Raw genomic sequence first — 72089 nt, 5'->3', positions numbered from 1 at the left:
TCTTTACTCTTGACACTGTTTGAAGCATTCTATGTTTATTAATTCCTTTACTTCCCACAACTATGAGGAATCTGCTATTATTATTATCCCCATTTTACAGAGCAGGAAACTGAGACTCGCTTAGGTTAATTTGCTTGTGTGAGGCTACACAGCTAATCTGCGGTAGCATCAGGATCTGAGTGCGAGCAGTCTTTTCTCCGAGTCTCTCAGCCCATACTCTACGTTGCTTCTTCAAGTAAAATCGCATTGAGTTCTTTTATTAAAAACTAGATAGGTTGGAGCCCATTTTCATTTTACAAGCCCATCTTATCTGGCTTCCACATTTATCTGCCAGTCTGTCAAGGTATCCTTCAATCTTTATATATCCATAAAGGTAAGTCTGAAATAACCTTCTCTAAATATTAGCTATGGTTATTTCTGGGTTCTGAGAATTGCAAAATCTTTACTTTTTCTTTTGTCTGCTCTGAGTCACTTGGCTCTCTTATAATAAGCCTGTGCCATTTTTATAAATAATAAAAATCATTGTTCTTTTAAAATGGAGTTACCAGTGGCAAGATGGATAGACAGGTAAATAGACAAATGGATGTATGAATATTTTAGATAGATAGATAATAGAGATAGCTAGATCTCCATCATTTAGATAGATAGATAGATAGATAGATAGATAGATAGATAGATAGATAGATGATAGATCGATAGATAGAAGATACACAGATGGATGGATGGGTAGTTTGAGAGAGAAAGAGATACATGGATGGATAGACAGATAAATAGAGATAGATGAATATGGATGGATAGATAGATAGACATGGATGGATGAATAGACAGGTGATAGATAGATGATAGATGATAGATGATAGATAGATAGATAGATAGATAGATAGATAGATAGATAGATGATAGATATAGGTAGATGGAGAGAGAGAGAGAGAAAGGCAGGAAGGAAGCTACAGTTAGATGCAGATGATGGATTCTGGCTGAGTCACAGATCTGCTGACCAAGACTCTGGGCTGCGAGCTGGGTGTGTGCAGCCTCTCCTGAGTGATTCTAATGCGGTGAGTCTGCTGATTGCTGTTTGGAAACCTCTGATGTGTGGGATCCTGCTGGAAACCAGCTGCCTGGAGACCTGGGTGTTAGTTTTCAATCCTCCACCTAGTCCTGTCCAAGATAAGACACTTCGCCTCAGGGGGCTTCCGTTTCCCAACCATTATGTGTGCTAAGAATTAGGTCCCTTGTCAGTCTATAGGAGCCTTTCTTTCTTCAGGGACTGGTGTGACAGTTGCAACTGTATGTGACAGCACATTCTAGGTTGTTAATGTGTGTTCTCCTCTTGCGCATTGTTTTTAATGACTCCTTAATTAATACTTTATCTCCGAACTGCCTCAAGCCCTTCACCTACATTGCTTCAGCAATGAGTCCATGTTCTTCCATCCAGCCCCCATCATTTCTATAGCCATGGAATGAAGTATTGCCTCTTGTAGTTGTGCAAATTTAGTTCTGTTTGCTTTACTTTATAAATCTACACCCCTTCCTCCAAGAACACCAGCCTTATCACAAATTCTTTCATTTATTTACTCATCCATTCATTTATCCGTTCTCCACTAATTCCAGGTACATCATGGGCCAGTCATGATTTTAAAGGCTGGAGACCTGAAGTATCCACCATAGTTCAGTTCTTGGTTGTCTGCAGGAGCACAAACTGCCTGAGAATTGGGAAGAGGGACTGAGCAGCAGCCACGTGAGCCGTGGGTCCATGGGTGACACTTTCATTCATTCAGTGAGTACAGCGTCCTACGGAGCACACAAGGCTTTCCTAAGAATCTCACAGTGGAGATAAAATTAACAAACCATGGAAGGAAAACAAAACTCCCTGCATTCATTCACTCATCCACTGCTGAATAAGCTGGGCGAGGTGTCAGGTGAGCGTGTTCACGGCTCCGCGGGAGCTCAGAGGCCACCTTGGGACTGACGTGAAGACAGTCATACACAAATAGAAGGGGAAGGAGGGAGACCTCCACCCAGCGGGGTCAGGAGGGACTGAGTTAGGCTTGGACAGATCATGGGGAGTTCAGTGAGTAATCAGGGGAAGGTATTTCATGGTCCAGGAATGGCACAGGTAATAGAGTGGAGGTCTGGAATTTTGGGGCAACCTGGGAATTAGAAATAGTTCAACAAAATGTGGGGTTGGCAGGTGAGGGGAGGGCAGGCCTGACGGCTGGGGAGGGCAACACAGTCAAGCTCCAGGGCTGCGTTTCTGCACTGAGGAGCCAGGGGCAGTCAACAGGGCTGCACTTTCGCACTGAGGAGCTGTAATGTGCCCAAGGCAATGGCTTCCTGGAGCGGCACCTTGCCCAGAGTACTCACGAGATCAGACCTCCCTGGCCTTCGGAGGGGACACACTGGGGACAGGGAGATCAGCGCAAATGGTGCCTGTGATGGCAAAGTGGGCCAGAACAGTTGTCTCTGGATTGGGAAGGGGGCGGACACAGACAAGAAAGTAGGAGGTGGACGCTGCAGATTTTCTCATTGGACACAGCAGCTCAGTGAGAAGCAAGTGTCCAGCAGAGCTTTCAGAAGGACCATTTGTGAGGTCAGATGCATGACAGGGATCTGGCAGAGCTTTTAGAAGAATATTTGTGGCTGGGAGTGGTGGTTCACGCCTGTAATCCCAGCACTTTGGGAGGCCCAGGCGGGTGCATCACTTGAGGTCAAGAGTTCAAGACCAGCCTGGCCAACATGGTGAAACCCTGTCTCCTAAAAACACAAAAATCAGCCTGTCATGGTGGTGTACACCTATAATCCCAGCTACTTGGGAGGCTGAGGCAGGAGGATCACTTGAACCCAGGAGGCAGAGGTTGCAGTGAGCCGAGACTGTGCCACCGTACTCCAGCCTGGGCAACAGAGTGAGACTCCATCTCAAAAGAAAAAAATGAAGAAGAATCATTTGTGAGGCCATATGCACGGTGATTCCACAAACTGAAATGGCAACCAGGAAGCAGAGCAAGGTTTGGGCAGTCTGGGCTGGGATGGAGACAGAAATATCGGCAATGACTTCTGTAAGTGTCAACACAGGGCCAAACATCAATGAGCCAGATGCTAACTGCATTGCTGGGAGTGCAAAGGAGGGAGACATCAATGTCAGTTAAAGGGTCAGGGAGGCTCCTGGGGGTGAAGAGACTCTTGTTGAGTCTTAAAGGCTTTAGAAAATGTAACATGTGTTGAAAATCGAGTGGGAGGCTTGAGCACATCTCCCACAACAAGAACCGTGGGTGTCAATTTTTGCAAAATCGTGTTTAAGAGATATTCTCCTAGATTTTGGACTCTGTTGCTTTTTTTCTTAATTAAATGTTTCCTCACTAAAAACAAACTACAATGACAAAACCTGAAATCAACAGCCTTACTTCACGAATTTGCTGTTAAAATAAATCTCATGAGGCCGGGGGTGGTGGCTCACGCGTGTAATCCCAGCATTTTGGGAGGCTGAGGTGGGCGGATCATGAGGTCAGAAGATCGAGACCATCCTGGCTAACACGGTGAAACCCCGTCTCTACTAAAAATACAAAAAATTAGCCAGGCATGGTGGTGGGCGCCTGTAGTCCCAGCTACTCGGGAGGCTGAGGCAGGAGAATGGCATGAACCCGGAAGGCGGAGCTTGCAGTGAGGCGAGATGGTGCCACTGCACTTGAGTCTGGGTGACAGAACGAGACTCTGTCTTACATAAATAAATAAATAAATAAATAAATAAATAAATAAATCTCACAAAAGCATACATAGAGTGCCTGCACACAGAACATGCTCTGTGGTCGGCCCTTCACTCCCATCTTGGGCCTGCAGGGTAATTACATAGGAAATGCACTTCTGTCCCGATACCCTGGGCCTCTGTGGTCATCCTGCAGGGACAGGACTTCCCGAGAACTGCTGCATGCAGCTAGGGCTCTCCATCTCCCCAGTAGGCATCCTGACACCAAGCACCCACATTTTATCCCTGCAGTTGAAATGTTATGGCTGAAATAACCATGTCCGTGAGAAAGCACCGTGTTCCGCCATAAAGGCAGATAAATATGAGATTAAATTAAAAGTTGAGCGCTTGCTTTGGTCTTTAGGGCTGATGGATGGGCCCAGCCTCCCTGGCCCTCGCTACCATGTGGGCTGCCATCAATGCCTCTGCTCCCAAAGGTGCCCGTCCACCTCTGACTCTCCGCTCAGTCACTGGCAATACCCCTGCCATGAACACCTTGAGTTATCACAGATCTCCCTGCGCACATCTGCAGCATATAACTCAGCCTATAAAAATGGCTTCCTCTCAGGGCCAAGTTCAGACTTTTCTTAGATTAAGCAACTACAAGAAAGAGGCATTTTATGATTTGGAAACTCCTGTTGTTATGGTTCTTCCAGGGCCTCCCTCAATCATGAGCCCATGTCCGGACTCAGAGACCAAGCTTAGCCAAGAGGTCAGGAAAGGCACCTGCCTGCGTCACACCAGGCTCCCAGGGCCAGGGGCTGTGGTCTCCTTCTCCTTCTCCTTCTTCACAGAGCAGCAGCTGAGCTCAAAATTAATCAATTGCTCCTTCCTGGACGATCTCAATTCTGTAAAGCCTTTGGGAGGTTTTTCTACTTACTACCTTATTTCCACACCTCGAGCCTGGATGGGAGGGTGTGCTTTCTCGATGTGATTCCTATAAATAACGGTAGTAATGCCAACAATAAACACAGCTCACATCCCTTAGCAGGCACTGGGTGCCTCCCATGGACTGCTTTATAGGAGCTGCTTCATTTAACCCTACAAATGGCCCTCTGTGGCATCAGCCCAGCCTTCCAGATGGAAGAAGTAAGTGACTTGCTCCAGCTTGCAAAAACAGGAGGAGAAGGTGGTAGTGGTGGATTTTGAACCCCAGGTCTCTGAGTCCATACTTGGCCTTTCTTTGTTCAACTTCAAACTGACATGTAATACACACAGAAAAATGTTCATAGCCTAGGAGCGTGTCTCTAAGAATTCTCGTAAATGGAGACCACTCCTGTGAACAATATTCAGAGCAGAAATCCACACTTTACCAGCATTGGAGGAGCACAGCTTAGGAGACCTTCAGGGCACTGTCCACACAGAGGCATCTGTCTACGCTCCTGACTTGTAACTTGGTATATTGCCTGTGCTGGGGCTTTATACAAGTGTGATCATTCGGTGTGCGTTATATCGCACAGCTGGCGTACTTCCCCCGGTGTTCTGTGTGAAGATCCATGCTGCTGCAATTTTTGTGTGACTGTAGATGGTAGAGTTTTCCCTGATGTGTAGTATTCCGTTGTATGACCACATCACCGTGTATTCATTCGGTCCCTTGCCGGTGAGAACTGGAGAGGGTTCCAGATGTCTGCAACTGTGAGGAGCGCTGCTAAGAAGAGGCAGCTCCGTGTTTTGTGTGGAAGCTGCATAGCCTTCCCATGAGTGTCCACGCGGTCCCTGGGGGCACGTGCCCAGCTGCAGGGGAGGCTGCAGCGCCTTCCCCAGGGCGTTTCTCCCAATTGTCTGGCGTGCTTTCCATTCCGGCCCTTCATGGGCTCCTGAGTTCCAATAAGTGTGCGGCTTTCACTCCCCAGCGGCTAGTTCATCCCCGGCCTGGCCCTCCCGGCTTTCTCTCCTGTCTCAGGAACCTGAACAGCCTTCGGCAGGGGAAGGAAGCAAGGTGTGGTTAACTGAACAAGCCAGGGCGCTGCAGATATGATGCATCGCGGCACTCCTCCGTCAATCCCTTTTCCTCTCTGTGCCTGAATCCGACGTTTAAAGGAGATGGCATTCCCCGAATGGAGACAAGAAAGGAAAACGGACTGGAAGGGGGACCGGAGAAGTGCCACGTCCATCCTGACACCCGCTGGGTAGACAACTCACTTAAGTCCCGTAATGGAGTCGCCAAAACCCAGTGGCTGCAAACAACACACAGAGGGGGTTTCTCACAAGCCCGACATCAGTGGATCTTGGAGTGGCTTTTCTGGGTGGCCTGCTCTACACGTCCCGCGTGTTCCGTGGTGGACCCCCGCCCAGCCTGGGGACCGCGTCTCATGGCGCAGACAGAGGGGCTGGAGCAGGCAGGTCCAATCAAAAGCTTCCCCAAGATCTGGGGGCACGGCTGTGAACATCCCAATGGGCAAAGCCATTCCCAGGGACGGGTCCTGGGTGGAGGTTAGCCCTGCCCACCATGGGAGGGTGCAGCAAAGTGAGTGCAGCTGGCATAAATCCAGGGTGGCCGGGGAAGGGCTGGGGCCAATTTCTCAACGTGCCACACAGCCTCAAATGTGGGAGCATCAGGAGAACATCTGCTCTTGTTTCCTGGCTGAGCTGTGGCAAGGAGGCGAATTGCTCACTGAGGAGTGCTAATTAGGGAAATAGAGATTATTATAACGGGGTGAGGCTGACGGTGCAGGGGGACACCCGGTTGAGTGAGAAAGACCCCATTCATGGTACTCACTGGGAAGAGAGCTTGAGAGCAGGCAGGGGGCCAATGGGCGGCATGTAGGGAGAAGACCGTGGCACAGGGCTCGCCTGGCTGCAAAAGTCCCCTCTGTAACCCGGGAGGCTGAGCATGTTGAAGAAAACACATTCCCTATTAAAAATCACACACCTTCCTCAATTTGCATTTCTGCAGTGTGTTTCATCCCTGGACATCAAAGATCCTGCCTCACCGTCTCTCCTGCGGGGTTCAAATGGAAAATGTCATATCACAAGCTTCTTTCACATCTAATTACGGGGGCTGAATGCAGGGTTGCCTGGCCTGAAAGCAAAGAGGCCCCTCTCCTCCCGCCTGCTCCCGGGGGCACACGTCTGCGGGATGCCTTCGGGCAAATTCAAAGGCAAGGGAAGATTTCAGCAAAATGTCGACAGAGCATCAGGATCTGCAAAGCACCGAGCTCACTAGGACAGCAGGAAAGCAACCAGGGGATGGTGGTCACTTTTTTGAGAGGGAAGAAGTGGTGGCTTATTGTGCTGTGTCATTAGTCCTGGAGCCTGGAGACAAGTGAGCCAGAGCAGCCCATGGTGCAAAGCCCAGCTGCACAACCACAGAGGAAGAGGGGAAGGGATAAGGGGAAGGGGATGTGGCACTGGCTAAGCTACCTGCCTCTGCCAGAAGTCAGAGCCTTCATATAAAAGCGAACACCCTTTAGGCCTGGCTTGATCAATCCCATCACATAGATGCATCACCGGAGGCCTGAGATGTTGAGTTACTTGAAGAAGGAGATGCAGTCCCTCGGTGATGTAGCTGGCTGGGCACCTAAGGTGTGGATCTGTCCTTGCAATGGGGCTTTCTCCACCATCTCAGACCCAGGAGGGCCCCGTGGGTCCTATGAGCTGACCTGGCCGGCACGTGGCATCTGGCTACCACGGGACACTCAGCTGCACTTCCACTTTTCCCTGTGGGAGCAAGAGGAGAAAGGCTGAGCCCAGAACAGGGGAGGGGATTAGAGTTCTCCACGATGACCCAATGGAGTCATGTGGGAGGTCCTGGGCAGACCTTTGCTGAGCATCCACACGTGATTCTACTGCCTTGGTGTGCCAGGAAGGGAGAGCACATGTCTGACTTGTCTCAGGCTGCAACTGCTGTGAGGACAAGCCACGGTGGCTTTGGTCTCTGACTGCCCCAGACGCATTCCTGGCATGGCCTTGTCCACTGGCTGTGAGCTACGGCCACAGAGAGGAGCCAATGACAGAAAGTTTCTGACCCTGCCAAGTTGGGCAAATGCAGAAATTCGCTAATGAGCAGGCAGGCTTCTCCCTTTGGTGAGCAGGGGGTACACGAGCCCCCACTGTCACTGTGGTCAGGAGCGCTGAGCCTGCCTCCAGCTCATCTGGTGGACAGTGTGATGGCCTCACAGCCACACTGTGGGCTGAGAGCAGCCAGCCTCGTCTGTCTTAGTCCATTTGGGCTGCTAAATAAAGTACCGTGAACTGGGTGTCTTAGAAACAACAGAAACATATTTCTCATGGTAATTCAGCTCTGGAGACTGTAAGTCTGAGATCAGGGTGTCAGTGTGGGACGTCCCAGGTCCCATCTCCTGACTCCATCACGCTGGGGGTTAGGGTTTCAGCCTCTGAATTTTGAGGGGACACAGGCATTCAGTCCATCGCTCTGTGCATCCTGAAGGGGGATTCGAGGGCCTCTCGAGGATGTGCCCTGGATGATCCAGGGAAGCCTGGTGTCCACTTCGTCCACTACACCACCTTTAAAAGGACCGAAAAGCCTCTGGTCTCTGCCTCCAAACAAATCCTGGACATGTATCCTCTGTGATGTCACCTAAGAGCAATGAGGAAGGTAAAGGGTCAGGTCGTGGGTGCTGGCGTCCCCCATAAGAGTGGGGAAAGAGAGAGCTGACCCTGGAGTTGTGGAAGCTGTCAGTGCTGTGGCCGCATGGCAGGAGACTGCTGAGTGAACTTTTGAAAATGGCTCATTTGCCTTTTCCGGGCCAAAAAGCTACCTCGTCATCAGCTCGTGATGTGGCAGTCCATAGCTTCCAGCTAAAATGCTTGTGAATGCACAATAGAAAAACAAAGGTGGGAAATGAGCAACACTGAAAACTAAGGTGGACATTCACACTCCTGATAGAATCAGAGAAGCATTCCCAATAACCAACAGGGACTGGAGGTAGGCAACAACTGGTGGCCTTCACTTGCTTTCCCTGGAGATAACGTGACCTTAGCCCTATGGGGGAGAGAGGAAAAAGTGTCCTCCCTCTCATAGATCCGTCTCATGCTCCAACACAAGGTCTGCACAACCAACACTCCTGAAAGTCCTCCTTTTCCTTGGTTGTGCTTTCTGAGGCAGGCAGGAGGGTAGATCTTGTTCCTATGTCCCCACACTCTGCCACCACTAAAAAACATCCATGGAAGGACTCCAACTCCCAGCAAATAATCCTATAAGAAGCCTCCACCACAAAGCCTTCCAAGCAGAAGTCTAGATAGGAAGACTACAGAAAGCACAGGCTGGCTGCTGGCTACAGATTTTCAGCTATCACAAATGTTTGATGTGTCAGAGAACCAAGCATTGGGCAATGAAACAATTAGATATTCAAACATCCACCTATCCTTCCATTGAATATTCATTGCTGACCTAGAAGTCTAGGTGACACGTGACTGCATACCCACCCCAGTTAAATAAAATATCCTTCTCTCAAGAGCACACAGAACCATTACAAAACTTGACCACATTCCAAATCACAAAGTAAGTCTCAAAACTACTGAAAAAAGATCAATATCACTCAGATCATGTTCTCTGACTGCAGTTTGATAAAAATTCATTTCTAAATAATTTGTGGTTAAAAGGAGATAAGCAAATGGAAAAGAGAACAGATTTGAAACCAAAAATTAATGAAAATGCTACTTATCAAAACGCGTGTGATGCCATGAAGGCAGTACTTAAAATAAAATTTATACCTTCAAAATGACTACGTTTGACGAGGGAGAGATATGATAAAAATTAATTACTGAAACGTCCTACTCAAAAAAATTAGAAAAAGAACAAGATAAAGCTCAAGAAAGTAGAAAGGAAAAATAATTTAAATAAATAAGTAGACATGAGTAGAACACGGATCTTGGGCATGAGTTAGGGCAGGCACAGAAGCAAACGGTGGAAGTTTCCGGGGCGGACGTCCTCAGACCAAGGGGCTTATTCCATCACCTCTGCCCCTTCATCGGGAAGAGTGTGTCTCAGAATAGGAAAGCCTTTTAGGTTTTATGAAGGGGAACTTCCCGTTGTTTGACAAAGGCCGTGACTCTAAACTGGTGGAGGGACTGAGTTCTGCTCGCCCTACAAAACCCTACTCTAATGTGTTGAATTTTGTCTCCAAAAAATGGTATATTGAAGTCCTAACCCCAAGTACTGCAGAATGTGACCTTATTTGGAAACAGGATCTTTTGTGGAGGAAATGAAGTTAAAATGAGGTCCTTGAGATGGGACTTCATCCAATGTGACAGCTGTCCTTAGAAAGATGAAATGTACACACGCACAGAGGGATGACGGATCAGAGAGACGTCTCTCTACACCAAGGAATACCAAAGGTGCCGGCAAACCATCGGAAACTAGGAAGAGGCAATGAAGATCCTTCCCTACAGGCTTCAGAGGGACAGTGGCCCTGTGGGCACGTCGATTCTTGATTCCCGGCCTCCAGATCTGCGAGGCAGTCAGTTTGTGTTGCTCTAAGCCACCGAGTTAGTCATACTTGGTTTCAGCAGCCCTGACAAATGCATCTGCTGAAGATATAACTTCATTTTGCATTGCCAGGCCTGGGCAGGCAGTGCTAGGTCTGCTGTCACCAGGAGGCATCCTCCTTCCTGCTGTTTGCACTCACTCCAGGGCCTGGGTAGGAAACTGGGGAGGCCAAATCCATCCTCACACTTGCCTCTCCCTGCTTTATGTCTCTGCGTTGCTCATCGCTTTCTTAGGAACTGTTTTACTTATTTCCGTGGTTGAGTGTCCCACTGTCTCCTCTCCTGCAGAGTGAGCTATGTGAAAGTGGGATTGCCTGTCTCACTCCCCACCAAATCTCCACTGCAGCCAACGGAGCCCGAAGCTACTGAGAGCTCCGTGTTTGTTGAATGAATAATAAGATGAATGAAATGATACAATTTTAAACCTACACTTTTATTTTGGCCTAGAATACAAGCATCATGAAGATCACATAACCCAATAAATGTTCAAAATTAGCTAAGAGAACTTATCACAAAACACAGTGAGAAAGCACTCAATATACCAGATACTTGCTACAAAGCCATTGTCGTTATTAAAAAATCTCAAACGGCGTAAAAATAGACACAGAAAGATGAGCAGACTAGAATAGGGTTCAGAAACACAACGCAATATCTTGAGGGATTTAATATAAAACCAAGAAACTCTTTTAATTCAGTGTGAAAATGATGGTTTATCATCCTAATTAAAAAAAAAAGCTGAACTCCCACTTCACACCATATACAAAAATAAATTACAATGAGAAGAGAAAATTTTTAGAATAAAATTTTGAAAACTATAGTTATACATCTTTTGTGTTAGGGATACCTTTATAAATTAATTTTATGTAATGCCTCTCCCTTCCAAACAATATCTAACAATGAAATAAATTTTCCTGTGGGTGAAAGAAAGAGAGACAGAGAGGAAAGAAAAGAAGAAAGAAAGAAAGAAAGAGAAAGAAAGAAAGAAAGAAAGAAAGAAAGAAAGAAAGAAAGAAAGAAAGAAAGAGAAAGAAAGAAAGAAAGAGAGAGGTGGAGGGAGGGAGAAAGAAAGGCCTAGTGATGTGTTATATTGTGTTGGGAGGGTGCAGAAAGATAGGAGTGCACGGACTTCCCCATTTCCCAATTCTCCCATTCCTGCTCCAGGATAAAATGTTAGGAGTTTCAGAACTCTCTCTCTCAGATCGCAGCCCTCAGGATGGGCTAAGACTCATCGTCCCAGCAGGGTTGAGTCTTGAGGCATTGTCTACTTGGGCTGCGTGTTAACACCAGCGAAGAGGAGCCGGGCGTGCTCAACCCACCCCTCCCTCTCTTGTCCTTGTGGGATGCTTGTTCTCCATTTGCTCTTGGCCAGATGGAAGCTCAGAAATCAGTGCAGGGGAGCACTAGCAGGTCAGGAGGTCCTGGCCTCAGCGACGTCTGCAGCCAGCTCTTGGTCTTCTCAGATGCCTGCAGACACACGGCTCACTCCTCACCACTCCTTCTCCCCCACAGGACTGTCACACCAGAGTCAGAGGACGCATCTTTCAGTGGCTTCTTTGAGAAGTGTGAGATTTTATTTATAATTAGCTCAACTCCTCTTTCCTTTTAGAGAGAAAATATTGGCGGTTCTACAAATCAATATCTTTTCCTTTCTAGATTGTGTTGACCAGCACCAAATTATCTCAGTTTAGTGACACATAGTTTGATAAAGGACACTTACCCCCCAAGCCCCAAGCACGTCAATATGACCTTAGCTTTGATTTTTCCAACGGAAGAAGTCCAGCATCATTCTGTGGAATAAATTTACCATGTCTAATCCCATAAATTCCTTTACCTTTCTCATCCTGCAGGGAGCTACAGAGCCATGAGCAGAATTTTTAAATTATATTAACACAATTAAATGGGATATTTTTTAATGTCCTTGTAATCTTTTCTTTTCACAGTCAAGTTCCCTAAAATAATTTCAGCAAAAAATTTTTTCCAACACATTAAAAAATCACAGTAAATAATAAAATGCAATCCCATGGACTCATTCACAGATTTCCATGATGCTATCATTTTGCCGTAATTACTTTAGGTTGGAAAAGAGAATTCTACTAAACACATCCCTCAATCTCCACCCACATTGTGACTCATGTCAAAGAAGATGGGATCCAGACAGCTAGAACCAAAATGGCAGCTTTATTATCATAAAAGCTGGACTAGAGGACAGTGCTGTAATAGGTGACCACATAAACGGGTTTGCTAATGCTACTGGGATTGATCGTGGTATATCCATAAAACAGAATATCATTTGACCATAAGAATGAACGATGTGCCGATACGTGATACACATGGATAAATCTTGAACACATTCTACTCAGTGACAGAAGCCAGTTACGAAAGGCTGGATTCTATTTGTATTAAATGTCCAGAATATGCAAACCTAGACAGACAGAAGCTAGATTGGTTGCCCAGCCCTTGGTTGTTTGAGGGTGATGTCAGAGTGAGTGTTAATGAGTACAAGGTTTCTTTTTGAGGTGATGAAAATGCTCTAAAGTTAGATAGTGGAGTGGTTACGCAACTCTGCAAATATACTAAAATCCACTGGATTACATGCCTTAAAGAGATGATTTTTTGTTATGTGAATTGTGTCTCTATAAAGCTGTTATAAAAAGGTTTATGGCTAAATTATTCAAGCTAGCTCATGTGTCATTCAGAAGCAGAAATATACATATATATGGCAATTAAAATGCCCACACAAATAAATACAGATACTTAAAGGCAATTTATACTAGAATAGAAATGGGTTATGTTACTTCTAAATTCTGGGAATGGTAAAATAGCTTATACTGAACTAATCTTTCCATGAATGGAATTATAAGCTCCAGGTCTATTGTGAAGACAAGTATCTAGGTTATTATAAAGATGACTGCCTGAAGGCACTGGGATGTGCAAGCCAAAGCAAGCAGAAATTGGATGTATCTGCTGCCAACCAAAAGGAGAAAACGTAGCGTGTTACACATTCAACTGCATGAAGTTAAAATATTAATATTTTTCTTTTCTTGAGTTCTTTAAAGAAATGTACATTTAAAGCAAAATAATAATCAATTTTGATATTTATATCATATATGAAAGAAAAATATGTAACAGCAAGAGCACAATAGGCAGTCAGGGAAAAGAGAAGGCTCTGACATTGTATGCAAAAGGCATATTATTTACTCAAGATGAACCATGATGAATTAGGGATGAGTATTGTGGATCTCTTGAGCAAGCACTGAAGGAAAAATAGAAGAGGTATAGGTGAAAAGCCAACTGAGGTTATAGAATGGAATACTAAAAAATACTTGACTCAGCCAAAATAAAGCAGGAAAGAAAGCAAAAAGAACCAAAGTGCGTGGGAGAATAGAGAAAACAAGTAGCAAAGTGGTACACTTCATCCCAAACGTATCTACAATTACATTAAATGTAAATGGATGAAACACACCAATTGTAAATCACAGTTTCTCAGGCTAGATTAAAAATGAAAGACTCAACTGCATCCTGTCTATGAGAGGAACGTTTTAAATGGAAAGACACAGATAAGGTAAAAGTAAAGGATTAAAAAAGATACGACATGCAAGCAAGAAGCAAAAGAAACTTGGGTGGCTATATCAGACATAGTAAAGTTCCAGGAAAAGTGTTATACAGGTGAAGACGGCCATTTCATAATGACAACTGGAAAAATCCATTAAGAAGTTGAAAAACGCAAACTAAAACTTAATGTATATAATATCTAATGACGGAACTTCCAAAATACATGAAGTAAAAATTGACAGAACTAAAGGGAGAAAAAACTCCCTAACAATATAGATGGAAACTGTAATACCTCTCTCTCAGCAATCGATAGAAAAACGAGACAAAAACCAGTGAAGATATAAAAGATCTGAAGAACACAATTAACCACCTGGACCTCATTGGTAATCATAGAACATACGCCCAACAAATGAAGAACACATTTTCTTTTCTAATATAGATGATACATTCACCAAGATAGCCACAGTGTAAGACAATAAAACAAGTCACAATACATTCAAACAGAATCAAATCGTACAGAGTATTTATCTGAAGCAAACGGAATTAAGTTAAAATATGTAATGATGATCTACCTATAAAAAGCAGCAAATGTTGAGATGACAATTCTCCCTATTGACCTATAGATGGAGAGAAATCACAATCAAAATCCAAGCAATTTTTAAAAATTGATATTGATAAATTGAAACCAAAATATATACAGAAGCATAAAGATATTAGTATAGCTGGTGCAATTTTGAAAAAGAAAAATTTGGGGTAATTATACCACCTTATTTCAAAATTTAATACAATGATAATGATCAAGACTGTGTGGGACAGTCTCAAGTCAAGACGAGTGGATGAACTGAGCAGAAGGGAAACCAGAAATAGACACATGTGGCCTGTGAATTGATTTCTGGCAAAGGTGCTATTTTAAATTTTCATTTTCATCATTACTTCTAACATAGCTGGCATAAATTTTGGTATTTATTGAGAGATAAGATTACAAGATTTTCCCCCAAAGCACAAATAAAATATCCCAGAGCATTTCAATGCAAAATCCAAATTTTCACAAAAAAGTATGTATTTAATTGTAATTAATTATTTTTCTCATTAAAGAAATAAACGTTTACATTTAAAACTGTAAGAGAATGATGAAGATACTAGCATTGTCTGAATTTGTGAAGTTATATGATATATCATAACACAGGTTTGTTGTCCATCCATGTCCCATTGCTGTGGGTTGGCAGGGATGGGGTAGAAAGTGCTCGCTCCACGAAGACACTCGAGGATCCAGGTGTCTCTCTTCTTGTGACTCTACTATCCCAGGATCTTAGTGTCCTCATCTGGCTGGCAAAAGGGGGGAAAAAGAAGTAGCATAGGACCTCAAGATTGGTTTCTTCAGGGTCAGACCTAAAAGCAGCACATGTCACTCTGCCCCATGGCCAGAACTCAGTCACACACTCTGCTCATCGAAGGCGAGGCTGGGAAATGCAGGCTGACTATGGGCTGGGAGGACATGGAAGGGCCCGGTGGACACAGGGCACACACCCAAGTGCTGGGCATTGTGAGAGCTTTCTCCGTGCCGGGCTCTGCTTGTGAATAAGAGCCCTCTGAGACAGCGATGGGAACCATCTGCATCACAGAAATACAAGCTCTGGTGATGATGAAGCCAGATCAGCAGTGTGCAGACGGAGGCGGTGAGGTGGACTCAGGAAAGATTGGGCAGGACTTGGGGTTTAACTAGACTGGGAAGGGAAGGGCACAGTGAAGGAGTAGAAGGTCCCCTGGAGACCTACACTTCTTAATGTTGAAGGCCTGAGCTGCAGGTGAGGCCACAGATTGAGCTGGGGCCACATCAGGGAAACACAGGTGGGTGGACTGCTGCCCCGAGCAATCTAGGCTGAGCTGAGGGTTTGCCACATTCCCCAGTGCAGCCCCTGCCGATTCCCCCACTGCCCCCTGATGGTAGAGAAGGGCAGAAAGGTGCTCAGGCTCCAGAACCAGACCTCGTGGGCATCAATGCCTGTGCTGCTCTTGGTAGCTGGGGGACCGCGCCTTGGGATGTTGCATAATCTCTCTGCACTTCAGTGTCCTGTCTCATAAAATGGGGACAGCAGTAGCTCCTACTGCATGCCAGTGTTGAGAGGCTCAATGATTTCAATGACACGTGTGGAACTATGCCTGATGTGGCCAGTTAGACGTCATCCTATTACAAGGTAGTCTCACTCCACACCCAGTGGTACTCTACCCCTAGTGCCAGGCTTCCATGCCAGGCTTCCACGACTTTACTTCCTGGGGTCCCACCGTCCTGGGGTGCCCCACCCTCCTCTCACCCCTCCTCTTTCGGAGTCATTCCTCGGCATCTGCAAGGCGCAGCTCAGCTCCAGGCTCTCCAGGGTGTCCTGGCTGACTGCCCCCCAACCAGGGTTAATCTGGGAGCTCCCAAGGCACCCTGACCTTGGGTCTCCACGGTTTCATGAGGAGCTTAAGCTAGAAGCGGATGGAGGAGAGGGGGCTGAGGAGAGCTCTCTGGCCTCTAGTCTTTTCCCAGCACCCTGACACCTGATGCAGAGCCTTCAGCCTCCAGCCATGGCTGCCAGCTTCCTGGTCCTGATGCTACCCTCGGGCTGAGAAGATGACAGAGTGGAAAACTACCAGGATGCTGTCCTGCAGCCATGTGAGAGGGAGCGTTTCCAAGTGTTTCCAAGCACATTTGGCTCGTTTCTCCCTGTGAGGGTGAGTTAAATGCTTTAAGACAGGACATGTTGTCCTGAGAGACTGATTTGCAATTTATTCGAATGTAAAAATAACTGGACAATAGCAATTTCTCCCTTGAATCTTTCTCATCTGGTAGGAAATAAAATTGTTATGTGTTATAATAAAGATTGTATTTTTGTATCTGTGGCTTTTATGAAGCGCTAACACTGATGTGGGTGAATTCTTTCAGAAAATCAAAAGATAAGTCTTGGAAAAACAGCAGCTCTTAAAACAGACCTTAGATTAAAACGTTGTGAGGTCTCTAAGCGCAGGCTGGAAGTGTTGCTTTGCTTTTATTCCTTTGTTTGTTTACACCTTGCCTTGCTTCAAAGAGGACTGAAGGTGGAAAACTGAGTCAGATCAGGAATTCCCACATCCTGTGAGGACGGCCCTCGGCTTTGGGGCTGGGACAGCTTCTGTGGACTCCTGGAGAAGACACATGACCTGGACCAGACTGACCCTGGCGAGATCCAGGCAGATTCTCCCAGCTGTGCTGTCAATCCAGGGCAGCAGCCACCTTGGCTCATGGTACTAGTGGGAAGCCCCCAGGGTTCCTGCCTTGTGCCCCCAACCCCACAGGCCGGAGGAGCTCCTGATGGATCACTGAGCGATTCTCCTGCCTTCAGAAGATTCCCAACCAAGCCGCCCAAGAACAACAGTCAGCTCCTTTACAAAACTCCACTTCCTTCTTCTAAAAGAAGATAACTTCCCACTTCCCATAACATGACATCCGCAGTCACAGACCCCACATCTAAAGCCTCCTGCAAACCAGCCCACCGGGCTCCCCCAGCCAACTTCTTTTAGCTCTTGGCTCCAGACAACTCTAGGTGATGAAGAGATAGAGAGCTTTTCAGAAGAAAACGTCTGGAGTTCATTCCAAATTCAAGCAGAGCTAATTGGGCAGCTAAGTTAAGCCACAGTGGCATTTGCAGGCACAGTTTCCCACACGGCCACATGAGCTGTGAGTTCCAGGGGGACAGGGTCCAGGCCACGTCCACCTTGTCGAACATCTCACACACTAGCATAGCAGATGCTTGAAAAGTGCTATTTAATTGCAGGCTTTTAGGAAAAACCCAACCTAATGAAAAGCTGCCACTTCTTTTAGTTTTTATTTTTTTTATTTTCTGAGATGGAGTCTCACTCTGTCGCCCAGGCTGGAGTGCAGTGCCGTGATCTCGGCTCACTACAACCTCCACCTCGCAGGTTCAAGTGATTCTCCTGCCTCAGCCTCATGAGTAGCCGGGATTACAGGCACACGGCCCCACACCTGGCTAATATTTTTAAATTTTATTTTTGTGTTTTTAGTAGAGATGGGGTTTTGCCATGCTGGCCAGGGCTGATCTTGAACTCCTGACTTCAAATGATCTGCCTGCCTTGGCCTCCCAAAGTGCCGGGATTATAGGCGTAAGCCACCACGCCTGGCCTGCCACTTCCTTTAGATGTATAGCATACACACACATCTACCCCAAGGAAAACTTTTAAAAGACAACAGACCAGATAAACACATGTGGCCATCTTGGACCACGGGGCGGCTAACAATGTGAGCACCATCAGCCCAGATGGGCCCAGAACGGCAGAACTGCGTAGCTAACACATGTATCATGAGAAATGTTACATGGCTGTTTTTTTATGGTGGAGTTTCTCAACCTCAGCATTTCTACTGGACACTGCTTTGCACTGGGAGGCTGCCTGGTGTGATCCAAGAAGTTGAAAACATTCCCGGTCTCTACTGTACAGGGCCAGTAGCCCCCTCCCCAACATCCTGACAGTAAAAATGTCTCCATACATTTCTGTGAGTCTTCTGCGGAGCAAACCGAGGTTGAGAACCTGCTTTAATCCTCTGACTTTAGAGACAAATTGTCATGCGGTCTGTGTGAATGTGACAAGGGCTAACTCCTGCACTAAGCCCAGAAACAGCGTGTTCTCCTGGAGGAATGTGAGAGAGGCCCTGTCAGCTGAAGGCTTCCTTCTGTCCCACGCTGCCTTTGCCACTTGCCATGGTGAGGGATGCTGTCCCGGCCTCTGTGAGAGCACCTGAGCTCCCCAGCCACTGAGGCCCACCATGGAGACAAGCCTGGGCACCACATCACATTCCCGACCCTAGACATCCTGTCCAACTTCCAGGAGTGCCCCTTGCCCTCCACAGCTGCCCTCCCATGCTCAGCTTGACTCTTTCTAGGGATACAAACAGTTAGGAGGGGTCTGCAATGTCCTTAGAACGCAGGATCAGGATCTTCATGGAACAGTAAACCTGGAATTGAGAAAGGTGGCAAGCCCACCCAGCACTGCAGGCGGCAAGCTCAGCACTGGGTGCACCCAGCCTCCAGTCTCTGATCCCTCTGCAGGTGGGCACATCCCCTGGGCCCTCCTCAGCCGACTGTCAACCCCTTTCGAATGTAACCATCTAACTCTGGACACTTCCCATCCAAGGCAAGGCCCAGGGCCCCGAAGTGTCAGGGTCCCCTGGGAGCTGTTAGATTTGCGGCATCTCAGCGCCCGCCCAGCCCTGCCAAGTCAGGCTCCACATGTGAGCAGCCTCCCCGGGTCATCCACGCTGAAGCATCAGAGCCTTGCGTCCCATCCCTGGCACCGTGCCCACTGGGCTCCAGAAGAATCATTCAAGGGCCCACTGAGTGGAGGACTCCAGGCCCTTTGCCATGTCGATTCTGGTTCTAGGAAGGGTATGTATGAGTTCACTAGAGCTGCCGTAAAGAAACACCACAGCCTGGGTGGCTTTCTTGCCTCACAGTTATGGAGGTGGAAGCCCCAAATCAAGGTGTCCACAAGGTCGGCTTCTTCTGAAGCCTGGGAGGGAGAATGGGTTCCAGGTCTCTCTGGAACTCTCTGGCTTGCAGACGCCATCGTTTCCTTGTGTCTCTTCTCACAGTCTTTCCTCTGTGCCTGTCGGTCACTGCGTCCAAATTTCTCCTTTATGGGGACACTTGTCCTATTGTCTTAGGGGCCCACTCTACCCCTATGTGACTTCCTCTTAATGAATTGTGTCTGCAGTGACCCTATTCCCCAGCAAGGCCGCATTCTGAGGCACTGGGAGTTAGGACTTGCATATATGAATTTTGGAAGGACGCAAAACCCATAGCCAGACTTCTGAATCTGTGTTTCAATAACTTCCCTGTGGGATTCTGGAGCACAGCCTGGTTTGGGAACCTCTGGAGCTGGCAGCTAAGGCTCTCGGGGCCTGAATGCAGTGCACGCCATGTGGGATATGGGTGGAAAGGGCTGCTGTGCCCAGAAGTTGTCCCCAAGGCTCTGATCTGCAGCTCCTTCCACTGGAGAGGGCGGTGTGGGTGGCCCCTTGGGGCCGGTGGCCTGGACACATCATTGACGTGGGCAGCCCCCACTGGGGGTGCTGAGTGCTTTCTTCCTTTTTCTTCTCTACTGTTCTGTTCCCAGAATGTAGACTTCCCCAGAGGGCTTCCTGGGCGGCCTTTTTGTGCCGGTGCCTGTGTGGAAAGGCATAGCACTGCGCCCCGGCTCCTCTCAGCTCTCAGGGCCTCCCTGCATGGTTGGTCTGTCCCGGTGTGGGTGTGCAGTTGCCCTCTGTGCGGTCTGCTTTCTTACTCGGATGCTAATACATTTTTTAAACACCGACTTGCCTGGAAGTGTAGCTGACCCTGATGTAAGACGCTATCGCCCCCATCAAGAACAAGTCTCCCCGCTGCAGCTGGGCCAGCTGGGGTTGGGAGGCAGCAGGAGCCCAGAGGCCATGCACACATCGGCGGCCCAAAGGCATTCACTATGCTCCGTCACTGGGGGTCTGGCACTGACAACTGTGGGAGGGGACGTGCCCTGTGGAAGGTGGCTTCACTGTCTGTGTGATGACTCTGCAGGAATCTAAGCAGCCCCCATAAACCTCAAAGCACTCTGAGGAAAACAAGGCCCCTGCCATTCCCCTCCTTGGCCAATTCCTCCTGCAGCGGAGCTTTGTCCTGTAATCTCTCAGGCTTCAGACTCAGAATGTGGATTCATTCTTCTCCTAAACTCCCTGAATCCCATTAGGGGCCAAACCCACTCGGTTCTTTGAACCAGAAAATTGTGTCAGCCCTAGGCAATACATAGTTCAACAATTTCCAGGGACCCGTGCCCAGCAAACCTGCAATCTAACAAGGACCGTCAGGGTAAGGCAGACAGGCTTCTCCACCACGTTGTTTTGAACCCTGAGAACTCCAGGCCATGTGAATGTGGAGGCTCCTGGGCCTGAGTTCCTCTCTGCACTGTCTATGCAGAAAACTCTTCCAAGCAAGGGGGTGACTGTGGGCAGAAGAAATGAGGGGAGAGTTCGCTGCCTGAGAAACAGGGCTTTAACATCGTTCTAAAGAACAAAGATTGACAGGGCCGATGACAAAAGATCCTTATCTAATCACCCCAGCGGCCCTGCAGGACCCTCCTTGATAATGGGTTGGCTTTTCATTCATTGCAGAATGTGTGCTCAGAGGGAATGAGACTTCGTTTCTGGAATAATAGGCCATAATTGAGATCTTCCATTTAGGCAGACAGCCTCTCCCTCATTTAGTCCGGAACAGTGGAGTCTGACGCCTCTGCCCCAGCTCCTCTGGGGGAGTATGGACGGTGTGGAGCTGTCAGTGTGAAAGGCAGGGGGCTTACATACTGTGAGAGTCCCCTCCACTGTGTCCGAAGCACACGGTTTTAATCTGAAGGTGAGTGCACACCTCCCAGCCACTTCTTTATCTCTGCAGGAACATCTGGAGGAGCTGGTTGTCAGTGCTTTAGGGTGTGGGAGGAGGTAACAAGTCCTCTCCCTTGGCTGACGCGATTTTCCGTAGTTATATAGGCGTATTTATCAGCCAGGGCCGCTCTTTCTTAGTTCATAGTCAAGATCAAGCCAGGTCTCTTTCTCTAAGCAGCCTACTAATGGCTGTGCGCATTGGTGAGGTCACATTCTAGGCATCCCAAGCAGAAAGGAATCGAGTACAGGACACGTTGTTGGATGGGTTGGAGAAGTGGGGGCCTGAGCCTGGCATCTGTGTTTAGAGTGCACCACCACCGCTGCCATCAGAAGCCACCCCAGAGACTGCACTACTGCCCATGACACCCATAAAGCTGGGACTGGATACCAGAAAGCCACTCAGACTGTTACGACCATCTCAAACACTCAAACACTCAAGCACGTGTATCCTTTGATGACTATTATGACCACCTCAAACACGTGTATCCCATGACAACTGTTACGACCACCTCAAACACGTGTGTCCCATGACCTTGCATGTCAAAAGCAGACAGAGGAGGACGGGCTCCATTCCACCCAATGCTGGGTGTGAGAGGCAGTTGGCAAAATGTTCTTTCCAGCTTTTCAGCTTCTGCTGGGAAAAGGGTGAGAGGGAGGCTGAGAACGCCATGCCACGGTGTCTGTACCGTGCAGTGTGGAAGCCGGTGGCTAATCCCAGGGACAAGAGGGTGTGGCGTTGGCATATTTTCCAGTATATGATTCTAGTACCACAACGGACTGGGGCCCCAGTTATCTCTACTTTTCACACCCTGGCCATTAGGGGCTAATTGTGATATGCTTGTAGGGGTTGAACAAAGACCAGCATCTAATTTGACCCCTGAAATTTCAATTCTGTCTCACTTGAATCCATTCCAGTCAGTAAAGGCCTGCTCTTGGAAGGAGATGGGGTTCATGAACTTGGAGATTGAAGGAAATCAAATCCACCCTCTCAGACCATTGCCAGAGTAACTGCAAAACACACCCAGGGCAGAGATTTTGTCTGCAGGTGATGTGTATGTTTTTTTGTTGAACCTTCCCTTCTTCCAGAACACCCAGAGCTTGTGGGGGGCACCAAGCAGAGGAAGTCCTCTTGGAGGTAGAGACCCTAGGGGCTCTTGGTGCAGGCCTGAGTAGCCCCTGCCAGAATCACTTGAGCGACCCATCTTTCCAGCAAAATGACCACCCCCGAAGCCCTGGGACCCGGGGCCCTTGTTTGGATGCTCATGGAGCAAGGCGTGGGCCCAGATTCTGCCACAGGAAGTCAGCGCGTCTGCGGGGCCGACTGAATCTCCTGCTGCAGCCTGGAGCGCTGTTCAGGCATAGAAAAATGATGCCACGTATCTGCCCACATTCAGAACAGAATTGAAGAGGAAACCACAAAGAGAGAGTAACATCAAAGTTACTCTCATCCCAGACTGTACGCCGGGAAGTGTTTCCAATGGATCAAAAACACAGATGGAGATCTGAGCTATTCTCACACAAATCAGCTGTTCTAGGCTTTGGAAACCAGGGTGTGGCTGTGACCCAAGGGAGAGGGGGAACAGCTGGGGGAACCCCACATTCTCCCCACATTCCCAAAGGGGCCCCTGGAAAGGAGAATGCAGATGGGGAGCAGAGGTCTGGAGGTGTGACTAAAACCCACATCTGCAGCTTTCAGGGAGGGCAGCTGTCCATCCAGGGGGTCCAATCTTTTGGCTTCCCTGGGCCACGCTGGAAGAGGAATTGTCTGGGGCCACACATAAAATCCACTAACACTCATGATAGCTGATGAGCTTAAAACACACACACACACACAAAAACTCATCATGTTTTAAGAACGTTTACAGACTTTGTTGTGCCGCATTGAAAGCCGTCCTGGGCTGCTTGTGGCCGGCGGGCTTCGGGTTGGATGAACTTGTTCTGGATAATCCAGGTGGGCCTGACTTACTAATTTGAGGACCATAAGAGTAGGGCTGAGGATTCTCTCCCTGAAGAAAGATTTCCACAGTGCTCCAGCCTGCCCTCCTGAGGCCTGCCCCCCCACAGACCTCCAACTTGCCTAGCCAGACCCCCCAGGTCGTCTAAGGCCATTCCTGGCACGAAATCTCTTACTATAAATCCCTCCACGTGCCCCATCCCCACCCCCACATTCTGTTGCTCTGGTTGAACCTGAATGAATAAACACCTGCCTGGAGCACCCACCCTCACCCCTGTGACTGCAGAAGAGGAGAGTGCCCCGGGGATTGAAGGGTGTGGCCACGCGGGCCAATCACCAGCCAGGCCAAGCCACCCATGCTCCGCAAAGCTCAGCCTCAGAGCATTTGTTCAGTTAACACATGACAAGGCTTCAGGAAGGCTCCTCCACGATGAATAAAGTGATGGTTCTGAACCCGCAGGCTGGGAGATGCGCTGGCTTCTTCAGAACTATCCCATCGCTCATGGATGTGCTCATGTTCAGGACAAAGGCACCAGGTGTTTATCCAGCCAATGTCACCAGCCAGAGACCCCAGGGGACCCCCTGCAGTTGAGCAAGGAGGCTTCATTGCTTGCTGGAGAAAGGAGACTCGGGGGAACTTTGGGGTGCCTCAGTAAGAGGGTGCCAAAAAGAATGTACAGGATTTGGGCTTGGATTCGAGGGCTGTGGAGGGGTCCGAGGAAGCAGAAGCTGGATCCTGGTAAGAAGTAGAGATCTTTCCTATGATCAGATATCTTTTTAAAAATTGAGATACAGGCCGAGCACAGTGGCTCACACCTGTAATCCCAGCACTTTGGGAGGCTGAGGTGGGCAGATCACCTGAGGTCAGGAATTCGAGACCATCCTGGCCAACATGGTGAAAACCCGTTTCCACTAAAAATACAAAAATTAGCTGGGTGTGGTGGTGCACGCCTGTAATCCCAGCTACTCGGGAGGCTGAGGCAGGAGAATCACTTGAACGCAGGAGGCAGAGGTTGCAGTGAGCTGGGTTTGCACCATTGCACTCCAGCCTGGGTGACAGAGCAGGACTCCGTCTCAGAAATAAACAATTGAGATACAATTCACATGCCGTAAAATGTACCTTTGTAAAATACAACTCTGTGGCTTTTTGCATATTCATGAAGTTGTGAAACCATCAACACTATCTAATTGCAGAAGCTTTTCATTACCCCGGAAAGGAACTCTGTGATGGTCTTCAGTCCCTCTCCTGATGCTCCCCCCTCCACCCCTGGCCACCCCAAAGCTACTTTCTGTCTCTAGTTTTGCCTGTTCCCAGCATTGCATGTAAGTGCTGTCACACGCGATGTGGTCTTGTGTCTGCTTCTTTCACTGAGCGCCATGTTGCAAGGTTGATTCACGTTGCAGCGTGAGCCGAAATCCCATTCCTCCTTCAGACTGAATGATTGTCTCTTGCGTGGATGGACCACATTTTGTTTCTCCAGAGTTATCTATCAAGGGACATTTGGGTTGTTTCCACCTTTGGGTTCTTGTGAATTACGTGGCCTTGAACATTTTTGGACAGGTTTTGGTGCGGAGGTGCGTTTTCAAGGCATGTGGGCAGATGTCCAGGAGGGGGTTGCTGGGGGTGGGGGCTGGTAATGATTTATTTGTGCTCTCTTTGTGCATCTGTCTTGGAGGGCAGCCTGAAATGAGGATGAGGCTGGTAGGACACAGCTGCCATGTCACCGAGAGGAGCTGGGAAGAGGGCACTTGGCACCTTGTGTTTTGCACAGCAGCCTGGATTTTGACCGTAATTTTGGAGTCATTTTGTTCTGGGTCTCTCTTCATCATGATCCCAGACCAACCTCGTCTACCCTGGGACTTCTGTGAGGTCATTTTTATGTCCAACTGGGAGGCATCACGACCATGCCGTGGGCTTGCTCCTGAGTGGGGCGTCGGGGCAGCTGCCGTCATCCTGGTCCACGGTAACATCCTGTGTGAGGGGAGGGAGGGTGTGAATGCCTGCAGTGAGTTCCCTGGTGTGGTGGATGGGCTGCCTGTCTGCCCTGCCAGCCCGCATTGGCCACTGAGCAAGTTAGCCGCTCAGAGCGCTTGGAGCAGGCAGAGTCAGCAGGGCCACAGTGGATCTGCGACCCCTTCCACATGCGACCCTCCCCTTTGTCTACGCCCCCATGCGGCTTTCCTCTCAGTCCGGGACACTCGATGTCCCCCACGCAGCCCTCTCTGCCCACTTCACATTGATCTCAAGTGGCATTTACCAAGAGCCACCCCCCAGATTACATCAGGTGCCCCTTCTGTGCTCCCCCAAAGACTCCTAATTTCTCCTCAAGGGAGAATCAGAGGAACAGGGAGCAGGGCAAGGGCCATGCATATTTCCCACAGGAACTGACACGGCCCTGGCACCCCTGCCTCCAGCCACCAACACAGCCCTGCCAGTCCACAGATAGCTGCTTCTCGCCCAGCCTCCCCTCCTCTGTCCTTTGCAAAGCAAATATGACCCAATTCCTCCCAGCCAGCAAACTTGCAGAACTCTGTTGTCCACAGAATAAATCCTAACTGATGCCAGGATCTGAGCAAAACATCCGGCCAGGAGCGTCAGTGCCCTGGGAGGTCCTCAGGCTCTTCTCGGGGTGCTGGACAGCATCACGGCGAACCAGGAGAAGGTGCATTACCTGAGTCAGGGCTGGAGCTTGGGAAACGTTTGGTTGTCAACCTCTGTCCCCTCCAGCTAGTGTACATAGCATTTAGATTTCGTCTCATCTTGACAATGACTCCGTCATTATGTGGGTAGGCCAGGAAGGAAGTGGTGTGTGGCCCATGCCCAGCATCACATTCACCAAGACTGCTGTCCACATTCATGAACTTGTTTGTTGCTAGAAGATTCCCCAAATGCAGATGTGATTTTATTAAAATGATTGACAATTCAAAGTAAGTAAGACCTGTCTCCAAATGCTTAGTTTGGGGCAAATTCTGCCCTGCATTAGATAAAAGGCCTGAAGATTTCTCAGAAGTTAAGAATGATATTTCAGGGCCGGGCGCGGTGGCTCACGCCTGTAATCCCAGCACTTTGGGAGGCCGAGGCGGGCGGATCACGAGGTCAGGAGATCGAGACCATCCTGGCTAACACGGTGAAACTCCGTCTCTACTAAAAATACAAAAAATTAGCTGGGCGTGGTGGCGGGCGCCTGTAGTCCCAGCTACTCGGGAGGCTGAGGCAGGAGAATGGCATGAACCTGGGAGGTGGAGCTTGCAGTGAGCCGAGATCACGCCACTGCACTCCAGCCTGGGCGAAAGAGTGAGACTCCATCTCAAAAAAAAAAAAAAAAAAAAAAAAGAATGATATTTCAGGTGAATTATAAGAAGAGAATGTCCTTTTCTATTTAGAAAATGAAACAAACTTCCCCTGCAGCGTGTTTACCTTTTTAAAACTAGATGGGAACCACATTCCAGCACAACAAAATATCCCCCACAGTTTCTTCTAGGGTGGTGATTACGATGTCTATCATGAGTGGCAATGCTTAAATATTTCAATTCGACAGATGTTTATCATGCACCTGCTACGAGTCCAATCATCTCTGGGCACAGAGGAAGATACTGAAAAAAAAAAAAAAAAGAAAAAAAGAAAAAAATGGCTGGGCTCAGTGGCTCACGCCTATAATCCCAGCAGTGGGAGGCTGAGGCGGGCAGATCACCTGAGGTCATGAGTTCGACACCAGCCTGGCTAACGTGGTGAAACTCTGTTTCTACTAAAAATACAAAAAATTAGTTGGGCATGGTGGTGCATGCCTGTAATCCTAGTCACTCGGGAGGCTGAGGCAGGAGAATCTCTTGAACCCAAGAGGTGGAGGTTGCAGTGAGCCGAGATCGTGCCGTTGCACTGCAGCTTGGGCAAAGAGTGCAAAACTCCATCTCAGAAAAAAAAAAAAGTATATGAAATAATGACAATAAACTAACCAGGACAGACCCATATAAATAAGTGTTGACTTCAAAGTCTTCCTCTTGGAGGAAGTGAGGACCCCTTCCACCGGGTCCTTAGCAGCCACGGCTCGCTCTGGCTGCTGCACTTCATTTTCTGCAAGGGGCCTGGAGCTGCTGATCTGCAGATGGATTCTGTGGGTCTTTTCCAGCAAGGAGATTCCTGGAGCTCTGTGATTATGGTGGGCAGCTTCCTCATCTCCTTTCCTTAACCCTGGGGCAGATATAACCACCACTCATCACTGTCCAAGTCTTCTTCACCTCCAGACCCAGGAAAGACCACACCTGTGGCTGATTTGACTGAGGGTCTGTACCCGGAGGTGACAGGTGTGCTTATTTCCAAATGCTATGATCAAAATGCCCTTCTTCACCAAGGCTGAAGGGAAGGCTGTGGACCGGATGGTTCTGCCTCAAGAAAGGGGAACTTCCAGCAGCCTGAGGCCCTGAAATAAGGTGTGGAACAGAGCCCCCTGCCTATGCAGGACAAGTAATATGAGCAGACAGTGATCTCTATCCGTGTGTGTGTGTGTGTGTGTGTGTATGTCACTAAGATTCCAGGGTCATTAGTGACTGTAGCACAGTTTAGCGTGTTCTGGCTGCTACCTCCCTTCCCACTCCCCACCTACATTTACCAAGTGAAAATCCATTCTCTGGCTCTTGTTGCAAACAGGGAGATCTAAAAACAGAGAGAGAGAGAGAGAGAGGGAGGGATCAGGGATGATAGAGCCAGTGGGTTTGGGTTTGTTTTTAATTGGGTGTCTAAGATGTTGCTCTTTATAAAGATATGGAATTTGGTCAAGCTACTTGCAGAAACATTCTAGGAGAAACAGAGACACCACGACACGTTGAGAACACATGAAACAGCCTTGTCTTATATCATCCAAACTTGACACTATTGATTTTTACATTTGATGACTCCAGAGTTATTTTAAACATCTTTTGTAAGAATACAGGTCAGTTACTAAGGCCGGGAGCAGTGGCTCACCCCTGTTATCCCATCATTTTGGGAGGCCAAGTCCAGCGGATCACGAGGTCAGGAGATGGAGACCATCCTGGGCAACATGGTGAAACCCCATCTCTACTAAAATACAAAAAATTAGCCAGACATGGTGGCGTGCACCTGCAATCTCGGGAGGCTGAGACAGGGGAATCACTTGAACCCGGGAGGTGGGAGTTACAGTGAGCCGAGATCTTGCCACTGCACTCCAGCCTGGGTGACAGAGCAAGACTGCATCTCAAAAAAAAAAAAAAAAATAGAATACAGGTCAGTTACTTAAAAAATTTCCTAGTTTGTTTGATGTTCTTGATGATTAGATTCATTTGACAAATTTTTGGCTAAATGCTGCATAAATGATATTTCGCCTTTCCAGGGACTCACATTCCAGGGACTCACACCCAGGTGTGCATGACATCTGTTTGCCCTTAGTCGATCATGTTAATTTTGAGCACTTGGTTAAAGTGTGACCTGGTTTCTCCACTGTATAGTTGCTAGTTTTAATTTTGCAAATTCGTAAATACTTGGCAGGGAGATTATTAGATTACATACATATCCTTTTTCTCAACAAACATTCTCATATTTAGGATCTAGGATGATTCTAGCCTGAATCAGTTATTACTATGATGAGGGCAAGTGATGATTTTCCCACTTTTGGTGTTTGTTAGCTGGTATTTCACTCTAAGGAAGAGCCCTTCCTGTCCCTCCATGTGTTCACGTATTGATTTATCTATCATTTATTTGTATGTAATTAAGTCAGCATAGCCTCACGTGTTCTTGTTTTATTGGAAGGTAATGACCTCTCCCTTGCCACTCGCTCTGGTGCTCACACTGTGTGGCTTTGGCCCAGGTGCTCCAAGGAACAGGCTTTCCGGTCCCTCGGACCTGCCCCATCCATGTTGAGGAAGCCCCTCATTTTGGGCACAGTCAGTTTTTAAGGCTCTGTTTGTGTCCTCCTGCTTCAGGTCCTGAAGCAGCCGTTTCCCCCAAGGAGCGCTGCTGCCTTTCCGGGAGAAAAGTCAGGCCAGAGAAGACAGGGCAAAACGGAAGAAAGTTCCAGGTCACAGGAGACTAAAGAGGGGACCCCTAAACACAGCATGGGTCACAGGAGACTAGAGATGGGGACCCCTAAACATGGCGCAGGTCACAGGAGACACAGTGCAGGTCACAGGAAACTAGAGAGGGGGGACCCCTAAACACAGTGTAAGTCACAGAAGACTAGAGAGGGGACCCCTAAACACAGCATGGGTCACAGGAGACTAGAGAGGGAGGACCCCTAAACACGGCACAGGTCACAGGAGACACAGTGAAGGTCACAGGAAACTAGAGATGGGGGACCCCTAAACAGAGTGCAGTTCACAGGAGACTAGAGAGGGGACCACTAAACACAGCATGGGTCACAGGATACTAGAGGGGGGACCCCTAAACATGGCACAGGTCACAGGAGACACAGTGAAGGTCACAGGAAACTAGAGATGGGGGACCCCTAAACAGAGTGCAGGTCACAGGAGACTAGAGAGGGAGGACCCCTAGTCACAGTGTAAGTCACAGAAGACTACAGAGAGGACCCCTAAACACAGCATGGGCCACAGGAGACTACAGAAGGGAGACCCCTAAACCCAACGTAGGTTACAGGAGACTAAAGGGTGGCTCACCCCTGTGATCCCAGCACTTTGGGAGGCTGAGGCAGGAAGATCTCTTGAGCCTGGGAGTTTGAGACCAGCCTGGGCAATATAGTGAAACCCCGTCTCCACAAAAAGCATAAAAATTAGATAGGTGTGGTGGCGTGCCTCTAGTCCCAGCTACCTGGGAGGCTGAGGTGGGAGGATCACCTGAGCCTGGTTAAAATAATCAGGAAGAAATCAAGACCAAAATGAGGTCCTTTTTCCCTTCTCCCCTTCCTTCCTTCTTTCCTTCCTTCCTTCCTTCCTTCCTTCCTTCCTTCCTTCCCTCCCTCCCTCCCTCCCTCCTTCCTTCCCTCCCTCCCTCCTTCCTTCCTTCCTTCCTTCCTTCCCTCCTTCCTTCCTTCCTTCCTTCTCTTTACTAACCGGAAAGCCATGTGGTTGAAAGGAAATGTCCTGGCATCTGATGTTCTTTGGAAACCAGGCTGGGAGCTTATCAGTGACATAGCTTCTGGTTGATCATCTCAGTTCCCTGGGCCTCAGGATAAGAACACTGAGGACACCTACATGGCACAGCAGGGTGGGGGGTGCGTGGGACTGGGCTCTAGCCTGGTGACCTGGACCCCAGCCATTATTACTTCCCCTGCAACCCACAGGCTGCAGGTTGCGCTGCAAGTGACCTCCGGGAACCCACACCGGGGGCAAGAAGCCCCGGAGACCTCGGTGGGAAGGTGAGGAGGCGGCAGGCACTGGACCAAGCCTCCCTGCCGGGCAGAGATGGGACTGGCTTTTCATAAGATTGTGCCTTTCGGCAACATCAACTCTTCCAGGAAATGTGCTTATATTCGCAAAATGTATCAAACAGAATAAAACTATCTAAACAACCATGACTCAAAGGCTTGCTTCTGACTTAAGCAAATGGAGTTCAGTTTGCAGTTTGCAAATTCTTCCCTGGAGTTAAATTTTTGAGTCACTTTGCACAATCTTGCTCTTTAGAATAGTTTTCAAAGAGAGAAAACGCCTAAAGCAAAAATTCTCAATTCCACAGTCGCTTCCTTAGCTCACCCACAGCCTGGCTCCCAAGGCGGGAGAGAGGCGAACATTCTACCCACATCCCCCTCTAAACACATCCAGCCGCCTCTGGAGGGGACGGCAGAGGCTTCTGGGCTCCTCCTGGGGCTGAAGGAAGCGCTGAGGGAGGGTCCTGGGCTGCACCATACAGAGATGCAAAAGGCTTACCATGGACAGGGTCAGGGGAAATGTGTTCTTTATTTTAAGTGTGAATGTTTAATGGTTCCTGGAGAAGGTAAGGGTAGACCCTGAGCCTCAAAGCCACCTTGAGCAGCCACATCTAGATGCCCTGGGGGTGGCTCATTCCTGCCCATCCCTGCTGCCTCCCCCACCACCTTCCTCGGTCACAGATTCCTGGGGACAGAGACAGACAGGCACGCTCCTCTTGGCACCCTCCCATTTGGGGCCACCAGTCCCTGCCCTGGCCCCAGCGAGTGCCCTGAAGGGTGGGTAAAGACTGCAAGAGAATGGGGTCTTTCTGTTCCAGAAGCTGCTACCACCTCAGCTCAGGGCTGACCTCTGCAAGGGACGAGGCCCTCCTGCTCCCCAGCGCCCACTGGGTCCCTTTCTCCATACCCACCCTCTGACGAGCTCGGCTGCCCCAAGCCCTCCTTCCACCCACGGATGCCTGCTCCACTCTCTGGGGCGCCTGGAAAAGGGAAGGTCCTTCCACTGCAGCACTGGGCTTCCGATGTTTGCAGGACCTGCTCACATCCCACCCCCTCGGTCAAGCCTGTGCTCGCGCATTTTCTGAGATAGTGTTTGTTGCAGGTTTCCCTGGTGCCTGCCTCTGCCCCTAAAGGTGCCAGGAAGCCTTGGCACAGTCCCTGCCACTCTCCTGGAGGAAGGTGGGGCAGGTCTCACACCAACACTGGGAGAGTTCTGACAAGGTGGCTGGGCCTGGGTGCCATCCTGGGTTCTGTCCTGTGCCTCTCTCAGCAAATGACACCATGGACCCCTCGCTCTTTCTTCAAACACTCTTTCCTCCTGGCTTCCAGGACACCTGGCTTCCTGCCCCTTTCTCACTCCCTGCCCTCCTCAGGCTTCTGCCTGGCTCATCCTCATTTTGGTGAACTTGATACCTGAGTACCTGAATTCAGACCTTCCCCTCCTCTTCCCTGTCCATATGCAATCAGTCCCCTGGGCAGTATCCTCCTGTCACCTGGTTTTAGTACTGTCCATCTGCAGAGACTCTGAAACGTGTAGCTCCAGCACATGCATCTTCCACCACTCTGTCCCTCCTTCCTCCCTCCCTCCTTCTTTCTTTCCTTCTTTCTTTCCTTCCTTCCTTTCCTTCCTTCCTTCCTTCCTCTCTCCTTCCTTCATCCTTCCTTCCTTCTCCTTTCCTTCCTTCCTTCTACCTTCCTTCCTTTCTTCCTTCCTTCCTTCCATCCATCCTGTCCTCCTCCCTCTCTCCTTCCTTCCTATCTTCCTTTCCTTCTTTCTTTCCTTCCTTCCCTCCTTCTTTCCCTCCTTCCTTCCTTCTTTCCCTCCTTCCTTCCCTCCTTCCCTCCTTCCCTCCTTCACTCCTTCCCTCCTTCCCTCCTTCACTCCTTCCCTCCTTCCCTCCTTCCCTCCTTCATTCCTTTCTTCCTTCCTCATACACACAGCTGAACACTCCATAGAAGCTGACATTTGAGAGACATCTCAAATGGAATACGCATGACTCCAAACTCTTGATTTCCCCTCAAAACCTGCTTCTCCCCCATTTCCCAATCTCTGTAAGTGGGAAAACTGTTCTTTCTGTTTCTGAGACCAAAGTCCTCAGCGACGTCTCAATTCCCCTTTCATTTTCACTCCTCATCTTCAATCCATGGGACGTTCAAAACCACAACAAGAACCCCACCACTCAATCACAGGGCCTCCCCCTCTAGCCCTTGGCCCTGCCACGATGCCCCTACCTGCTCTGTTCTCCCTGCCGGTCCTGTGTTCTCCATGGAGCTGCCAAGGGGATGCTTACCGATCTGATTTGTGTCTTCCTTGTTGATAATTGACACTGGACCCCTCATGGTGATGTGTACTCCACCCAGGAGGGCAGAGACCTGCTCCATCAGCAGCCGTTTCCTCCTTGCCTGGGACAGTGCCTGGCACCTGGCCGGTACTCGCTAAGTGTGCTCTGGCAGGTGAAGGAATGCAACGGGCTGCTTTGCTCCATGAACAAGACTGTGAGTGTCTGCCGTGTTCCACGTGTATTTCACAGAGGCCTACAGTGTGCACATATGCCAAGGGCAGGGGGGACCTGAATATGGGGTGAATCAAATGTAGGCTTGTGGCATCTTAACGAATATGTAGTTATTTGGTCTTTGTCCCCACTTTCTGGCACACAGCTCCTAAAGCCCTTGACATCTCTGAAGTGATGAGGGTCTTTGTAGGCCAAGGAGATGACGGGGGCCAGGGCCCCAGGGAGCTTCAGGTGGGGGCTGGTGGCCAGGAAGACCAAGGCAGAATTGGGGGATGGGACTTTCAGCCCCTTTCCCAACTCCAGGGAGGGAAGAGGGGCTGGAGGTGGAGCAGTCACCAAGGACAGGTGACATAATCAGTCCTGCCTGCAGGGTGGAGGGGTCTGGGGGGCTGCTGGGCTGCTGACTCCATCCAGGTGTTGGGAGGGCGGCTCGCCCAGAAAGCACATGCAGGCTCCTCACCCTCCCTCCTTACACTGCATCTCTTCCTTGTGGCCATTCTTCAGGCGGATCTTTTATAATAAGTTGTTGAGAATAAGTGGTGGATTTTCCTGAGTTTTGTGCGCTGCTCTAGCAAATTATGAAAGGAGGGGTTATGGGAAGCCCTGATTTCTAGCCTGTCAGTCAGCAGTATGGGGGCCACCTGGGACTTGGTGGCTGACGTCTGGGATGGGCACAGTCTTGTGGGACTGAGCCCCTCACCTATGGGGTCTGTGCTGATTAGCTTGTGGGTAATTTGTGTCAATTGTGGGGCACCCAGCTGGTGTCTGGAGAGTTGAAGAATTGGTTGTTCGTGTGAATGAAGAGCACCAAGCTTTGGTGTCAGAGTGTTCCGAGTAAAAACAGTTCCAGAGACCTGGCCTCAAGGGTTTCACCCTTATTTGGGGGAGGCTGGCCAGAAGGAGTGAGGGAGGAAGTTTCCTTCCCTTAGAATGTCAGTTCCCCAGACGGGATCCTGTGGCTTCATGGCTGCGTTCACACTCTACAGTGCCAGCAAGCAGGAGGCTGCTGTTGAATATGCAGAAAGAAGGGAAGAGGGAGGGAGGAGGAGGACTCCGGAGAAGGGAGGGTCCCCTCGATTGGCCTTTCCGCCTGGTGCCATCCTGCCTCCACGTCAGGACACCCCAGTGCGACCATCTGTCTAAGCGTCTGACCTGATCAACCTGGCATTTCAACCTTCTTTGGGGAGAAGTGGTACTTGGTGTGCATTTAATTTCATAATTGCAGTCTCCTATTTGTCAACTTCTCTACCTTCGGGAAGCACAAAGAACACTTTCAGCCAGCGCCTGTGTGATTTCAGAGCGCTGCCCCGAAGTAACCTCTTGTAAAAACCCACTGTGCTACTAGCTATTGAAATTTATAGCTCTCGTACCTCTCGGAGAGGTGAAAGTGTTTACTGTTCTTTAAAGAAATAAGGATGTGTGTTAAGCGTTATGAGTGAGTCTGGGAGACGGGGGTGAAAAACAGAGTTTTAGGATTTGCAGTTGAGGAATTGCAGATTTTACTCCTTTGGGTTGGAGGCTGGCAGAAAGCACTGGTGCACAGCCAGGGGGCAGGGTAGCCCCCTGCAAATCTCGAAGACCCAGGAAAGCCACTATCTGAGCAAGGTGGGGTGGGTGCATTCATGAACAGCCAGTGAGTCCATTTTCCCTTTGGTTAGAATAAAATAAAACCTACTTTGCAAACACATCTGCACGAAAACAAATAGACAATAAATAAACACACACATAACAAAATCAGTAAGAATACACAGAATACATAAAACTAATAAACATCAGCCCTGCCTCTCAGAAGCTGTGTGACCAGCAAATCTTTTCATTTTTGGAGCCTCAATTTCTTCATTGGAATAATCTGGAAATATTTTTTCTGCCTCCTGGCTTTGTTGGGGGGATGAAGTTCTGTTAATGCAGTGAGACGTCTGCTGCTGGCAATGACAGAGGCCTGGTCTGGACGTACAGGGCGCAGCTGTCTCAGGATGACTGGGTTTTCGGAAGAGCTGTTGCCTGTTTTAGAGAAGGTCACGGGACACAGTCAAACTCTCCGTGCAGACACTTTGTCCGCTCCCAGACGTGCAGATGGAGACTGAAGGGAAAGAGGCGTGGTTGATCCCGTCATGGCAGGGCATCCGTGGCCTTCCTGCGGGGACCACCTACTGCCCCTTGCCACATGTCCTGAGTGATGGTGTCCAGAGGCAGGAGCTACAGACACGCGGGCCTTTGTCGGCTCTGAAACACAGCGCACTCAGGACCGCATCCTCAAGGCGCTACACCAGCCATTTTGCTGAAGGCAAACATCTTAAAATAAACAAGTCAAGGCCGGGCACGGTGGCTCACGTCTGTAATCCCAGCACTTCAGGAGGCCGAGGTGGGTGGATCGCCTGAGGTCAGGAGTTCGAGACCAGCCTGGCCAACACAGTGAAACCCCATCTCTACTAAAAATACAAAAATTAGCCAGGCATGGTGACGGGCGCCTGTAATCCCAGCTACTGGGGAGGCTGAGGCAGGAGAATCGCTTGAACCCGGGAGGCAGAAGTTGCAGTGAGCTGAGATCACGCCATTGTACTCTAGACTGGATGACAAGAGTGAGACTTTGTCTCAAAATAAATAAATAAACAAACAAGTCAAATGTGCAAAGAAACATTGCCATGGTTCTAACTTCACAGATTTGCTGACTTTCTCTGGGGCTGCAAAACTTCACTATGTTTCCAGGCAAAAGGCAGGTGGACGCCGGGTGCAGCGGTGAATGCAGTGCAGGTGCAGTGGTGAAGGCAGCGCAGGGCTGTTTTCCCCACGCCTGCACATTGCCTGTGTAAACAAAGGTCAGCTCTCTCCTCGTTTTCTCCGTGTTGCTTTCCGACAGCAGCTGACTGGGGAAACCCAGAGACAAATGGTCCCAGGGGCTTCCAGTGACACTGTGCTTTGTCACCACGTTGTTCATCTCAGCCAGCTCCTCTGCCGGCCCCCTCTTCACCTTGATGGGGCAGCGCGTTTCTCCGCTGTGCCTGTGGCCTTCCCAGGTGGACTTCCCACGGGGGGGACAAGGAATTTGCTCTCTGGGGAACCAAGAAGCTGCCAGAACACTGCAGAATTCCAGGCAGGGAGAAAGGGCTCAGGGAAGCAGAATCTCGCCCATTCCACCTTCTCCTGGCCTCCCCGGCACAGCCACTACTCTTGTACAATTACTGCCTTCAGAGCCTGTTGTTCCTTCTCTCAAACTGACCTGGAGGAGATAATTGCCAACAGCATTTAGCACAGCTCCCTTCTTCTTATAGTACACGGGGATCCTTTAATGTTTTGTGACATTAAACATCTGAGTAACCCAGATGGGTGTTGTCTGTCGTTAGTTAAGGGTTCTCCCAGAACCATTAACGCCCACGCATTCCAAACCCAACATTGCACAAATCTGACTGGTATTAGAGATGTTGTGTGCTGTCGCCATGGAAACATTCTCCCCCGCCCCACCCCCACCACCACTCCCTGGTTTTAAGCTTAATTTTGTAAAAACATGCAATTCAGCTGGCAGGAGCTTTCAGATTTAAATATAGAGATTGGATTAAATTAGTGTTAAAGTGGAGTTTGAATCCATAGTGCAAGAAATGAATAAAACCTGGTCATGTTAAGGGATGTGGTGGAAAGAGCCGAGATGGGGCGTTAGCACCGCATCAGACACCTGCCTCGATGTCAGGTGGTGCTCCCTTTAGCTGCAGGTTTTGGTGTTTCGGGAGCCTGTGTGCTAAGACATCTTCAAGGGGAAAAATTAGTTTGGGTTTTTTTTCTTTAAGTACATCTCTGGGTTGTGCCTGCATAACTCATTTCCTCTTTCTGTTTAGGGTGGGATGCCCAAGGCTGCAACTTCTTCTCCACTTCTTCCTCCCTGAAGTTTGGGTTGGCCTTGGGACATGTTTTGTTCAATAAACAGAGCAGAAAAGATGTGCAAAACCTGGCTTAGGTCTCACAAGGCTGTGCGCACTTTAGCGCCTGCAATGCTACCATCAGAGCAAGCCCCAGCTAGCCTGCTAGGTGAGGAGGAGCACAGGGGCCAGCCACCCCCATCCCTCAAGCCCACAGCTGCACAAGTGGGACCACTTGCTGCTGGCTAACCCCCGTCTCACGCATTAGAGAGCCAGGACTCAGAGCACTGCCCAGCTGGGCCCAACTCAAATTGCAAGCCCACAGAACTGTGAGCAAAATACATGACTATCATTTTAAGATGCTCCATTTTAGGGTATTTAACTGTACAACACAGGCTTATTGTTACATGATCCAACAATAAAGCATCAGATTAGCCTTGTGGCATGAAAGTAGAAAAACAACTGTTACTTTAGCGGTTTAATGTAGGGAATTGATGATTTCTTGAGAAACACGGATAATTTCTGTTTGTGGAACCCTATGAATTTCAGATCCTGCAATCTTCCATGTACCAGCTGGCTCCCATCTCTCTCAGCCACACAAGTTGGCAAATGGTGCCTGCAAGCCAGGTTGTCCTGGGGCCAAATTACAAGGGGCTCCAAGCTGCTGCCCAGACCTTTGGTTGGTCTGAACGTTGAGTGGAAATGAGCCACAGATACAGCTTGGGAACTCGGTCTTCCTTGTAGCAGGAAGCTGTTTAGGTCACTGATATGATGGTCCAAACAGCACTCAGGAAATCACAAAATGGCAAAGCAAAATGAGCATTTCCGCACGCAGCACGTGGCATGGAGTATGAGCTCGCATTTGCCAAAGGAACAGATGACAGTGGCCCTCCCTCTGCCACGTGTTCAGTGCCCTGTTCAAGTGCAAGTGGAAGGAGGCCACCCCAGGATCAAGGCCTTCTGGGCTATGGTCTGCCTGTTACTACTACGGGGGTGCCTGTCCCAGCCTCGATTTTAGGACACGTGTAAAATGGCATCATAATCTTTGTAGCACTTTCTTCACAGAGTCTCTTAGCACTTTATAGGTCACTCAGCGCCCAACTTGTGAAAGGCATTTTCAAAATAACAATGATAGTTATGATTCTTTGGGCAGTTGATCGTTCACATACATGACTGGACAACACCTAGAGATTATAAACAGTCCCATGGCGCGGTTTTCACCTGGTATGCTAGAATTAGACACAAGACTTGCTCTCTTCCACGCCACATCATATTTTGTCCCTCTGTCATGGAAATGAGACATTTCATGGGCAAGAAAGCAGGCAGAGAGCCAGCCTTTGATCCTGCTGTCCGTGCTGCAGGGAAGCATGCACACACATGGATGGACAATGTGGCTCAACGCCTTTTACAGTGTTTGCACGCGGAAGGCATCAGACATCTCATGTTTGTAATCTTATCTAATCTCTCCGACAACCCTTCAAGGCAGATGGCACTCTCCTACAGTGAAGATGAAGACTCGGGAAGAACAAAGCCCCGCCAGAGGTCCAAAGGCAGCACAGGAGGAGCTGAGGTATAAACCCACGGAGCAAACAGAGACCCCCACCAGCACCCAGGTTTGTCCGTGGGTTTCTTCTGCCCCATCTCCCTTTCCTGAAAAGCCTGTTCTCCGATGTCTTTCCCAAAGTATCCGGGGAACCCTAACCAACAGAAAACATATCCTGCTGGCATGTTTCTGGAAGAACCATGATTCAGAGTTGCACAAGGTACTGGAGTCCAAATGGGCATCTCAGAATGATTTGGTGAAGGGCACTCATGAAAATCCAAAATGCTTTGTCAGGATGGATGCACTGGGCTAGTGTTCAGGGGCAGCCATGGACCATCTGCCATAGGGGAGCTCGTGCCAGCGAATATGCTTCATATGACTGTTCATACATCTCAAAATAATCCTATAGCATCATTTGTACATTGGCCACTAAAAGGTTGGAGTGTGCTTCTTACCAACTTCTAGAAGTTGCAGGCTCTCCAAAACATGTTTAATTTACATGGGCAACTCCTATATTTCAGTTATTTTTATAAGTCTAAGATATTATTACCAAGTGGCAGAACAGTCAGCGCTAATTACTGCTCAGTTGAGTTGCCAGCCTTTGTCATTAAGGCAGAAGTAACACCTTGCTAATTCTATGTTTAATTCCAAGAAGGCTCTCATGCACCTGCTCTCTTTCAGGAAGCCCAGCTCCAGGGAAATGGTGGCCATGTCCTCTCATCTCAGTTTCTTAAGGGCAGTGAACCTACCGTATGTCAGCAATGGTAGAATTTCAAACTATTTGACCACAAGCTTCTTCAGCCCATCAGAAATACTTGAGAATTTCTGCATCTTCTCACCTTGTCTGCATTTTCAGAAATGTTTTCAGACCCAGTAACGTAAAGAGAGGCAACCTGAATTAAGGTGAGACCCTCTTCACGTGAGAATTCAGTGTAATATGACCTCAAAACTGCAGGTTGTCAGTACTGTGTGCAGGACCAACTGCTTAGTGCTGGGTGGTGTGTCAGAAAGCCAGTAATAACACCCATCTCACAGCAGTGTTGTGAGAATGAAGCCAGTTAATACAGGAGTTGCACTTAGAATATTAGCACCTTCATTAGGCATCAGTAAAATCTAGCTGTCATCATCGTCATCTTCATCCTCCTCCTTTTCATCACCATCATCATCATCACCATCATTGCCATCACCATCCTCATCGTCATCATCACTGTCATTACCATTACCACCATATCATCCTCATTCTCCTCTTTATCATTTTCATCAGCACCACCATCACCATCATTCTCCTCATCCTCCTCCCCATCATTATCGTAATCATCATCATCATCATTATTATCCTCTCCATCACCACCATCATCTTCATCTTCATCACCATTGTCATCCTCATGGTTGTCCTCAAGTGTGGAAGACCCTCTCCAATGCTGTCTGTCCTCTCTTCCTCCCCTGCCTGCTGACGTGTTCCCAGTCACATCAAGGGATAGAATCTGATTCCCTCTCCTTGAAGCTGGGCTGGCCTTAATGGCTCAGCTGACCAACAGGGTTTAGAGGAAGGTACCTTCTGGGGATCCTGTGCCTGGGTCTCTTGGGATGCCCCCAGAGGACCTCAGCCGCCCCAGCAGGAGAAGCCTTGGCTACAGAGCCCCAGGTGACCATGTGACGCTACTGCTCCAGCTGAGTTCCCAGCTGACAGCATCCACCCCCAGCCACGTGAGGAGCCACGTTAGATGGCCAGCCCAGGGGTCTTCAGCCATCTTCATTCCCCATTTTTTGGCTGCACCTGCATGGGAGCCACTGGGGCAGCCTGGAGGACTGTGAGCAGTGAGGATTTAACCAAACTCTTGGGTGGTTTTAGCCGCTGAGAGCTGTGAATGTGAGCTCATGCCAGAGCTGTATTCAAGGCTGTTCCTGTCACTCCCAGGCTGTCACTTCTACTTCTTGGACCTCCGTTTCCTCACCTATGAAACAGAGTTGTTCATGGTCTCAGGCTGAAGTGGCTGCTGTGAAGATTTCTTGTAAGTGTGTGGATGGAACAAATGCATGTATGCAGCTATTGCCATGGTTATCATGTTTCAGGCATCAGGCGTGAGGGTAAAGGCAGACACAGCCACATCATACTCTTGGAGGATGGAAGGTGGCCTTTTCCCAGCATGGGGCTGAGAGAGGGGATCAGAGAGATTTGCCAGAGGGCCTGGCATTACCCATCCTGGGCATTTCAGCCTCTACATCTAACACAGGCAGATTTTTCAAATAGGGATGGATACATAACAGGTAGTGATTGCCTAAAATGTGACAAGCTCCACACAAACACATCAGCGCAGCCACACACTCACTCCTTCAGTCCCTGTTGGTTTTGTTCCATTGAGGCTGAGTGGCCTCAGGGCCCCACAGCTCCACCGTGGAGGAGCTGAGATTCCAACCCTTCCTGCACACCAAGGGGAGGCTGTGTCCTTTCAGGCCCTTGCTGGGCTATCTCGGGCAGCATGGCTTCCAGGTTGGAGGGACACCCCACCCTGGCCTGCTGTAAGGGAAGGCTGCACAAAGGTCAGAGCACATCCATCCTTGGAGTGAGGCCAGCAGTGCTGTGAGTGAGAGCAGCCCTCCCCATGGCAGGTGTCAGCATGGTCCCGGGCCTTGGACCCAGAGCCCTGCAGCATCCCACATGACAGAAAGGTTGATGTTGACTGGTTTTATGATCTAAACCACCAATACAAAATCAAGCAATGGCGGCACCTTGTACCGAGCTCACACAGTGACTTGAGTTCCACAAAGACCCTCTGTCAGGGCAGGTGCCATCAGTCACCATCAACCACCCAGGAAAACTCGATGTCCATGGAAGCAGGGCCTTGCTAAGGTCCCAGCCAGAGCTTCCTGGGCTCCCTGACACCCTGCTCTTGGCTCTTCTGGCAGCATAAACCAAGATGGAATCATTAACTCAGGAACTCTCCTGCTCCCACTCAGCCCCCAAGGCTGTGCTGGGTCCTGCTGAGATGGGCATACCAAGAACAATCCCCTGCCCTCGGCTCAGATGGGGCAGTTTGGGGGGAGTTACCTTTGGGGAAAGCGATTACAACCCCACAGCAGTGCTGGGACAGAGTGACTTGGGGTATCCTGGGCCGTGCAGCTTGGACGTGGGAAGACCTTTGGGGGCATCAGCAGGGGCGCAGGACGGGCCTTCAGGAAGGTGTTCGACGCCTATACTCATTGCAGATGACGGCGTGAGAAGCCCCCACGGGGGCAGCACAAGGGAACAGAGGGGACGGCTGAAGCATCGCAGGCCCGTCAGGCCACGTGGTCCCACCTGTATGGCGGGTGCTATCTCCTGAGGCTACTCCTAGCTGGAGCTTTCACACTTCACCCACAACTCCATGCATTCTGCCTCTTTATTGACTGCTCAGGTGAGACCTCAGTGCCTCTGCTCAGCCTCTCCCACCCACCCCGATGGGGCATGAGGCTCCCAGCAGACCTCCACTTTCACTGCGGATTCAACCCTGAGAACAGAGCAAGATACTATTGCATCTTTTCCTTTACACTGCAGCTTGTAAAGGTGCTCCTTGAAGGAGACGGTAACCGCGTTTGGAGGACCGCCTCCTTCCCAGACACTGGAGAATTGTGTTGCGGAAGGGCCGGGGGGTCCACTGTGGCTGAGGTGGCAGCATCAGAACAGAAGTGGGAGGCAAAGGCACCCACCTGCACCGGGACAGCAGGACAACCTCCTGCAGGCAGAATGAGTGCAAAGGTGTCTCTTCCTCCAAGGATGCCTGTGCCTGGCTCTTCTGAGGGAAACTAAAATCAGTCACACTCTCCACCCAAAAGCTGAGAGCAGGTGCAGGAGGACATGTGGCCTCAGGGAGCCGATGGCAAGGCAAGCCCAGGGCTGCACAGAGCAGTGGCGCGATCAGGATTCTGACACGGGGAGGGAGACGCCTGTTCCAACACCGTAATGTAATAAATGGGTAATTGTTGCTATAATTAAAATGCTTGTAATAATAGCAGACCTTTATATTTGTCAAACCCTGAAGTATGTTTGAGTATTGTCATAAAATGTGGGAAAATAAGGAACACTTGATTATTCATTAAAACCTAAAATGTTCCAACACCGGGATAAGTAATTTTAAAACAAATAAAATCAGCCATCCAACCCAAAATATTTCCTACGTGCAGAGGAAGTGAAGCGGGCAATTGGGCGAACTCAACCCGATTAAACAATTATGCCCAAAGGCAGAGATGTCTAAATGGGGCCCACGCCTGCCATGAAAAGATTCTTATTAATATTGTCAGCAATTTTGCTTAATAAATATTTTTGCATAAACAGAGAATTAAATGGATGAAGATCTAATGGCTGGCCACAAGATGCTGTGTACTGGGTGCTGATCCAGCGTATAGGAGCGAGATCGGATGTGCGCCATGGCACCGCCAGATGAGAACACCAGCAACCTCCAGAGCAGAGTCGTGGGCAGAGCAGAAAGGCTGACATTGCACAGGAAAGGAGGCAGGTTCCAGGCTTGAGTCTAAAACAGGAGCGGTAGCACCTGCCTCCAAGGCACCCCAAAAGGGACTTCAGCTCTGATTGGCGGCTGTGGTGGCAGGGCAGGGCCCAGAATGAGCACAAGGTGTAACTTCACTGTTAGATATGAGCATGCGCACACAGCACACACTATGCAAACACAAATACACCACACACACAACACACACACAACAGAAACACGGAAGAACTCCGTTCTGTGAGCTTGGGTGTACGCGCCCCTGCTGCTCTGCTCTGCTCTGAGGGCCTGTGGCCTCCGGGCTCCTGTTCACAGCAGGGTCCGGCTGGGGAAACCGCCCCAGGCGCATCCTTCCTTCGTCTCTCACAGCCCTGGGTGCCTCCTGCAGCCACATCTGGGTGAGCAGGGGCGAGGCCGTCTCCGCAGGAAAAACCAGACTCCTCCTCCTGGGTCCGGGCCTGTGGCCTCAGCCACATCCACACCCCACGTGGCAAGAGGGAGGGAGGCAGTCACAGGTGGAAGCCGGGGCCACTCCTTTTTATGGTATATTTCAACCAAAGCATGGCGTAGCCTGCCTACGGTGTTGACCTGGCGCAGGGAGCTCCGCGGAAGGAAGCACCTGCTTCACGGCCCATGTGTTGCCTGAAGGCCCCGGTGCAACGCATGCTCGACCGGCACGCCAGGCCTGGGGTGTGCCCTGTGCGGTGTCCACCACCGTCTAGGGAGGGGGCCCTGCGACAGCTATCAAGCGGACGAACGTGCTGGGACTTGCAAAAGTTAGGTGATTTCACCGAAGCCGCAAGGCTGTGAAACTAAACCGTGTGAAATTGACAATTAGTTAACTATTTTTGTACTTAAACAAATAATGGTTTAAAGAGTTTAAATGAGAAGGTAGCAGAGTCAAGACTCGGGCTTCCGTTTTCTGGATATAGAATTTAATTCTTTTTTTTTTTTTTTTTTTTTTTTTTCCTGAGAACGGAGTTTCGCTCTTGTTGCCCAGGCTGGAGTGCAATGGCGCGATCTCGGCTCACCGCAACCTCCGCCCCCCGGGTTCAAACGATTCTCCTGCCTCAGCCTCCCGAGTAGCTGGGATTATAGGAGCCCCCCACCAAGCCGGGGCAGTTTTTGTATTTTTAGTAGAGTCGGGGTTTCACCACGTTGGCCAGGCTGGTCTCGAACTCCTGATCTCAGGTGATCTGCCCTCCTGGGCCTCCCAAAGTGCTGGGGTTACAGGTGTGAGCCACTGTGCCTAATTCTAAATGAGCAAGTTATTATCGTTTTTGAAAAAATGAGGATTTTTAAACCTTCCATCAGCCCCTTAGAGGCCTTCGGATGCATTATGATTCTGGAGTCTGACTACACCTCTGAAGACGCCAGGAGTGGGGTGAACACACATGTGTTCTGAATAGAGACACAGATGCTGGGGTGGCAGGTAACCCCGCTGAGGTCCACAGACCACGGACAGGCATGCTGGGAGTGGCCACAGGGAGAGGGGAGACCCACCACTCAGCAGCTGTGACTTTTCATGGTTTATGGACCTTGTCTCCTTAAATGTGCTGTGCAAGAATCCAGGGGGCAAGATATGTTATGCCACAGACAAATGTGAAACTGAGGTCCAAGACCACACGCTTAGCAAGGCAAGAAGCTGATATTTCTATCGATGCCTGACTGCCTTGAAAAGCCAACATTCTGCCCATTACACAGGGATCCCACTTCGCCTCTCGACTTTCAGGCCAGGCACCCAAAGGAACACAAAATGCATCACCAAGAATGAAGTGAGTATCCCCGCAAGCAACAAGTGGGTGCTTCTGGAAGCCCTGGACACAGAAAGTATCCCCAGCCAGTTCTGCTCCTCAACCCCAGGTCCTCAGCCAGCTCTGAATGCAAATCTATTATGCACATTTCACCCTCTTTTTATTTTCCCCCAAATGCAGTCCTCCTTTCAAACAACTCAATGGCAAACGTTTTCAGCAATCATTACTAACCTTATTACATCTCAGTAATGCCACAGACAAAAGCAGAATTCAATTGCAGCGCAGACTGAAATGACCTTCTTGCAAAAGTGAGAAGTGATATTCCCAAGTCTGACAAGCAATTTTGAGTGCACTATCTGTTAATACTGTGATAATTATTTGTTTGTGCCACCTTAGGAGATGGCAGCCACAGCCCTGGGCAGAGCCAAGCATGGGGGAAGGTGTCTGCGACAAGACTCCCCCTGGTTATTTGTAAATCATTCATAAATAGGCAGAGGACTTGTGGGTGAGAATGGGGGAGGAATCCTGACAGTCTTCCCCATCTCAAAATCTGCAGCTTTGGGGACTATTTGTAAAGAGTCCTGCATGAGGTCTGCATGGAGTAAGGTCCCGGAACAGCCCAGTCTCTGCTTCATCCCAGACCACTGGACGGATGCTTCTCATGTGCAGTTCCCTCGATGAGCTTGAAGGAGCCTGTCTCCCGGCACACAGTGCTGAGACAGGGCAATCCTGGGCATCCTTATCTGGGGTGCTGCTGCTGTCCTTGTTATTCTCTCAGTTAACATCTGTTGAAAGAATGGGTAATCGTCCCCTTGGCATCTCAGACCCAACATAAATGCTCTATTGAAAGTCCTTCGGCCTTTGGTGTACAGAGGGTGCGTCTTGTTGTGCAGCACAGGGAGTAGGCACACTCTCTGCTTTCTGGTTCCGTGCCTGTTGATCTGAAGAAATCCACAAACAGCACCTGGGGCTCTCAGTGAGCCGCCCCTGACTGCCTGCCCCTCAGTAAGGGGCACCTGCAGAGTCCCAGACAAAAATGCTCCCTGATTTTCCTTGGGTCCTCAGAATGGGACCCTACTCCCTGACTGGACCAAATACATCCATCAAATGTAATAAAGAAAAGGGATGCAGAAGTCTTCCCTGTCTGACTCTCCTGCAAAAGCAGGTGTTGGCTGGAGGGATGGAGCAGAGGAAGGAGGCTCAGGGGGATTCCTGCCATCCCTTTCCTAGAACAGGGTGTCTCAGGGGGAGGGGGATGCTCAGAGCTTCGTAGGGCTGGGCTCAGGGGCTCCATGTCAGAGTCTGTGTTGCAGGAACCCTTGTGTTCTCACGAAGAGGCTGCCACCAGAGTCCCACGGTAGCTGACCCTCAGCCTGTCCCCAAAGACACGTGGCCTGTCCATTGCTGGGGTGGGATCTGGTACAGCAGCCTCTCCCCAGGGAAAGGTAGGGGGAGGGTCCATGCACCTGCCACCGGCAGAACAGCAAACACCCGGCCTCGAGGAAGGAGGAGGGTATCCAAGGCCAGGAGCTCAGGCTCAGTGGGAAAATGGCAAATACACATTTAATTGATGGGATGGAAAAGGAAGAATCCTCAAGCAAAAAGTGGAGACTGAGCTCACACTGCAGATTTTAACCCAAATGGATTCTGTCCCCTCCCCAGACAGGGTAACGGCCATGCCATTATCATCACTTTCCTGTGGGTAGATTTATTTCACTTTCCTACACGTAGATTTATTTCAGAGGCCATGGACTCGAGACACCTGGAACCTACTGATCAGCATCTGATTAGGCTGAGACCAGCATGTTTTTCCCTCCTATGTTCTCAAGCTACCCTCCTGCTCTCATGCACCAGTGAGCCATTTTGGCCACAATAACACAGCCCTCAATGGACTCCAACACCGAATACCAGGATCCTCGATTTGTTTGAAGGAACTTCTCTAGAGCCAGTGACTTGCTTGGCGCTTCCTACATTCTGTGGGGGTGGGGCTGGCACTGGTCACTTAAAAATAGAAGCACAGGACAGGCATGGCTGGGATTAACTGAGATCAAAGGATCCTGAACAGCCTTCAGGGAGAACCAGAGGGGGTAAAAAGGCAGAAGCAAGCTGGACTCTACTCAAACATGGAGAGAGACTCTTCTATGCAAAATTAGAATTGCAAAGGGAACTCATTTGAACTTTCATTTCTTTGGACTTGAACTTGCAAATTTTGGGCTTAACTTTAGAAAGCTATGGAATATTTGGACTTAAATTTTCTCCTACATCTCCTATGGTGGGAGATGGTTCATAAACATTCTAATCTGGCTTGCATTTAAGTTGTTGACATTATATAATTTGCAGCACACAGGCCCATTCCATAGTTTCTGGTGACTTACATGGATGAGTTAAGCATCATTTGAGATGGCAAATAGAATAGGCAGTAAATTCCCAGAGGAAGGCACATGCTTGGATCAAAATGCTGTTCTGGATCCTTCTAAGCCCTCTAGAAACAGAAGCCACACTTGCTACCAGGGACCATCCAAGGGTACTCTAAGGAGCAAGGGTTTGAGAGTGACCTTCTAGGACAAGAATCAGGTTGTCCAGGGAGACGTCTGAGCCACTCCCCAGGGTAACATCCACTCCTGGGTTGATCAGAACCAACCATTCTCAAGGCCTGAGACAGTAACAAGCTGTGTAGACATCAGGGATCTTCCTTCCTGCCATACATGTCCATGAGCTGTTGGAGGTGCTCTTTCCACCTCTCCCCTACCCCTCCCATCCCAGATCTGTGATGGTGAGAACCAACATCCAATGGTCCACATTTTTGCTTCGAGTGAGGCTCAAGTATTAAAAGCCTGGGTCTCCATTTGGTCTGCCCTCTCTCCTCCCCTCCCTGTGGTTATATCACCACCTGACCCATAGTTCTGAGAGGGTGAATTAGATCAAGAGGTGAGACAGCAGAGAACTTGATTCTGGTTAAGACCAAGGTGCCCTTTTCAGCTACTTTGCCTGAAACAAAGCCCCTATTTTGACCTCCATCTATTTTCCTTCCTGCGGGATTTATCAAGTACCTCCTTACCCTCCCACAAAGGACGGAGCATGGATCATGGAATTTGGTGGAGAAGGAGGCTGAAGCTATGTCTGAAAGAGCCTAAATTCCAGGCTGAAGTCAGCATCAAATAAGGGTTTGCAGCAGAGGAGGGTCATGACCAGCGTAGTGTCCTAGGACAATCATTCTGGTGGTTGTGAAAATAATTCTGGAGGAAACTTTCTGAAATCAGGAAGCTTCAAAGGCTTAGCCACCTTTGTTGTGTGCATGCCCTGATCTCTCTACTGGAAGGATAGCCAGGCCGGGAGGAGGTTTGGCTGTCTGAGAACAGACCATGGGCTGGATCTGGTCAGGGAGTCATAGTTTGGTGACCTCTGGTAATAAAATAAACCTTGAAAAACTTAAAAGAATTGAATATTTGTAAAAGATATGTTCCATTATTACAATGGAGTTAAATTAGAAATCAACAACAGAAGGAAATATGGGAAATCCCAAAATATTTCCTAAATAAATTATATTTCAAAAAAGAAACCACAAGAGAAATTAGAGAATATCTTGGACTGAATGAAAATGAAAATGAAAATATAACATATCAAAATGTATCTGAATTTCAAGCAGTATAGGGAAGGATATTTCATCAGATGTGTACATTTTGCAAGCATTTATAACGTCAAAATGATTATACTAGAGACAACAATATCTAAACCTAGAATATGAGCTTGTACCTCATAAGTTAAATAAAGAAGAGCACATCAAATTTAAAGTAAGTAGAAAGAAAAAACAAAATAAAAATATCAATTAAATAGCAAACAGAAAAATAATACAGAAAAAGTAGTGAAACCAACACTCTTGTTTAAAAAACATCGAGATAGATTAAATAAATTGGTCGAGATTTAAAAAAAGAGAAGACACAAAAAGACAAACTACCATGAAAGAGACGACATAGCTACAAACTCTACAAAAATAAAGCAACAATAAGGAAATGTGCAACGAATTGGCGAGGTTAGATGAAATTGATACATTTCTTGAAAGATGAAATTTATTAAAATTCACTTCAGAAAAAAATTAGAAAATATGAAGATACCAATAATTAAGTAAAGAAGTTAAATTAGTAAGTAGAAATCTTTCCACGAAGAAAACATGAGATTCAGATCCCTCCCTTGGTTGGTTTCATCAAACATTTAAGGAGGCGAAAATGTCAACCACACATGAACCCTTTCAGAAAATAGAAGGAGTGAGAATATTTTACAACTAATTTTATGAGACCAGCATTGTGATGTAAAAATTAAATAAAAACATCACAGAGAAGAAAACTAAAGATGAATATACTTTATAAACAAAGATGGAAAAGTCCTTAACATATAATTTTAGCTAACAAAATCCAACAACACCCAAAATATTATACAACACGGCCAAGTGCATTTTATCCCAGGAAGAGCAGTTTGGTTTAACATTTGAAAAAAAAAATAAATGCAATACACCATATTAATAGAACAGAGAACAACCACCACATGACTATCTTAATGGATGAAGACAAATAACTTGTCGAATTCAACACACATTCATGATAAAAACATAAAAAGACATCTATGAAACATTTGTTCAACAGATGACCATGGCGATGAGGAAGAAGAATGAAGGCATAGAGATTGCAAAGAAAGGAGTGAAACTGCCTTTACTTGAAGATGGCATGATGTTTATATATGGAAAGTCATAAGAAATCCAAACAAAAACTACTGGGACTAGTAAGCAAGTTTAATAAGATTAATCTTAAAGATAGATTTCAGGCTGGGTGTGGTGGTTCACACCTGTAATCCCAGCCCTTTCGGAGGCCGTGACAGGGGGATCACGAAGTCAGGAGATCAAGACCATCCTGGCCAACATGGTGAAACCCCATATCTACTAAAAATACAAAAATTAGCTGGGCCTGTTGGCACGTGCCTATAGTCCCAGCTACTCTGGAGGCTGAGGCAAGAGAATCACTTGAACCTGGGAGGCGGAGGTTGCAGTGAGCCGAGATCATACCACTGCACTCCAGCCTGGTGGACAGAGTGAGACTCCATCTCAAAAAAAGAAAAGATAGATTTCATTTTACACATTAACAGCGTGCAATCCAAAAAATGAAATCCTAAAAAGTTACATCCACAATAAATTACAAATTAATTCATACTAAAGTAAACCTTAAGGAAGTGTGAGACCTTTTCATTGAAAACTACAAATTATTTCTGAGAAGCATTTAAGAAGACTAAATAAATGGCAAGGTATGTCATGTTTAATGGATGTGAATACTTAATGTGTAGGGGGCAATTCCACTCAATTGGAATATAGTCAACACATACTCTATCAAATTCCCAACAGTCAATTTTGAAGAAACTGAAAAGCTGATCTATCTATGGAGATAGAAAGGATCCACAATGCTTAAACAATTTTGAAAAGATCACAGTTGGAGGATTTGCATCACCAGATTTTGAAACCTACGATAATGCTCACTAATTAAGACAAGGTAGCATTTTTTTTTTTTTTTTGAGATGGAGTCTCGCTCTGTCACCCAGGCTGGAGGCCAGTGGTAAGATCTGGGCTCACTGCAACCTCCACTTCCAGGGTTCAAGTGATTCTCCTGCCTCAGCCTCCCGAGTAGCTGGGACTACAGGCATGCACCACCATGCCAGCTAATTTTTTTTTTTTTTTTGTATTTTTAGTAGAGATAGGGTTTCACCACATTTTCCAGGCTGGTCTTGAACTCCTGGCCTCAGGTGATCTGCTTGCCTCCACCTCCCAGAGTGCTGGGATTACAGGTACGACCCAACGTGCCCAGCCAGACCTGGAGGTATTTCAGTAGGGATGGACAGGTACAGGTCAACGGAGTAGGACTGAGAGTCTAGAGATAAACTCATAGTTTTAATGCCAGTGCAATTTCCTCAGTGATTAAATTCAAGCCATTCTCCTGCCTCAGCCTCCCAAGTAGCTGGGATTACAGGCATGTGCCACCACACCCCGCTAATTTTTGTATTTTTAGTAGAGATAGGGTTTCGGCATGTTGGTCAGGCTGATCTCAAACTCCTCACCTCAGGTGATCTGCCTGCCTCAGCCTCCAAGTGGTGCTGGAACAATTAAGTATCCATAGGCAAAAGAAGAGAAACACCTTAGACCCTCACCTCATATCACACATGAAAATGAACTCAAAATGAATCATATTCATGATATGAAAGTAAAACTATAAAATTTGTAGAATAACACATAGGAGATCTTAGGTTACACAAAAATTTCTTAGATATACTACCAAAAGCATAATCCATTAAAGTATAATAAAAGTGATAATTAAAAAACACTATTAGTTGCACTTTATCAAAATTTAAAACTTCTGCTCTTTAAAAGACACTTCAGAGAAAATGAAAATACAAGCCACAAACTGGAAGAAAATATTTGCAGATTATGTATCTGATTAAGGACTTGCATCGAGAATGTATAAAGACCTTCTACAACTAAATAATAACAATCATAATAATAATATAAACAATCCAGAGAAAAATGAGCAAAACATTTGAGCAGAAATTTCACCGAAGATGATATACACGCAGTTAATAAATACACGAAAAGTTGCTTAACATGATAAGTCATCAGGGAAATGCAAATTAAAACCAGGTTCAGGTACCATTTACAAGGACATAAATGGAAGTTAGATAAAGCCACGTGTTGAAGATGTGGGATGCCTGGAGCTCTGAGGCACTGCTGGGGGTAATAGGAAGTGTGAACACTTTAGAAAATAGTGTGACAGCCAGGTGCGGAGGCTCACGCCTGTAATCCCAGCACTTTGGGAGGCCGAGGCGGGCAGATCACCTGAGGTCTGGAGTTCAAGACCAGTCTGGCCAACATGGTGAAACCCTGTCTCTACCAATAATATAAAAAATTAGCCGGGCGTGGTGGTATGCACCTGTAATCCCAGCTACTCAGGAGGCTGAGGCGGGAGAATGGCTTGAACCCAGGAGGTGGAGGTTGCAGTGAGCCCAGATCATGGCACTGTACTCCAGCCTGGGTGACAGAGTAAGACTCTGTCTCAAAAAAAAAAACAAGAAAGAAAGAGAGAAAGAAAAGAAAGGAAGGAAGGAAGGAAGGAAGGAGGGAGGGAGGGAGGGAGGGAGGGAGGGAAGGAAGGAGAAGAGGAAGAAGAAAGAGAGAAAAAGAGAGGAGAAAAGGAAAGAGGAGAGGGAGAAACAGGAAGAGAGGGAGAGGGAGAAAGAAGGAAGGAAGGAAGGAAGGAAGGAAGGGAAGGAGGGAAGAAAAGGAATAGAAGAAGAAAAGAATAGAAAAAAGAAAAGAAAAGAAATAAAGGCTGCAAGAATACAAACCACAGTTGCTTTATCTACCTGGAGACCTGCTCATCTAGGGAGCCCAGCGCTGCCCTCACCGACCCGACTCAGCCACGAGTTGCGAAATAGCTGCAGGACGTCCCGACGAGGTCTCCCTGGCCAGGGTCCACCTACCCAGAACCTTCGTCCCTCTCTCGGCAAACCTCACTTGACCCTTTTTACAAACCAGGACTGAGCCTGCCTCCCTTTAACAGCACCTCAAGGTCGTCACCTCACCTCACAGGCTGAGCTTCCCTTGCAAATTGGCCCTTGAGGTCCAGAGCTTGCAGGGTGGGCCCTGGGGACCCTGATTCGCCTCTGCCCCACAGGACAGCCTGGGGCAGCTGAGCCAGCCCCAGCCCCCAGAAAGGCAGCCTTGTGATGTTTAACTGAATGTTTTCAAATTTTGTACACGAGCCCGGAGGCAATGTGCTCTCAGAGGGCACAGTTTTACAAATTGGAGAAAAACTAAAATGAAATAATTGAAGCCTTTTCACTGTTTCCTCTTTTCATTATACCTGATGACAGGACGAGGGTAGCTGCGCATGAGCCAGAGGAGCTGTGGACATCTCACCAGGAGCAGCCTCGGTGCCCACCGGAGTCAGTATGTGGGAGGCCCATGCCTGCCTCAAACCTCACGGCCCACTGGACCCGGACCGGGCCCTGACCTGTGCCTTCCCAGCACAGTCACTTCGGCCAAGTTCCCACCCACCCTTCAGTGTGTGCGACTCATGCCCCGGCCACTGTCACGGTTAGAAGGAGGGAGGGAGGCCCGGTCCCCAGGCCTGGCCACAGCAGGCATCACACCTGCCATGCCATGCCCCCCAGTGTGCACGGACGTACACCATACACACACACATACACACAACACACCCATACATATGCACCACACACATCACAATCCCCCACACACACCGTATACATCACACCCATACACACCACACACATCACAAATGCCACACACACACACAAAACACACCCATACATACACACCACACACATCACAAACACCACACATCATAACACACACACATATATACAAACACACACACACCCATACATACATGCACACACATCTCAAACACCATACACACACAACACACCCATACATTTGCACCACACACATCACAAACAATCCCCCACACACACCGTATACATCACACCCATACACACCACACACATCACAAACACTACACACACACCGTACACACACACACCACACCAAACTCATCATATGCAGACACACATCTCAAACACCATACACACACACACAACACACACACATCCACCACACACACCACACCCTACTCCATCTTATACAAAACACACATACATCACACACACCACTGACCACACACACCCACACACATGACATACGCACACTATGCACACATCACACACATATGCCACACACACAAACACACAGGGGCACAATCACTCATTTTGATAAGAGACTCACTGAAGTGACTCTCTGCAAATTGTCCCAACAAGGCACATCTGGCACCTCACGCAAGGCCGTAGGGTCCCATGGGTGAGTCCAGCCCCCAGCCTGGCCACCAGCCTGCCTCCTCAGTGCTCTGCCAAACTGCATTTCAAAGGGTGCTGTTCCTCTTTTCTGGCCATGAGCACGGAGGGGAAGCCTCCTGCATGCTCACCGCCTGGCCTCCAGCCTGGAGAAGGCCCGCTGACCTTGGACCTTGGGGGAGAACGATGGACTCCACACAGAGGGGCTGAAGTGGGAAAGGAGAGACAGGAGAGGGGAGAGGGGAGGAGGAGTGGGAGGGGGAGGGGACAGGGGGATGGGGAGGGGGGCAGCGGGCAAGGGGCGAAGGGAGAGGGGAGAGGGGAGACATGGGAGAGAGGAGAGAGAGGGGAGGGGGCAGACGGAGGGAGAAGCAGCCCTGGACCCACGCCCTCCTGAGACTGGCCCTGCCTCTCCACGGTTTGTAGAAGGCTATGAATCTCCTCTTGGTTTAACCTGCTTTTCTCTTTAAGTGGCCTTTCTCTTACTTTCCACTGAAGAAATCCCAGCAAACAGAGGCCCAAGGACCACAGATGGTGAAGAAGGACAGAAGCCAGAACAGGTGTAGCCAGCGTCCCCCTGACTCTCACTCTCTGAGAGGCGAGGCTTGCAGGTGGGCCCTGGGCGAGGTGGGCTTCTTCAAGCCCAATCACAGCCCACAGCCTAGCCCATGGAGACCCCAGGAGGACTGTGTTGAATAGGTGGCCCACATGGTCAGTGACAGATTTCCAGAAATCGGATCCAAGGAATGTCTTGGGCTCAAAGGCTCAGCTGCTGGCCTTGAATGTGGAGAGGGCTCCACAGGCAGCAGTCCAGCATCTCCCATCCTCACCCAACTCCTTGGTCACTGATACCTGAAGTCCCACCACAAATGTATTACCCTAGAGAAGCCACAATACATCTACCAAGTGATGTTTTCTAAAACATAAATATGGCCGTGTCACTTCCTGCCTAAAAGCTCACGATGATTTTCTATCCTCACCCCTTCATTGTTAGTGCCGTGTTCCATCTCCCGAACTTCACCCCTCACACTCACCCCTCCAGATACCCCTGCCTCCAGCCATCGTGAACCACAGGCAAGGCACCAAACTTCCTACCTGCTCTGCCTCCGAGCCTTTGAAGATGATTGTCTTGGACTGCTCTAACAAAAATACTGGCGGGGGGGGGGGGCGCAGTTATGAACAACAGAAATTTATTGCTCACAGCTCTGGAGGCTGGCAGGCCAAGGTCAAGGCACCGGGAGATTTGATGTCTGGTGAGGACCTGCATCTTGATTCCTACATGGCACCTTCTGACTGTGTCCTCACATGGTGGAAGGAATGAGGAACCTCTCTGGGGGCCTCTTTTATAAGGACATTAACCCATCCATGGCACTCCACCCTCATGACCCAATCATCACCTCCCAAAGTTCCCACTTCCTAATACCATTACATTGGAGGTTAGGGCTTCAAAATGTAAATTTTGAGGGGACACAAATATTTAGTCTACAGCAATGCTAGACCTGCTACCTGATGAACTCCTATTCATCCTCTAAAACCCTGTTTAAATATGTCCAAAGCAGATGCATCCTCTCTCCTCTCAGCCGAGTTGATGGGTCTTGCCTTCATGTCCTCACATTCTCTATCATTTCCCAACCACGATGGGCCCCCTCCCACCGAACCACAAGCTGCCCCAAAACTGAGATGCTGTCTTTGTTGCTGCATACCTGGGGTGTCAAGCCCAGTGCCTGCCCCATGCCAAGCTCAGGAGCTCTTTATTGAATGAATGCGAGGTCCCCTAGTCCAAGCTCCGAGGGAAGGAGTGCAGAGATTGATTTGTCAGGTTTGCCACAGATGGCGCATAGGGGAATGGAAGTGTTAGGTTGTGGAGGTGCCATCTTGGTCTAGGTTAACTCCAGACTTTTGAGAGGTGGGGATTGATAAGGTGGAGGAGCAGGAAGGTCCGTGGGAGCTGAAGGGCTGCCAGGGAGAGGCCTCTCTAAGTCCTCAAGCCATTGGACTGAGCCTCTGTAGATATCTGTTCAGGAAGAAGTAACCCTTCTACCTGAAGCATGAGACCACATTTCTGGACACGGTTTCTACCTGAAACAAGAGCCTGTTCTTCTCCAGCCTGTCAGAACTCTGATTACCTATCTTGTTCACCAAAAATGATTGATGTGTACCTGCATTTTTTAAGACCCTAGGACTTGAGTGAGGTGGGGACTTATGCTCCAGATGCTAGATGTTGTCTTAATTGCAGATGTTATGGGAAAGAAGAGGCAACTTCCTTAAGAGGATCCCAGCCCATTTAAGCTATTGGGTGGTGGTGTTTGTGGCATATCGCTTTAAGCAGTTTGAAAGACAAATTCTGGTCTTGATGTTCTGCACCTCAGTGGTTTTTTATTTATGTTGTAACCATGTGATGTTTATGTATTTGGTAGTGCCTCTTTCTGCTCCACGCAGTGCTATTGGAGTCTGCTGCTGGTAGGGAGGTGACACCCTATGAATGTTTTATCAGCCCGCGTGTGTGAGTAAGGAAAATGAGGCCCTTGCAGGCTCTGACAAAGTGGACTGGATGCTGTATGAAGGAGGGGGCACACAGCACCTTTGTTCTCCTGGACAAATAGGAGAGATACTGTGAACCTGATGCTTTATTAGAACACAAGAAGCAAATTAGCTCCTTTTCATCTGCCGCAGTGGATGATGGAGTGTCTCCTCGGGTCTCCTCTGCAAAGTCCTGCAATGAGTCTGTGCTTCAACCGTGTTCTCTGGCAAACATGAAGCAAGGACAAATGGGAACCCAGGCAGCAGGAAATGGGGAGGGTGGCAAATCCACCTGCACGTTGCAGGTCACAGCCAAAGAGGGATCACAGCCCCACTGCCACTTCTGGGTGTGTCTCTGGGTTTGAGGTCTTTTTATGCATTGTGTGTGAAATATCTGCAGCTATGGTGCAGAATTGAATGGCTTTGGAGCCAGGAGGGCAGCTAGTAGGTCTGGGATAAAATGCTCTATATCCTCCATTGAACGCACAATCCATGTGACATGGAAATGGTAACTAAACAAAACTTTGTGCGTAAATATTCATGGCAGAATTATTCCTAATAGCCAGTAGGTGGAAACAGCCCAGCTGTCCATCAACTGATGGCTGGATAAACAATGTGTGGTCCATCTATACAATGGACCATTCTTCAGCCACATCAAGGAAGGAAGCACTGGCACCTGCTGCAACCCAGTGAATCTAGAAAACATGATGCTGAGTGAAATTCGCCAGACACAAAAGATGATTTATCAGATGATCCCATTGATATGAAAAGTCCAGAGTAACAAATCTACCCAGACAAGAGTAGCTTAGCTGTGGCTGGCAGGAGAGGGAAAGGAGAATGATTGCCAGTGGCTGTGGAGTTTCTTTTGGGGATTTTGTGAATGTCCTGGAATTAGTGGTCTTGGTTGTACAATACTGTGCATGTGCTAAGTGTCACTAATTGTAAACGCTACATTTTGTTTTTTACCACAATGAAAATGATAACTAATAAACAATTATGTACCACTTGTTGAGTTCTTCATATATGTTAGACATCATGCTAAAGGCCTGACGTGTTCACCCTTACTTGCTTTGTCTCCATGGTGAAATCAGCATTCTTATCCTTGTTTTATAAATGAGGGCCCGAGGTGGGGGAGCTGTCTTCTGACAGGGAGAGGACCTCAGGTGTTAGTCTAGCTGTTGCTCATGACGTCATGCTTTTCAGTACTGACAACGCAAGGGTCTCATCATCAACTAATTTAGGGAATCATCCTTCAGACAAGTCAACCGAATTGACCACAGGGCATTTTAGAGCTTTGGAAACACTAATGAACATTTTGAATCCTTAAGAGTGGGATCTAAGGTGCTGTTTTCTCAAATGTATTTAGACAAATGATAATTGTTTCAACCACCTGTTATCATGTGAGGGGAGGTTGGCAAACACTGGTCTCAATTAGCCCCCTTTTGCTCAATTGGACCATGACAGGGAGGGAAGATCCCTTGTTCAGGGTGACAACTAGTGAAAAGGAGTAAGCATTGAACGAAGAGGCTGGATATGGGGAAACAGAGACAAAGCAAGACTAAGTGGCCACATCAAGTCATCCAAAGTCAGAAAGCCTGGCAGAAAATGCAGGAAGGAGACAAATTGCATCACTGGAACCATCCATCCATCCATGCATCCATCCATCCATCCATCCTTCCATTCATCCATCCACCCACCAATCTATCCATATCCATCCGTTCAATCACCCATCTATCCATTCATTCATCCTTCCACCTATCTATTCATCCACCCATCAATCCATCCATCCATCCAACCACATTCATCTATCCTTCATCCATCCATCCATTCATCCATCCATCTGTTTATTCAGAATGCATTTTTTGAGGCCCTTTGATGTATGCAGCAGAGTTAGCATGATTGAGGTTTCAGTAGTGACAAAAAGATGTCCTTTATTAGGAAAGATAGACAGAAGTCCATAAACAAGCACATGCACAGTGTGTCAGAGGTGTCCAGGGATGTGAAGAAAAATAAGAGGCTAGGATTAGCCTCTTATTTTTACATACCTGTAATCCCAACATTTTGAGAGGCTGACGCGGGTGCATCTCTTGAGCCCAGGAGTTGGAGACCAGCCTGGGCAACATAGGAAGAGCCTGTCACTACAAAAAAATGCCAAAAAAAGAAAAATTTAGCCAGGTATGATGGCATGCACCTGTAATCTCATCTACTTAAGAGACCGAAGTGGGAAGATTGCTTGAGCCTTGGAGGAGGGGGTTGCAGTGACCTGTGATCACACCACTGCACTCCAGCCTGGACAGCAGAGTGAGACCCTGTGTCAAACAAACAGAAAAAGAAAATGGTGTCAGGAACCAGAATGTGACAAGGCAACCACAGCTCCAATCAGCTATTTCGAGTGGAATCAACCACGGAAATGCCTCTTAACCAAAATGTCTTCCTTATTGGAACCCAAACATGCCCCGCTCTTACTTTTGCCCCTTGATGCTAGCTTTGCTATAGACGATAGATTCTCTCTTACCTCATGCCGATATCCCGTATCTGATCGGGTCCTCGCTGAGTCTTGTCTAAATGAAGGGCCTCAGGCTCATGGTGCTTGGCCTCCCCTTTTCCTGCACTCACCCAGTTCTCAACATCCATTCACCAGATGACGCCTGTGGGCTGAACCCAGTGTGAAGAGCTCACTGAATGAATGTGAGACCAAAACCTCAGCTGGTCTTGGTCTTTGGGTTGTTCCCTTGTCTCTGGGAGGGGGAGAAATAAACACAGTGCAAGCGTAATGGGGTGAGGACGTTAGATGTGCTCCGCCCCAGGCCTCCTTCCTGTAGGAGACTCTAGTTGACGTCCCTGCCTCTCCTTGGACCCTCTGCAATCATCCTGTCCAGTGCTAGGTCCAGAGGGGTCTTTCTGGAACTTGAGGCAAGAGAACACCATCACATCAATGGGGTTGGTGGAGGGGAGTGGAGGTGTAAGCAAATCGTGGCAAGTCTACTTTGTCATAATTTTTGCATGAGCTATTTCACATTAAAATCCTTTTGATAAATTCTGTGTAATAAAACAAAAAGTGCCCTTCATGTAATACCGCATGAAAATGTGAACTGGTGAGTTGCGTGGAATGGGGTGAGCTGGTGTGAAGTCTCTGCCTGCTTATGGAGGCAGCTGGGGTGTCTTGCCGGCCTGAAGGCCTAGGCAGCCAAGCATGATCAACGTCCTGGAGACGCTAGAAGCCCGGGGTGCAGATCCGCTTCTTGAGCTAGAAACGAGCTGACATTTCCCCAGACGTGACACCACTGCCCGAATCACACTCTTAGTGGAAGGGGGCCGGGGTGCCATTTATAAACTCGCCCAGTAATGGCCGGAGCTGGGCTGGACCTCAGGGCGGATGGGACACCTGGCCCAGGCAGGCTGGAGAGAAGACAATGTACAGTGCCCTGCTGAGGTGAGGGGATAGTCAGGCCCCTCAGGTCTGAAGAGCCATCACCAGGGTGGTTGACTCTCAACACCCTCACCCCAGGGCCCCCATTCGGGGGCTGGTTCTCCCTGGGAAGGCCGCGGCTCTGCTGAGGAGGACTGAGCCACAAATCCAGGAAGAGAAATCTGAGCCTATTGCTCTAAGCCCCCATCCTCTAGCTCTTTTGTGACACGGATGCAGTTCCCTACCCAATCTAACCCAGCCATTGTAAGCCAGGGATGCTGACGGGGCTACGATCCTGCTAAAGTGAGGATTCCCCAGGGAAGGCTGGTCGGCAAAGAGACTGCCTCAGCTGTGCCTCCAGATGAAACTGCCTTGTGCTGCTCAGAGATGCGCAGCAAGAACACACATGTTTACATGTGCACCATGTACACACATGCATACACATACATCTATGCACACACACTCACACATTAAATACATGTACAGGCATACATACATACACTTATACACACACACATAAATGTACACATGTGTGCACTAGCACACTACACAGGCACACACATATATGCACACGTACTCTCCCAGCCACACACAAATACATGCAGACATATGTACACTCACACATATATACATACACACAAACATGCACTCATGCATACACATGAACACACATTAACACTAGGCACACACCTCTATACACACATGTATTCACACACATGCACGCACGCATACACCCCACACTCATATACCTGGGTACATAAACACACACGAACACACACTGTACCCCTGGCAGGGGGTCAGAGCCTGGCCTGTGTTGTGGGCCTTGGAAGCAGAGCCTGGTGTGGAGTTCGGAGATCCCTGATCCCTGACTCTCCCAAGCCCCCAGCCCATAAATTGCAGCCCAGCCCTCTGGGAGCTGCAGCGGCTTGCCAGATGAGGAGGGCACTGTGGCAGGTGTGGAGGCTGAGCCAGCCTCTGGTGCTCACACCTGAGTATCAGGGCACCAATTATTACCTGCCCGAGCCAGGCAACCAGGCAAAGAGACAACCTGTGACATTTTGGGAGCTGAAAATGGAAGTGGGATGAAAGAGCAAGGTAAGACACTTTAATCTGTGCCCTTTCATAGTGAGCCTGTTAACTAGAGAAAGTCTAAGAAAGGGATCTAATTTGTGAGGCTGCAGGGAGGGGAAAGGGGGGACAGAGGAGGAGAGGAGGGTGCATCTTCCTCTGGTCCTGCCCTGCCGTGCCTCCTCCAGGGCCCCATCCAGGACTGGTCCCCACCCACTCCCAGCTTGCAGCCTGGGGAGCTCAGGCTCCAGCCTGGCCGGGCTGCTGCAGCCACTCCTGACCACTCACTGCTCTCCTGTAACTGTGACTCAAAGTCCACCTGCTGCGCTCCAGACCCTGGTGCCCAACTGCCCATCAGACAGCCCAGCCAAATGGGAGGCAACCCCCTGCCGCCAGCCCCTCACCTCCCAGGCAGACTCCTCTAAAGTCCTCCTCCCACAGCAGCTCAGGGCCCTCCCAGGACTATCCAGGAAGCCAGAACCGTGCAGGTGCACCTGGACTCCACCCCTTCAGCCTGCCCTGCACGCGGCTCATGGGTCAGTCCTGGAGACACCACCCAGGACTCCGAGCTGAGGACACAGAGGGTGTCGCAGCTGAGGCCTGGGTCACACCGCACACCCAGAGGCAGAAGAAGGTGGGAGAGGCTGGTGCACATGGCATACGGCTAATGTGGGTTGTCTGCAGAGGCTTCTAACCCATTGTCAGTTTCTCTCGGTTTCTATGTGGATGGTCATGAGGAATGATGCTTCAGACGTCAGCCTGAAAGCATCCTTGTCGGCCACATCCCAGGGGGGTGAGCTGTGTGCCTCAGTCTCATGAATGAACCTCCAGGTTCCTCCAGGGCAGGGTCCAGGCACCAGCCCCCAGTCTGAGACGGGCTCGTTACGCTGAGCTAGATGATACAGTACCCTCCCTCCTTAAACAACTCAGAGGACCTAGCCCCAGATCTGGGAGGGGCTTGCCAACTTTCCGCAGCCGAGGGGCAGCAGAATCGAATCCACAATGAGGCATGAGATCATCTTGGATTCACCCCCAAGTCACCAGCCAGGGAAAGAGAAAGTTCTAGAACTGGCAAAGAAATTTCCCTCCTGCCACTGGAGGTTGCTGTGCACCGGCTGGTAGCTTGGCCTTGTCCCCTGGCCCAGGCGAGGGTGGGGTGGGCGCCCGATTCCCAGGCCGGCCTGGACACTGAGCTCCTTCTCCTCGGGCCCCCTGCCCGGGGCCGGGCGCCCAGGGATTATCCTGCTTGCAAAAGGCCTCACGGGTGTTGTGGTTTTGGCAATTACTGAAAAGAAAGCCTGGTTATTATTCTTGTCGTGTGTGGAGAAATCTCTATAAAGTTTTACAGCCGCAAATGTAAAAGGGGTTTTTATTAGTTTAACATTCTTCCCTGTACCCTTCCCCCTCCTCCCACCCAGAATCTCACCCTCCATCTCCCGCCTCCTCGAGGCCATGGTCTCAAGACAGCTGCGGCTGGGAGCCTGGAAATACCTGCAGAGAGCCGGAGGCCCCACCACCTCCCAAGTCCTCCCAGTTCCACTGGAACCTCCAAGCCTCAGGGTCTTGTCCTCCTTTCACCTCTGATACCCAGTGACAGAGCTTCCCAGCTTCCTTCACTTACTCCACAAATGCATCGGAAGGCCTGCCCTGGGCCAGACGCTGCTGCAGGTGCTGAGACAAAGACGAGGGCAGCACAGACATTGATTTTCTGCAGGAAAAGAGAAAGATAAAATAAACGAGAAAACAAGTAAACATAACTACAGAGCAGGTCAGCTCCAGGGCCTGCTGTGGTCACACAGGGCCCAGCCTTTGGAGGGTCCACCCTCGGGTCCAGGCTGTGCTGGTGCCCTCCTGACATTGCAATGACTCCTGGGGTGCACAGATCAGGTAGGTGGTCCTGACAGGGTGAGGCAGAAGGGCAAAGGCAGAGAGAGGGCTGGTCCAGGGGGACGGTGGCACCTTTCCCAGCGTGGTCAGAAGGGAAGGGCTCCCTGCAGAGGGCCGTGGGAGCAGAGAGCTACACAGATCAGGGATTGAGGAGCACAGGGGTTGTTCAGGCAGAGGCCAGCCCAGGGCTGTGTCTGGAGAGGTGAGAGGCAGGATGGCCGTGCTGCTGGAGCAGCGTGTTCCCGTGCGTGAGGATACGGAAGGAGGACAGCCAGCTAGAAGAGACAGGAGAATGGGGCCTCCATGGCTGAGAAAGGGTTTGAGATTTACTGGGGGAATGTGGGAAGCATCATCCAACCTTTTTTCTTAAGGGTGTGTCCCTTGCTGCTGCTCAGGAAATGCAAGTAGGAAGGTGTGAGCTGCAGGGATCCCTGGGCAGAGGCTGCAGCCCTGCAGGGGAGGGGCCGGGCTGCTCTGGATGGGGTCAGGGAGTGGGGAGGAGCCCAGGGGAGGGGTGAGCATGGGACTATTCATGGGCTGGCTGCTGGGATCCACCTCACAGCTGCCAGCCCAGCTTCCTCCTGACGTGCCCACGTGCTACTCACCTGCTGACCCAATCTGGCGGACCTGGGAGAGACTGACTTACTTCATCAGCTTCCTGTCACACCCATTAGGTCACAGGCAGACACAGTCTGGACAGGTCCTGCAGCCTTTCCTTAGGGCTGACGCCTGGCCCAGGCGGAGGAATTGCTGGGACAGAATCATACCTAGAGAAAGGTTTAGCACCACATCCTAATCAGCCAGCAGATGACACATTTACTAATTATGTCCCCAGGCAGGCAGTCCTGACTCTGCCGTCAGGCCAAGAAGAAAGGATGGCAGAAGGCACGTCGCCAACAAGCAACCCCAGGCCAGTCCTCAGCCTCTCTCTCTCTGCCTAGCAGAGGGCTGGCATAATTCCATTTGCTGCCTTTCAAAATATATTGAGAGACTTCAGGCTTCATCTCCAACACAAAAAGAGCTTGGAGGTTATCACTCCTGAGCTCACAAGGAAAACAAAAATGGAAATGGAGAAAACTGAAAATCAACAACTTTACTTAGCTGGATGTGGTGGCTCATGCCTGTAATCCCAGAATTTTGTGAGGCAGAGATGGGCAGATTGCTTGAGCCTAGGAATTTAAGACCAGCCTAGACAATATTGTGAGATCCCATCTTTACAAAAAAAAATAATAAAAAATATAGCCCAGGTGTGGTGGTACACGCCTGCAGTCCCAGCTACGTGGGAGGCTGAAGTGGGAGAACAGCTTAAGCCTGAGAGATGGAGGCTGTGGTGAACTGCACTCCAGCCTAGGTGACAGAAGGAGAGCCTGTCTGAAAAAAAAGAAAGAAAGAAAGGAAAGAAAGAGAGAAATAGAGGAAAGAAAGAGAGAAAGAGAGGAAAGAAGAAAGGAAGAAGAAAGAAAGAAGAAAGAAAGAAAGAAAGAAAGAAAGAAAGAAAGAAAGAAAGAAAGAAGAGAAAGAAAGAGAGAGAGAGAGAGAGAGAAAGAGAAAGAAAGAGAAAAAGAGAAAGACAGAAAGAAAGAAAGAAAGAAAGAGAGAGAAAGAAAGAAAGAAAGAAGAAAGAAAGAAGAAGAAAGAAAGAAAGAAGGAAAAAAGAAAGAAAGAAAGAGAGAGAGAAAGAAAGAAAGAGAAAAAGAGAAAGAAAGAAAGACAGAAAGAAAGAAAGAGAGAGAAAGAAAGAAAGAAAGAAAGAAAGAAAGCAAGCAAGCAAGCAAGCAAGCAAGCTTTACTTAGATCCATCAAAGAATCGATAACCCAGGGCAAACTCTCACCCAGACACCCAGAGAGACAGGCTGGTGCAGAAAGTCACAGCTTGCTGGTGCTAAGCTGCTGGAGCCAGCAACTTGTAGGAACACTAAACTAGTAATTGATGAATTGCTGGCGGCTGAGTGTGGACTAGTTGGAGAGGTGAAAACCCTGGTGGGGCGGGGGGGTGGGGGTGCAGGATTTTGTAGAGTTTACCTCTAGGAGCCCTAGGGTCTCAGGGTAAAGATCTGAAGATGGTACTAAAACTACTTCATGCCTCAGGAAAGGAAAGGGGAAAAGTGGTCACCTGAAAATACGCCCAGAGGGTTCTGTCCTGGGAACAAAAGTCTGCCCCCCATCCCTGCCCCCAGGGAAACAATTTGACCATAGGCTTATCTGACCTCTGGCTTTCCTCTTTCAGGAAGGGAAGAATTAAAAAGCTACACAACACTATTGAAGGTCATAGCTCAAGAACTCAGGCCCACGAGAAACAGTGAAACTTAATCATATTATACAACACTTCTCCTGCCCCCCCAACAGATTACAACTGATAGAGCTGCAAAATATAGACTCTATTTAAGGAGTTCTTAGGTAAACCTCAAAACAACAAGAGAGGAGCAAACAAACAAACAAGGAACCTCAGCATCTGGCATCAGCAAACACGAAACACAACCCAGCTCCTTGGCAGATTAACATGAAATCTCACTCAAAAAGCCTGGACCCTTCAGCTCCTATTGCCAGAGACAGCACTTCCAGCTTTCAGCAAAACATTGCAAGACATGCCAACAGGCATGGAAAAGCGCAGTAAGAAGAAGGAGAGCAAGCACCAAAACCCAACTCAGATATGGCACAGATGTTGGTATCATCAGATGGTGAATTTAAAATAACTATGATTGAAACATTACAGGCTCTAGCAGAGGAAGGATGCAGCACACAAGAACAGGTGGGTGATGTAAGCAGAGATGAATATTCTAAGAATCAAAAGGAAATGATAAAAATCCAAACATTTTAACAGAAATAAAGAAATACCTTTGATGGACTATTTAAGTAGACTAGACACGGTCAAAGAAAGCTTTCACAAGCTTGAATATGCAGCAATAAAGACTTCACACACTGAAACACAAAGAGGAACATGTACAAAAACATGGTACATAATAAACAAGAACCATGAGACAATTACAAAAGAAGGTGTGGGTGTGTCATTGGAATAACTAAAAGATAAAAAAGAAAGAGAGGTGAGAAAATACGAATAAGAAATATTTGAAATATTTCTGAGAATTTTCCAAAAGTAATAACAGATACCAAACCACAGATCCAGGGAGCTCAGAGAACAGTAAGCAGGATAAATACCAAAGACACACACCTGGGCGTATTAAATTCAAGCTGCAGGAAACCTAAGACAAAAAGAAAATCTTGAAATAAATTGGAGGGGGTGCAAAACAAATGAATGAAAACCTCATCCGAGAATTACAACAGACTTCTCATCAGAAACAATGCAAGCAAGAAGAGATTTGAGTGAAATATTTAAAGTGTTGGAAGCAAAACCCACCAACTCAGATTTCTGTATTTAGCACAAATATCCTTCAAAAGGGAAGGAGAAATATTTTTCCAGACAGACAAAAATGGAGTCAGTGAACAGCAGAAATGCCCTTCAATAAATGGTAAAAGACATTCTTCAAAGAAAAAGAAAATTATATAGGTCAGAAACACAGACTTACATTAAAAAATAAAGCACATCATGGAAAGAATGAAAGTAAAATAAAATATTCTATTTTCTTATTCTTAATTTGTTTAATAGATTACAATTAAAAGTGATAATAGCTACAATGTGTTGGGTGATCATAGCATACAGATAAATGAAATGAATGACTGTGATATTACAAGGAGGGGGGGAAGAATTTGGAATGCTATGTTATAAAGAAACAATGCCTTCACTACCCACGAAGTGATACAGCATTCTTTGAAAGTGGACTTAGATTAGTTGTAAATGTATATTTTTTATGGATGCAAATTTTGTAAAAAGGGAAATCACTAATTTTTTAAAAAGAAATATAATTGATATACTAATGCAAATCAGAAAACGAAATAATAGAAAATGCTCAGTTAAAACTGGAAAAGGCAGAGAAAGAGGGTAAGATTAAAAATAGAAGCAGGCTAGGCATGGTGGCTCTTGCCTGTAATCCCAGCACTTTGGGAAGCCAAGGAGGAAGGATTGCTTGAGACCAGGGATTTGAGACCAGGGGTTTAAGACCAGTCTATGCAACATAGCAAGACCCCATCTCTACAAAAAAGTTTTTAAATTAGCTAGGCATGGTGGCCTGCATCTATAGTCCCAGGTACTCAGGAGGCTAAGGTGGGAGGATTGACTTGATCTGAGAAGCTGGAGGCTACAGTGAGCTATGATCATGACAGCGCACTCCAGTCTGGATGACAGAGAGAGACCTCAAGAAAAGAAGGAAGGAAAGAAGGGAGGGAGGGAGGGAGGGAGGGAAGGGAGGGAAGGAAGAGAAAGAAAGAGAGAGGGAGGAAGGAAGGAAGGAAAGAAGGAAGGGAGGGAGGGAGGAAGTAAAGGAAGGAAGGAAGGAAGGAGAAAGGGGGGGGAGAAAGAAAGGAAAAAAGAAAGGATAAGTGTAATGAATAGAAAACAGTTACAAATATGGTAGATGTTAATGCAGCTATATCAATATTCACTTTAAATGTGAATCGTCTGAATATACCAATTAAAAAATCAGATACTGGCTGTTCTGCCTATGGAGTAACCATTCTTTTATTCGTTTGCATTCTTAATACATTTGCTTATAATAAATAAATAAATAAATAAATCAGGTACTGTCAGAGCAGATTTAAGAAAAACAAGACCCAACTATATGTTAGCTACAAGAAACCTATTTTAAATGTAAAGGCACAGATATATTACAAGTAAAAGGATGGAGAAAGATATGCCACGCTGCTAAAACTGATCAAAAGACAGCTTGAGTAGCTATATTAATTTGGGGCAAAGCAGACTTTAGAACAGGAAAAAAATTTATGGATAAAGAGAGTCATTACATAATGATAAAGGGGTTTGTCCTCCACAGATACATAAGAATCCTTGATGTGTATGCACCTAACAACAGAGCATCAAAAAAGGAGAGGCAACACTCAAAGAACTGCAATGAGAAACAGACAAATCCACTATTAAAGCTGGAGACTTCAACACCCTCTCTCAGTAATTGACAGATCCAGCAGGCACAAAATCATAAGGACATAGTTGAACTAAACAGCACTATCAATCAACTGGATCTAATTGACATATATAGAAGACTTCACCCAACAACAGCCAAATACACATTCTTCTCAAGCACATATGTGACATTAACCAAGATAGACATTCTGGGCCATAAAACACACCTTAGCAAATTTGAAAGAATATAAATCATAGAAAGTATGCTTTCAGACCACAATGGAACTAAACTAGAAATCAATAACAAAAGCTAGGTGGAAAATATCAAAATATTTGGAGATTCAATAACACACTGCTGAATGACACATGGGCCAAAGAATCTCAAGAGAAATCGTAAAATATTTTGAGGAAAATAAAAGTATGACCTATCAAAGTTTGCAAGATGTAATGAAGGCAATGCTTACAGGGAAATTTATAGCACTGAATGCATATATTTAAAAAGAAGATCACAAATCAATATTCTAAGTTTCCACATTAAGAAGCTCTAAAAAGAAGAGCAAATGAAGTTTAAAATCAGCAGAAGAAAAGACTAATACAAATTAGAGCAGAAATCAATGACATTTAAAATGGAAATCAATACAGAAAAATCAATGGCATTAAAAGCTGGTTCTTTGACAAGATCAATAAAAGTGATAAACCTCTAGCCTGACTAACCAAGAAACAAAGAAAGGCAAATTACTTATCTCAGAGATGAAAGAAAGGGGATCCCTACTGATCCTGTGGACATTAAAAAGATAATAAAGACATGTAATGAACAACTTTGTGCTCACTACTAGTTGTCAACTCTAGTTCTTTACCAGTACTCTTAATAATATAGTGGCAGTCCTAGTTAATGCAATAAGACAAGAAAAAATGAAAGGTATACAGACTGGGAAAGCAGAAATAAAATGGTGCTTGTTTACACATGACATGATTGTCTATACAGAAAATTCTAAATAAACACACACACGCACACACCGCACACCCCACCCACCCCTCTCAGAACTCATGATCAATAAAGCAAAGTTGCAAGGTACAAAGTCAATATACAAAAGGCAGTTGCTTTCCTATATATGCTATCTCTGAGACCAATTGGAATTTGAAATTAAAAGCACATCATTTCCATTTGCATTCCCCAAAGTGAAATACTTAGCTATAAATCTAACAAAATGTGTACAGGATTATGTGAGGAAAAGAAACTCTTATGAAATAAAAGAAGACCAAAATAAATAGATGTTCCATTTTCATGGATAAAAGGTCCTAATATTGTTAATGACATAGGAGGCAGGACTCAACCCCGGAGGCAAGGCTTGGACTCCAGACCAGATTGAAGACTAGCTGAAACAGGAGACAGGGAAGAGGCAAAAGCACCTCTTCATGAGACATGCCCACCAGCGCCATGTCAGTTTGCCATTGCCATGGCAACACCCAAAATGTACTGCCCCTTTCCATGACAATGGCCTAACAACCTGGAAGTTATCACCCTTTTTCTAGAAATTTCTGCATTGTCTGCTCCTTAATTTTGCATATAACTAAAAGGGGGTAGAACTATGCCTTCAGCACTGCCTCTGAGCTGCTGCTCTGGGCACACTGCCTATGGGATAGCCCTGCTCTGTAGGGAGCAACACCTCTGCTGTGGCTGTACACATCCACTTCAATAAAAGTTGCTATTTAACACCACCAGCTCACCCTTGAATTCTTTCCTGGGCAAAGCCAAGAACCCTCCCAGGCTAAGCCCCAATTTGGGGGCTCCCCTGCCTTGCATCATTAAGATGTCAATTTTTCTTACATTGATATACAGAGTCAATGCAATCCCAATCAAATTCTAGTAAGTTGTTTTGTGGATATCGAGAAACTGATTCTAAATTTTATATAGAAAGGCAAAGACCTAAAAGAGTCAACACATTACTGAAAAAGGAAACACAATGCCAGAGGACTGACACCACCCAACTTCAAGACAAGCTATAAAGATGCAGTTACCAAAAGAGCATGGTATTAGAGAAAGAACAGACCAATAGATCCATGGAACAGAACAGAGTGCTCAGAAATAGACCCACACAAACACGGCTGACCTTTGGCAAAGAAGCAAAGGCAATTCAATAAGAATGACTGCTCTTTTCAATGAATTGCTGGAGTAATTGGCCATCCACATGCCAAAAAAAAAAAAAAATGAATTCAGACACAGACCTTACATCATTCACAAAAATTAACTCAATATGGATTGTAGATCTATGTGGAAAACACAAAACTATAAAACTTCTAGAAGATATCACAGGAGAAAATCCAGGAAACCTTGGACTTGGAGATGACTTTTAAGATACAATGCCAAAAGTGTGATTTAGGAAAGAAAAAAATTGATATGTTGGATTTCATTGAAATTTGAAACTTCTACTCTGAAAAGCACTGTTAAGAGAATGAAAAGACAAGCCACAGACTTGCAAACTATTGTTGCAAAACACATGTCAGATAAAGGATTTGTATTTAAAACATACAAAGAAATTGTTTCACTCAATTTCCCAAAGTTGTTAAACTCAATGATAAGCAAACAAACCCAATTTTCAAATGAACAAAAGACCTGAACAGACATCTCACCATAGGAGATATACAGATGGCAAGTAAGCATATAGGGAGACACTCAATATCATATGTCATTAGGGAATTGCAAAATAAAACAACAATGACACACTACCACACACCTATTAGAATGACTAAAACCCAAAACACTGACAATAGCCAATGCTGGTGAAGATGTGGAGTAAGAGGAACTCTCATTCATTGCTGGTGAGATGCAAAATGGTACAGCCACTTTGGAAGACAGTTGAGCAGTTCCTCACAAAGGTGAAGACACTCTAAACATACTCCTACCACACAGTTAATTAGTAATTGTGTCTTTAGAAAAACAAAAGCTTCACATAACTCTCTATATCAATTTTATTCATAATTGCCAAAACTGGGAGCAGCTAAGATGCCCTTCAATAGATGAATGGATACAGCCTTACACTGGAATATTACTCAGTGATTAAAAATAAATGAGCTATCAAGCCACGGAAGGACGTGGAGAAATGTTAAACGCATATTGCTAAGTGCAATAAGTCACTCTGAAAAGGCTGCATATTGTATGATTTCAATTATATAACATTCTAAGAAAGGCAAAGCAATGGAGATAGTAAAAGTTCAGCGCTAGCCAGAAGTCTGAGCTATGGAGAGGAGAGATGAGTAGGTGGAGCACGGGGGATTTTTATGTGGAGCATGGGGGATTTTTATGTGGAGCATGGGGAATTTTTATATGGAGCACGGGGGATTTTTATGTGGAGCATGGGGATTTTTATGTGGAGCATGGAGGATTTTTATATGCGGCAGGGGGGATTTTTATGTGGAGCACGGGGGATTTTTATGTGATGAAACTGTTCTGAAGCACAGCAATCGGTGGTAACTGCCATTATGCATTTGTTAAAGCCCAGAGAGCTTTACCTACAACACAGAGTGAACCTGAATGTAAACTATGGGCTTTAGTTAGTTATAATGTATCAATATTGGTTCATTAATAGTAACAAATGAAGCACACTAATGCAAGACTTTAATAATAGAGAAAAGTAAAGGCACATGTGGGAACTCTGTGCTTTCTGTTCGATATATTGGTAAATCTAAAAAAATAAGTCCGTTAGTGAAAAACATATATACTGAGAAACTGTGTCAGGTTTACAAAGATGAAACAATTAAACAGTCACAGCCATTACTTTTAAGGATCCACCGTCTGGTGTAAGAGACAGCATCATACGTCAGCTTTCACGGGGAAGTCAGGAAGGACATGAGATGGGCAGCACCCAGGGTGAAACACTCGGCTGCCTGCAGGAGAGGGACCAGGAAAGGCTTCTGTCAATGCTAAAGTGTCATGAAAATACAAGCCAGTTATTATTATTGGGGTTGTTGTGGCTCCTGCGGTATCTCACTTACCAGATTTCGATATTTACATGACTCAGCTCTGCAGCTTTATTTATCCTCCCTCCCAGAGCTCTGGAAAGCAGGGAACTGGGGTTTTCTTCTAGGTGTTGGGGAAACCATTGGATAATTGTCATCAGGGAAGTTTGAAATATCACTGTGGCTGCTCTATGGTAAAGGGATTGAGGAGCAAGGGGGGAAGGCAACTCGAAGGCCAAGTCTAAGGCGAAGTGAGAATAATGGTGATTGGGGCTAAAATGCCAGCAACAGAGACAGGGGGAGGTAAGCAGAGAGATTCAAGATGTATTCTGCAGGAAAAGTCAGCTTGCCAGGTCAAATAACTGCACAAGCCACCTGAAGGACAGAGAATTCAGTGATCATGCCTAGATTTCTGGCTTAAACAATTGCAAAATGATGAGGTTTATCAATCCGGGAAGATGAGCATTGAAAAAGTAGAAGTGTGGGTTAACAAAAGTCGAATTTCTATGTTGCCAGTGTTAAGCCTGAGATGCACATTTTACATGCACATGGATATGTTATGTCAGCTTCTTGATGCAGAATTACAGATGTCGACAAAGAACTTTGAGGTACTCTAACCTTTAAATATCAATTAAAAGAGGAGCCAGCAAAGTGAGTGTCATGTATAGCCCAGGGAAGAGAAGATAAACCAGGAGAACACACTGATAGAAAATCCAAAAGGAAAATGGCAAAAAAAGGAAGGGTCAGCTGGATCCAGTGTTGCCGTGGGATCCTG

The 72089-nt window shown here is 47.8% G+C and overlaps 1 long non-coding RNA gene across 1 annotated transcript; it reads right to left on the bottom strand.

The window, feature by feature from the left end:
- Positions 1-50376: 50376 nt before the first annotated feature.
- LOC115835902 lies at positions 50377-67990 on the bottom strand. Its single transcript, XR_004030860.1, has 3 exons — positions 67977-67990; positions 64580-64585; positions 50377-50455 (listed from the first exon to the last, which is right to left on the bottom strand). It is a non-coding gene; the product is annotated as an uncharacterized LOC115835902 (long non-coding RNA).
- Between the last annotated feature and the right edge of the window lie 4099 nt (positions 67991-72089).

The sequence above is a fragment of the Nomascus leucogenys genome, chromosome 7b, assembly GCF_006542625.1.
Source record: "Nomascus leucogenys isolate Asia chromosome 7b, Asia_NLE_v1, whole genome shotgun sequence".
Classification (NCBI taxonomy): domain Eukaryota; kingdom Metazoa; phylum Chordata; class Mammalia; order Primates; family Hylobatidae; genus Nomascus; species Nomascus leucogenys.
The sequence above is the reverse complement of the archived record's forward strand: the minus strand, read 5'-3'. Positions and strand labels throughout refer to the sequence as shown.